The sequence below is a fragment of the Falco punctatus genome (genome assembly GCF_963210335.1).
Source record: "Falco punctatus genome assembly, chromosome: 11".
Taxonomy (NCBI): Eukaryota; Metazoa; Chordata; class Aves; order Falconiformes; family Falconidae; genus Falco; species Falco punctatus.
Window position 1 is genome coordinate 22,957,524 of NC_137591.1, and position 72,089 is coordinate 23,029,612.

The window sequence follows — 72,089 nt, forward strand, 5'->3', positions numbered from 1 at the left end:
GTAAGCAGAAAGCACGACAGGGGTGGGAAGGATCAGGCAATACTTTTTTACAAAACTAACGGCATTACAGGGTAGAGTCCCACAAAGCTCCCAGATGTTGTGTGCCAAACACCACCTTTTCTCTCACAGGGAAGGGGTTACTGCACTGATGCACAAACAGATGTAAAAAATTTACCACTTTCCCCCAGATTTGCTTTACTGAGGGGAACTGTATTGCGAGCTCCTCCTTCCCCTGTGACCCTTGCTGGGAGGGACAAGGGTGGTACTTTCTTTCCCACCCCATGCACCTTGGGGAGGTTAGTGATATCAGACCACCAGAGTTTACATGCTTCCCGCTCTGTTTCAGTTTTTGTATTAAATCTGAATATTCCTTCTTTGCCAAGATGTGGTGAATAATATACGCAGTCCTCCTCAAGTAACGCACACACCCCTGCCCCCCACATGCACCACCTTTTAGCATCTTAGCTACATTCTATTTCCTTCTAATACTGTTTTTTTTAGTCGTAGTAGTTTATGACACTGGTAAAATGGATTAACACATTTGATTCCTCATAGTGCTCTAAATAAAAATAGTCAGATCATCCAAAGGTACAGGTGCTTTAAAAAAACCTACTAATCAACTAAAGGTCAGTAAAATCAGATCGTTTAAGTCATAAAGCCTCCAAAACCTGTCCTTTTTAGAATCATAGATTTGTTTAGGTTGGAAAAGACCTTTAAGATGATCATGTCCAACCATTAACTTAGCACTGCCAAAGCCACCACTAAACCGTCTCCCTAAGTACCACATCCACAGATCTTTTCCGTACCTTGGACAGTGACTGCACCACCTCCCTGGGCAGCCTGTTCCAATGCTCGATCACCCTTTCAGTGAAGAAATTTTTCCTAATATCCATCTAAACCTTCAGTTGCACTGGAGGCCATTTCCTCTTGTCCTCATGCTCCAGACCAGGGGTCCTCAAACCTTTTAACCAGGGGGCTGGTGCACGGATGAAGTGGTTTCCCCCCCTAACCCCCGGGGGGGGTGGTGGTGGTGTGTGTGTGTCTGTAAATACCGGGGGCTGAATTGAGGACCCTGGGGGGCCGTATCTGGCCCGTGGGCTGCAGTTTGAGGACCTCTGCTCCAGACCATTCACTACCTTTGTTACCCTTCTCTGGATGTGCTACAGCACCTCAATGTCTTTCTTGTAGCGAGGGGCCCAAAACACAGTATTCAAGGCGCAGCCTCATCAGTGCCAATTACTGGGGACAATCACTTCCCTTGTCCTGCCAGTCACGCTGTTCAGATACAAGCCAGGATGCTGTTGGTCACCTTGGCCACATGGGCACACTGCTGACTCCTATTCAGCCGGCTGTCAACCAGCACCCACATGTCCTTTCCCACTGGGCAGCTTTCCAGCGGCATTTCCCCAAGCCTGTATGTTGCATGGGGTTGTTGAGACCCAAGTGCAAGACCCAGCACTTGTTGAACCTTACACAATTGGCCTTGGCCCATCGATCCAGCATGTCCAGACCCCACTGTAAAACCTTCCTAACCTCAAGCAGATCAACACTCCCAACCAGCTTTCTGCCATCTGAATACTCATTTAGTGCACTGGATTCCCTTGTCCAGATCATTAATAAAGATACTGAACAGGACTGGCCCCGATACTGAGCCCCAGGCTGGGTAGTTTAGATTGTCTAGAGAACATCCTGAATCACAGATAACCTCTTTTGTGTTATATCTGGTACAGTTCACACTGTTTCATGCTTTTGTTTATCTTGCAAGTTGAGTTATTTAGTACCCTAGACCTTTCTATCAAACACTGTACCTCCAAGGCTCCTCAAATCAACATCAGATAATCTGTCAGTTTTCAAGTACTGGATTATTGATGTGAGGGGCAAGAGTCTCTCTCAGAGCTCAGATTCTCCCTCAGTCAACAAGAGTATGAAGCCGACACCTATGTATATGCCATTCTCAAAAACTTTGGGTTTTCCTCCTACATAGAATTTACTGTTCTTTCACATTTTAACTGCAGTTTCAATGAATTTGTAATTTGTTTTGATCCTTCTATGCACAGGTAGCTCTTTGAAATGTTTTTACAAATAGCAACATATAATTTCTTCACAATTTAATGTTGCAGGCTTTTTATTGCTAATAGGTAATGGGAAAGGAATCAAACGCAACTTTCAAATTTCCAGACCTCAAGATAAAAGAAATTCTAAAAATAAATGCCCACCTCAACTCTTCCTCTAAAACTGCTGAATAAATTTGTGTGTTGCTCTTTGAAAGGTATTTGGTCACCTATAAATTCACATCAGGTGTGTCAGTAAGGAGTACCTGAGAAAATTAGCATCTGAAAGTAACTGCTATTTTCTTTATAATTTCACAAGACTATAAAATGAGCTGATAATGTGTAAGTAGTTTCTATTCTTACATGTTAATGCCCAACTTTATACTTCTTCATGAGGATATAAAACACACATTAAAGCAAGAAACAAAGCACTAGTGTATATTGTTAGAAGTCTGTCAGCCATTCTGCAATTTTCTATGAGCTGCTTCTTCCAGTTCGGTTCCTCTGAGCCCTTTTTTGTTTTCTCTGAAGGGTCTTTTTAATGCAATTTTTTGCAAGTAGAATAAGAAAAAGCCCTTATCTTTATAACACACCTATTTTAATCTCTTTGATGCGTGGTAATCCAATATGCATGTAACCTGGGGCTACTTTCAAAAAAGATCTGCAAATGATAAGAGCCATGTAATTCAGCATGACAGAATTTTAAAAAGGCATTTGCAAGGCTAGTTACTAGAAAAGCAGAAGCTATTCTTTCATCTCAGTATTGATAGGATGGATCAAGCTGGTTAGACATAGATTGAATAAGTCTACATTAGTGGATCAACAGCTTCACTGTAGCTGCCTTTAATTCTTCATAGTCTCGTTTATGAGTGTTTAAAAAGGAAGCAGTAATAGCTCGTGCCATAAATTCAGTGACTATATTTCTATGCACAGGCATGCACATGTGTACATAATGTATGGTTACTAACAATTCCCTTGGAGCAAGACACATCAAGAAGTCTGTTAATGGCAACAGCAGTGTCGCTTTTATAGAAAAGTAACTATTTCAAAGAGTATCCAGGGAATTAGATGTCAACAAGAAGAGCATTAAAACAGCATTGCTCTCCCCATGTTGCTTATTCTTGGTTACATGCAGACTGTTTTGCTACTGCATGAGCAAGAGCTGCAGTGTTACACTAGCCTCATGGAAAGAGCCAAACAGTTGCTGTTCAAGCACTTGAGCAAGTGCTAGTCTCTTGCTAAATAAAGTGAAGAAACAGCTTAAGAAAAACTACTGAAGACTGTACAAGAAGGCAGACTCTTTGGATGTGCAGGACTTACCTCATCTGGGGAGAATCTTGAAGGTGGTTTTAAAATCTGCAATTGCTTTCTAGAAGATGGGTCATCCCTATCACACTTGGGACTGTGGCATTTGCAATAATAAAATGGGGGATGTTTCAGGATAGGATTTATGACAAGATTGGGAAGGAATCTTTTTCCCCCTGCACTGGCACCAGCACACAACTGGCTAAAGGACTATTTGGTTGTTCACACCAAACGTGAAGCATCAGTCATAAGTGTGAGACAAGGCATTTGCAGTGACAAAGAGAGTGGGCTGGAAGGTAATCAAAAAATTTTGCTAGAAGGGAAATTCTGAAAGAGACCTCTTCAGGTTATCTTGGGCTTTTAATTTCTGCTATAAGAACATGAGCTTGCACTGCTCACAATAGCCATAGTAGGACACTGACTGTGTCCCGCAACTGTGCCTACAGTTCACAAACTTTAGCTGTATGGAGCAAATAAGGTCTGTTGTACTGCTATAGGAACAATCAGTCCTAATGCCAGCTCCCCCTGCAGACTTCCATTTGGATACACAGATGTTTCTTTTGGCTGAGGAGGAGAGGAAGTAAGAGAAAATACAACATAGCATTGACTGAAGAAGTGAACTGGCATCTGCAGAAACTAATGCCAAGCCAAGTCATCAGGTGCAGGAGACAAACTGGATTCAAGAGAAACTGTGAGGAACTACATCCAAAACAGGAGATGGGGACCAACTGGACAGGGTACAACTGTTGGACATTGCAAGCTACATTCCTATTTGTGCATGCCTGCAAAGCATCCTGTGGTGGCAAGGTAAGGTGGGGACTTGGGACAAACTGGCAGGGAGAATGGCCAGGTGCTCCTCCCAGCTTTGCACACTCTACTTGTTTCTCACCAAGACAACTGACTAAGAGTAGATGCTTACATCTTGACAGTCCTAATCCCCAACTGGCTTACGCTCTTCAGGAAGGCTAAAACAAGAAATCTTATTTCTGGATTGTAATTCTTAAAGTTGTTATAGCTAGGATAATGCAGACTTTTTCTTTCTTGCCAGCACAGTAAAATAATTTTAATTCACCTGGAGTGATGACTGTGAAGTATGTGACATTGCCAATACTGACTGCCACTTGGGCACAGTGCATTTGTAGGGTACCCACAACACTAATCAGCAAAGCCATCTCAAAGCTTTCTATAATGTAGATAAGGTGGAGTTTGCAGGGGCAATGAGATAAAGTTACATGTTTGGATAAATTCTTAAGCAAAGAAATGGGCTAAAAGAATTTGAGAAGCATGGTGATGTTTCAAGGGCTCTGGGTGGGACAGAAGTCAGAAGAGGTCAGAGGGGTTTTAGAGTACCTGCCAGTACAGGAATTTCCCTCCAGCTGGTGCTCCTTCCTCAGGACCTTCTCTTTTCCCACACTTCGTTCGAGCACGGATATCCTCCCTTAACTGTCACCCATCCCTGGACATTCCCACCACCCTTCTGCTGGGCTAAACTGACCTTTTTCTTATCCAATATGACCATCCTCCTTTTGATCTCTAGGTATAAGCTAAAAATGGCAACCCACTTCCATCTTCTTGCAAAGGAAAGCATGCTCACCCTTTGTGCAGCACGTTTGCTAGACTGAGGAGAGAGAAGGAAAGGACCAAGAGCAGGACTTGCTCTTCTAGGTGGAAGCATGCGACAGACTGGGCTGGGATTGCTCCTGAGGCTGGCTGAGGGAATGGCAGTCCTGGGAGAGGCCCCCTTGCACACTATTGCCCACCGTGCTTTGGCGAGGCACAGGGACCTGATCTGGACAGGCCTACCCCCATGGTCATCTTGCAGTCCCTGTGCAAAGCAAGCAGCCCATCACTTCCATGGGCTGCCAGCGAGATGCTTTACCCACTTAGAGCCGGACCCTGTCCCATTGCTCAGCAGCAATAACATCTCAAGGTAGCCAGAAGTATTCCTGATTTTGGGGAAGAGATGAAAGGAGGACATATCCCAAGCTGTGCTCGGATGAGCTTTAGCCAAAGCAGCAGCTGTTAGAGAAGGAGCTTGATAACACAGTGCTTCAGAGGCAAGGGCAAGCAGCTGATCCTCCCCCTCAGCTCCCCCCTGTGTTGAAATCATCCAGCCCTCTGCCTTTGGTTGCTCTTTTCTGTAAAGTGCCTATGTTTTCTGAGCACAAATTTGAGTGTTAGACAGTTAAAAGAGGTGAGAAAACTTGTCACAGCTGCCAAGCCAGAGGGAAAGGAAGGGCAAAGGACACATCCCAGAATTGAGTCATTCTTCCTTTAGGGGCAAAGTAACAGGAGGCAGAGGGAATAATGTCTCTATCAGTTACAAGTATTTACAGTCTTGAACAGGGAATTAAATGACAAAACCATCAAAGTACAGAAGCATCAGCAAATCCTATAGCTCCCTGGACTCCAGAAAGCAGCTGGTTCAGACCTTCTACCATCAGTTATTTTTTGTTTTCCCCAAAGACACTGTATTTAAAACTGCTGTGTGTCTTCACGTTTTCACTTCCAAACTCTGATTACAGAAAGTTCATTGTTGATGAAATACGTGCCAGGAGGAATCTACCTTGAATTTCAGATTCAAGGTTGCTATTGAGAGATAAATTTTTAGGGTTGAGGAAAGGTTAAAAAAACCCAAACAACAGAAGACAAAAAAACCCACCCAACAACAAAAAACTCTTGAAGTTTTGCCCTAATCAAAAGATTGCTGTTTCCTTGAAACACAGAAATAGTTTGTAGAATAGAATCACTTTATGAAGCTTAATGACACAGTAACATTCCAAATACTTTCTAATATCAGCTTACAACAGCAGCAATAGACAACATTTTGTAATAACTGTCAAAAGTTTTTTTGGGTTTTTTTTTTTCTTGTGTGCTATTAAGCTTAGTTTCCTAACCAGAATAAAGAAAACATGCTCAACAACTTTCTTGCACCAGAAGTAGCACTACTATTGAGAAGACATGCCTATCAATAGCCTCATAAAAAGATAAGTGCCTGTGTTTGTGAGGGGAGAGGTTAAAAAACTTTTACCCTGATGGTAACTTATAGATGCTTTAAATTAAGTGAATTTTGCATAGCAGAATGTTGAAGTTGTCATAAATAATACACTTCTGCAAGTGCTATAAGCAGAAACAAAATCGATCTTTTCTTAATCATTCAGACATGCAAAGCTAAGGTCTAGCCATAGCTCTACACTTAATTCAAATACTTAAGCACATATTTAAGTGCTTGTTTAACTGCAACCTGAAAAAGAGGCTTCAACTTCATGCTGAGAAAAATGGTTTATTTTATTACACAGCATACTTCTGGCTGCAAGGTATCCCTAGGTGTTTGTACAAATTTTTATAATAGCAAGTGCTGACAGATTTTAAAAAAAAGCCAAACAACACAAACCAAACCAACAAACCAGCAGATGTACAGAATTTGATATTAACTGCAGTTTAGAGATTCATTTGGACTAATAAATATATAGCCTGATCCTGAGTGGTCCTAGGCATATACTCTAACCTGTGCAATAAGCAGGAACGAGCCTGTCAGTTGTACAGCTCTAGTTTCATTATTTTGCTATTGTAACAATCAGGGATATTTGTGGAGAAAGTGGCAATAAGAAAGAGAGGAGATAAATAATTTGGGATACCTTTAGTTTACACCCAGGTACATACAGGGAGGCATATATAAAATTTTAATTAAAATTGCATTAATTACTGAAGGAATAGCTGAATTACTGAGGGAGAATGAGCATGAAGTACCTGTTTTCAGATGGGTCTATCTGGGACAAATTACTCCCTAGAGAACTATATTGTAGTCACGAAGTCAGAACATTACTGATGTTAATATATGACAAAGGACAAATGAAGGTCTAGTTAACATTGTAACAGCTTCTTCTCAAAATAGCACAAATCAGAAATTTAGGCAAATCTCATTGCTGAGTACCTTTATAAAGATTAAGTAAAAGAAGAAACCATTCAAAACCATCTTGTTTATATAACATTAACAAAGGATATTTAAAAAATAATCGAAGTCAGGGAGAATGAATATTTGGGCAGCATCTGTACTCCGTCATATTCATTTTCTTGGCAACATACAGAGTTGTATCACTGCTGTTGATTATGGGAAGAATGTGACTTTTGTACCGTTACATTATAATATAAATAATCTTTTTAGTTCTGATTCCTAGGGCAATGAAACTTATGTGACTACACAGCCTATTTCACCATTTTTGCCTTAATAACTGAGAAACGGCTGTTTAGTTTTATCCAAATCCAACTGACACAGCATAGAGGACAGCAAAATTATCAGAGATAATTAAGTTCCTACAGGTTTCAGAGGGGGAGGAAAAAAAAAGGTGGTTAAATAGGAAAAGAAAACTCTAATTAGTGTTCCCACAGATGGGAAAGCAGGTAGGCTCATCTCCTGTTTGTAGCCACCAATTGACTAATCTACACCCTGGAAATGGCAAATCATCCAGCACACAGATAGTTCTAGACTAGCAATGGAGAAAACAAGATTATCCACAGAAGTTAAAGAATAAAGGACAGATATCAGTAGCAAAACTGGCTTGATTACTTAATTACAAAGTGTGGGAAAAGAGAAGGTCACTTGTATGAGAGAACTTGCCTTAAACCTGTGCCCCTTAATTAATGGTATGCTGTAGAAGACATAATTAAGCATTCAGTTCATATATTGCGAAACACAGCAGAAACACCCAAGGATACCCACATCTTTATATAAAATGCATCATAGACACACAGCATCTAAGCTCCCAGTCGCTGTGGCAAATAGTCCATGTACACAGATCTTACAACACTACAGCTAGGGCTCATAAACAGCTTTACGTCAAACACTGTCTCTGCTAATGTTGCAAAAGCTTTGACCTGCATTGGTTCTGAATTAGTACCCTAAAAGCTACATTGAACTTAATTCTCCACCTCCCCCCTCCCCCTCCCCCCCCCCCCCCCCCCCCACCCCCCACGTGTATCTGCTGTTCCTTTCACCTTGGTAGGTTTCTAGCCTCTCCTTATCCCCGAATTAGGTTCACTACCTTTCTGACACCAGAGATTTTAACTAAGCAGCCACTCTCAGCCCCAGTCCAATTACTGTATTCTTTCTGCATTAAAACCTGGCAGCTACGTCCTCCTTCTGCTGTCAGTACTAAATGGCAAGTCAAAAAAGCAACAAGCTTCCTGCTCTCAAAATCAAGCCCAACATGACTGAAACCAGCTAAGTCTTGCAGCTGTTCAGAAAGCCATACTCTGTTCTGAGCTACTGCGTGTCAGCCACATACAGATCTTTAGCTGCAAAGCCTGAGCAAAGTCTGATTGAGCAGGGGTGAATTGCAAAGCTTATCTCAGCAAAATGCAGATATTTTTGTACAGAAAAGGTTGCAGATGCACCCCTGACAAAAGTCTCACTGCTAACCCAAAAGGTAAGTGTAAGTTCTAAAGAAAAAGACAAACCAAAAAAGCCCACAAACGTTCATCAGAATTATCATTGTGGAAGATGAGCTCAACATATCCTGAACTCATTCTCTGCATATTATTCTCCAAGAGTTAAAGTTTCCCAAAATAATTACTTTTTGTACATGCTTTATAATATTCACCTTTTTATTAGATTTGTAAGGCTTTAGTTGTAAAAATATGTTTGTAAGAAACCTGCGTTAGAGAAAAATTAACTCAGCTTTCAAGTGACATATTTGCAAAAGTTATATGGTCTCTTGTAGCTTCATGTCTGCTCTGAATATGAAATTTCATGGACAAGAAAAACCATTTCAGAGGAAAAAAAAAAAGATTTAGAATCTCTTTATTTTTAAAATAAACTTTTCACAACAACAACAAGAAGCTGGGAAAGAAGGATCATTCCTTCTTGTCCACAAAACTATATGCTGTACAGGCTTGAAGCTGAAAAAAGGACTCCTTGGGTCCTTTATACAGCTGTGCTGTTGCTGGGGATGTGAACATCCTATGCGATATCAAGTAACTCCACTAATATGGTGTGCTAGCAAAGCAACAGCTTCAAAAATATTGCAGCAGTCAACTGTGTATGTATCTCTTGATGTGAATCATAACAAAAAAGACCTTTGCTTTCTGGTGACCTGTTCCAAGCACAACGGAAGAAAAAGGTGTATGTGTATTCATGGAGATATATGACTCTATGTTCTTTAAGCATGACTGTATTTTATGTTCAAAAGTTTTGTAGGGAGGCCTATATGTTTATGTCTGGGATGGCTTGCAGTTTGAATGTATTCCCCTTGGAAGGATACAAAGTTTCTTTTTTACTTTTTCCTTCCTCAATTATTCACAGTAGAAATGGGTAGGCATATTGCAGCCATTCACGTTTGTGCAATGTTTTTTACCCTGTGAACACAGCTGCAATTAGAATTGGGAATTTCAAGACATCATGTTCTCATGATGCATTCAAAGCCATATTCTCTGTACCCTGCCTGCTCAATGTGGTGAGAGCAATAAAACCAGTAATGCTTTCACAAGGAAGATCTCATTTCTTCTGTGTACAGGAACAGTAAGGAACCTTGCATGGTACCTAAATACCATTCTTTTTGGCAATATTATTGACTTCAAGTTTTGCAGTTTTATTTAGTTACCATGGCTCAGCTGTGATATGCTGTTATTGAGGTACATATAATTTGAAATGACATAAAATAGAAGGCATACCATGTTACTATTAAGAAAATGCAGATTTTAAGCAATGCAATCACTGATACCAAGTAGCTTACACAGGCACTAAACGCTATAATACGTGACACTAGGCTATTTGAAGAATGACGTAGCTTAACCCAAATAGAATAAACACAATTTATGGCCTAATATTTTACATGCAAACTAGGACTGCTCTGTGGGATGCTATTTCCTAGAAAATAAAATGTTCATTCAAGGTTATATATGTACAATGTAAGTGTGTACATGTATACATAAATACATGAGCATGACTGTATGTACACAGGCTAATGAAGATAACTGGTTTGAAGTTATATTTTGCTCTTTTAATATAAGATTGCAATAACAGGAGCGGTGCTTAAGTTACCTGATGACAAGAGCTTCACAGAGGATAATCACATTATTTCTTATTTTATCTACCAAATAAAGCCATGGAGCATATTAGCTGTTCTGAAGAAAACTGTTCATATAAGGATACAGCGGCAATTTTGGAAAGGTCTTTAATAAGCACTGTCTTTTTTGTACCATTTATGAATATGTTCTGATGCCAAGTAGAGGACCATTTTGTACTGGACTGGCTGCTTTTGCTTCATTATATCTTGAAATACATTAGCATATAACTAAGGTAACCTTGTAAAAAGAATGGTCTAATAATTTTTATTACAAAACTTAACTTCCAGAGACAAGTGGTAAAGTACTTACATAATATAAAAAGTAAATATTAAAGACAGAGGAAACAGCTTGAGGAATAGTTTGGAGGGTACTTTGTAGAATATAGTGTCAGAAGAGGTTGCAGACAGTTTCTTTGAAGCTAATGTACTCAGGTTTCCCAGGGCTGATGCAGCCTAAGGCTTGAGCATCATGTGAATGAGACATATTTCTGTCTAATCCTGCTGAAGACAGATAAGTTTGCCAATTGAGAATGTGCAGGCCTGACAGCCAATGGCACCAGCTTTTTAATAGCAAAAAATTGATGCTGAAATACCAGAAATGGAACAGCACTTTTTGACAGCAAAAAACCAACACGTTTGACAAGAAATTGGAGGCAAGGTATTTTCTAGTCAAACAAGATGTCTCTTCATAGAAAGCATGAAATCTACCATGCTATCAAAGTTCAAGATTCACTTAATTGCAGGTATTTTATAGTTCTTCCTCTTAGAGGTACAGCAAAATTTAAAGAAATATGAATGACACTTCTGTATTCCTCATGCTTCTCAACAAGGCAACGTCCTCAGTCATTTCTCCCTCAACAGGGAACATTAAATACAAATTTGAATTGTGGTTGACAGAAATTTTAAGGTATTTTATGATATTCAGTGTATTTAGTGTTCTCGGAGTTCTTTTTCATACGTTGCTTTATTCATTGATGTTTGGAATTGATATAGATAGCTTTCTACAATCTTATAATAAGACATTCCTTTCATCCTTATATCCTCCAAAGCTTGCATTAATGACTAGGTTTGATATTATAGGCTATTTCAGCAAAAGACAAAGCTCCTTGTCCACTTAGGATGATACTTCATCACAATCAAAATAAAAGATTAGATCCAGTGACCAGAGAGAACATCACCCCCCAAAAAAACCCCAACCAACCAACCAAACAAAAAACCCCCAACAACTAAGGGGCAGGAGTTAAGGGGGGAGAGGAAGAGAAAGAGTTTAGAAGAACTTTGGAGCTTAAGGAGAAGTTTCCTTAAGGGTAAGTACATTTACTTGTAGATCATTGCTTGGTAGGATGTAAAAAGGTTTGTCCTGAAAGCAAAAGAGAAAAAATGGAATCTAGTGAGGCCACTTGACAGGAGGAACAATTAGTAATTAAAGCTAACCGAGATTTGGCTCCAAAACTGAAGACATCTGCGTATCTTTTGTTTTATAAAATGGATAATATGACATGGTTACCTACAACACCAAAATCTGATGAAGTAACTAGGAGGACGTACCAGTTTCATACAAAGATTCTCAAAAACTTCACACTGCTACAAAAACCTAAGAATTTTCAGAAATTTCAAATACCTTGGAAAAATACCACAAATGATGACTTTGAAAAAGAAAAAAACCCCAAAACTCAATAGGAATCAAAAATCAGCTGAACTACACTGAAAGAATTTAGAACTTGTGCACCCTGCTCTGCTGTTCTCAAGTTTCAGAACGCTACACTAAGTCCTGTTTTTTGAGGATCGTCTGACTCGGACCAGAAATTATCTTGTGCTGGACATACTAAACAACCATGCTCATATTATTATGAGCAGTCTACATGGATTTATACCCAACAGTCTGAATAAACAGCATATTCTCATGATTAAGGAGTAGACAGGAGTAGTGCTCTATGACAACAAATCCTAAAAAGCAGCAGATCTTTGATTTTAATCTTTTTTAAGCATACTGTATTGTTCACTTTTAAAAAAGAGGGGGAAAAAGAAAAAAACAGTATGCAAAATTGGACTACATTTAAAATTGTAATTATATTGCAGTATTGTCTGACAGAAACCCAAACATGATGTTGATCTAATGCATTAAAAATTGGATGAAGGAAACTCAGAAAGTTGAATTGTGTTAGTAAATACCACTGCACCAGAAATAATTTGATATTATCTTATAATTTCTTAGTTTAAGACTTGCTTACAGGAGAACTAGAGAAATAAGCACTGGAAATTCAATTCTAAGCCAAATCTTACTGCTTACCACTAGCACACATGGTTTGCTGGCAGTAAAACCCAATAGAGTTGGATTTCCAGAAAATACTGATTGTTTATCCTTTCAAGGGACAAAAAACAATAGCAGAAATATGAGAACAGATTTTTACACCAGCTGTTACACAGAAAGAGAAATACAGAATTCATTTGCCCTGAAAGCATATGAAGTGTATGACTTCAGCCATTGTACAGAATGCAATGCTTAGAGCAAAACCATGTCACTAAGGTAATTTATCTCCAGGTAAATTAAAAGTGACTGCCACATGTATCTGAAATTGTGGATCTAGGTAGTAAAAGATTTTTTTTGGTGGGGGGAGCCATTACATATACGAACATTTTCTATTCAAATGATTTCCCGGTTTTGCTGAAAGCAGGTATATGTGTCAAACACTTGAAAAACTTGTCTTCAGTTATGCTTAGGCTGAAGTGAAATTGGGCTTACATAACTCATCTGTGTGAAGAAATGTTGAATTATGTAAATTTATATCCTGTAAAACTAAAACCAAAATAACAACAAATTATCTGCTTAAAGAAATAGATGAACATTTACCTGCTGGAAAAAGAAGACCTATTCTCTGTTTATTAAGTTCTATAAGAATATCATATTATTGAAAAAAATATCTCCTTAAAGCAAGCTTACCTTGTTCTGAGTTACGTTGATATTAAGTACCCAAATGGCAACAAAGTTATTTTTGTCAGACTATATCACTACACTTAAAATTAACTGATTACTAAAGGCATTTTCATCTCAGCCATTACCCCAGTAAAAGGCTGGTGGCATTGTTAAATGCTCTCCTAAACTTTGAACAGAGATTGCTTTAACAAATAGAGGAATCAGTCTTGGTGGAAGAAGAAATTAAAAATACTAAAAGTTAAAATAGAGGCAAACACTGATCTTCAGGTGCTGCAGTTCCATACAATCAGTGCATACATTTTTCATGTGTGGTGAAAAGAATATTCTCAGACTATAATACTTAAGTAATCTACAGTAATCTACATTGAGATAGAACTAGAAATCCTCTTCTGCTTTTTTCTTTTAAAGATCCTCAGCCAGTATCACTTCATCTGTTAATTCTGCTTTTAAAAAAGAGAGAAATAGAGCTTTTTTTCTCTTTCTCTTTCTATTCTAGAAAATGCCAAAAGTATCTCACTGACTTCCACATAGTCAATACGCAATTTCATTTTCTGATTTCTCTAATTGTTACCTATATTTTGGATCTCTAAATCCTGCTCTAAACTTCCAAACCAAATTCCTATCATTCCAATTTTTGTTTTCCTGGATCTGAAAAAGAAATCAAAGAAAGTATGCTAAATCCACACAAACAGCTGAAACAGAGTTTCTAGTCTGGAGAAATAACAGCTAGGATGCACACGAGGGTAGAACGTGTCATTGCTACCATCCTCAAAGATTCAAACAAGAACTGCAATTCTCCAGATAAGTCTGCCTCTGGTGGTGGCTGTGACGGAGGTATATAAAAAAGGAAGCTTAAATGAGGAAAAAGTTACATATATACCAAGTAAACCCAATTAAATAAGGCAGTACTTTGTTAACAGCTTCTAGGAGTTACTTTAAAGAAGCAAATCTTAACAGCTGGTTGTCACATTCACAATCCCTTTGCCCTCATAAAAGCAAACCAAACAACAGATACCAGAGATTTCTTTTCCAGGAAACTGCTGGTCCTTTCTCTAAACTAAATCCTCAAATATGCAGTGTTATTCTTAAACCTTGTAACTGGCACATACATTTCCAAACTGCACTCATTGGCCAGGCATATCACACCATACACAGTATTTTTCATTTTACTGCTAAGATTTTCCCTCAAAGCATTTCATTATTATCATGCCTCTGGTTATGCAAGTTTGTCAAACATTAGCCTATCAAGATTTCTGAAAACACACCATTACTGAAATAACAGTCTAAAAGATTGCCCAATGCCAAGATGTCTTTTTTTAATCCAGTTTGCAAATTCCAGAGCAAACATGTGATGAAAAGAATCAGCTGTTATTACTCTGCTAACAAGAGCCTGTCATCTCAAACGGTTTCTGTTAGGCCAAGTATTTTACTACTATATCCACATTACAAAACCCCACAAACAGGTAACAGCCCCTGAAAAAAAAATACCTGAGAATGTTCTGCAGACAGCACAACTAAGGCATGCAAAATGAAAGGGGGCGGTAAAGTCATGGTGAAAGGATGACAGCAGACCACAAAGTGCATGTATTTTTTTGAGGGTAAATTAGGCAAGACATGAGGATTGTACAGGCTTAGGAACCACAAGCTTATGAATATGAGGTCTCCAAACTCAAAACCACATTCACATTGCATCACTTTAATTAGTTCTGAAAACAAAAACCTTGCAAAGGTTGCAATAAATTTCAGTGCACAGACGTTGGATTTTAATTAGAATTACCTTGCATAGGTCACGTTCCTTTATTTAATGACTGACTAGTTCAATTCCATATCATTGTGCTGTTTACCAAATCAAAAGAACTGAAGTGTGATCATGCAAAGCTGTTTGTAATGTTATTTACTAGCAATTTTTATATCCTGCTTCTCCCTGTAACAGATTCTTGTTTTTTAACTGGTTATGAAATATGATTAGTTATTTGAATTAGAGCTAGGGGGATTTAGGTCTCTATAGCCATTGAAGTGATCTTTACTGAGCAACATTTTATGTTTTGCTGAATAGTATTCTAGAAAAAAATTGCTTACATGACTGAACTGATCTAGTTTCCTATATTTTTAAAAACCTTGCTATGGTCAACAGAGTTTCAGATATAGCCTCTCTAATATCTTCTGCTTACTGGTCTTAAATAATTTGTAGAAGTTTACATTGATTATTATGAAAAATTCATAGCTACAAACATCAATTTCACGTGGTAAATTATAAAACAAACAAAAACGCATATTTAAAATTAAGTATACAAAGCAAAGTCAGGCTCATTCACGTCTTCATTTGAAAACGAAATTGGATGCATTTCATTTTTACACATACTCACAATTGTTATATTTTAGGTAGCATTCTCAGCATGCTACAGCAGGCAGCTTTGTCTTATTAACTACTATGCTACTGCCTTCAACAAATAGTTTGTCTTTTTTTTTTAAGAGAAGAATGAAAAAATTAAATACTACGAGTTATAAGAAGAACAGGACCAGGCCAGTAATTCACTATCGTGACCTTTGGCAGGAATGTACGGTGCCCAAGGTTTCAGGTAATTACTAGAGCTGTAGGTAATAGTCTACATTAAATCTGTGTTGACTAGAGATAGACAAAGCCAGCTTTCCAATGAGTTTTCATCCACTGAATATAGCATGTGATTTCACAATGCGTTCAAAACACAAGCTATTATTGAGGACACAATATGAATGAGGAGATATGTAGTAAATACAGAGTATGGTATAACTTTGTTGAATTAAATGCCATAAAATAAATTGGCAATAGAAGTGACTAGTCTGTTAATGAAATGAAATCAATTTCCTAGGAACTGGTGTGGATCTTGCTGATGTCCCAAGTATTAAACACAAAGTCAGGCTTAGAGTTGGATAATTAGGTGTATTTTACTATTTTCTGCATTTCACAAGGTAGTGGTCCAAAAACTTAAGACAGAGTGTATATAGGTCAGAAAAACAGTAGTCAAAAACCAAAATACAAGCAGAGCACTCAAGACTGTCCTTATTGCTTTTTGTATACTAGATGAATTTTTATCCTTACGCATAACCTTTTTAAATTGAAAAAGGAAATGCTTCGTATGGTCACTTGGTTTAATATTTTCTACATTAGTTCTTTTATTATGCATTTTATCTATCCTCCTTTTATGTTTCTTTTTATCTGCCCTTTTCTTTTTTTTTTTTTTCCTTCTTTTTTTTTACTTAACAACCTTGTCTCAGGGAAAAATACAAAAATAAAATGAACCTAAACCTGTTTTTCCATAACTGATTATACTCCCTTTGTAATTTCATTATTGTTCCCTTCTGGTTTATTCCTAATTCTCTTTTAGTCTCTCTTCTATTCTCTAAGTGTATCCTTCTATACTTTTTCATTTTCCCTCCCATCAGTTCCTCAAGTTCTTTGTCTTCTTACTACCACTGTTGCTTTATGTATTTAAATATTCAAGGTTTCCCTCCCCATGTGCACCCTAGAAAGAAAACCACAACACTCCCTTGCCCATTCTCGGTGATTCCCTCCCATTTACAGACACCACCAGAGCAAAGGGTGACATCTGGGTAGGTCTAAAAGCCACTCCACTACCCCTCCTTATATTCTTACGCTGGAAGGCAACAGCAACTGATATTTGCTCAGTTCTGGAGGCTAAAGCAACAGAAACTACAGAGATACACGATTATCATAAGCAACCCTTCTTGTTATTTTTCCTTAGCTGGGGAACAAAGTCCTCCTTTCTCTTAATAAAAATTCATTATCAAGAACAAGTCAGGTAAGAAGAACAAAGCTGATGTCCCCGCTGTCTCAATGAGAAAGCAGAACACCTATTAAGAGAAGAACCATAAGGTGCCCAAGCTTATAATGATTTGTGCTTGCACCAACTGGCTGGAGGAGGATTTAGGGATATCTCTAAAAATAAGATTGTTACTACAACAGGGAAAGAAACAAGATTAGACTACAGAAGATTCCAAACACCCATTTTTCAAAAACCACCAATTTCCTGATCTAAAAAACCCAAACCAAAACAAAAAAATTCTCCAAGAGCTACTTGCAAATTAATACTCTTTCCAAGTGAACTACAGTTGCAAAAATATCTCTCCAAAACAGTCTTCTATTTTAGTGGTGTGAGTTCAAAAATAAAATGTCCTAGGAACAAGAAAATAAAGGTAGCCTTAAGTGAGGTTTTTTTTTGTTTTTCTTTGGTGTTTGTTTGTTTGTTTTTTTTTTTTTTAAAAAAAAGGATTCATTATTTCTTCCATTAATGAAGTAAAAGAGTAGGAGTTTGCCATAAGAAGGTGGCAGGGAATTTGCAGGGTGTGTTTTGTTTTTTAAGTTACAATGCAACATCTTAACATAGAAGTACATGTAACGCCACCAGGTATGCTCTGGAGGCCTAACGTCCCTGCAGCAAGGAGCAAGTCAGAGCATGGGATCCCAGCCTAGGGACAGGCTGCCCAACCCTGTGGGTCTGAAATATTTTCCAAGCATCTCCTCTTCAAACTTTCTTAGCTTCCTCTGGAAAATCCCAGTTTGAATGGTAATTCCAGTCATCTAATTAAACACCCTTCTAAGAAACATCTTGTGGGAGCAAATTATTCAATTCCACAATTCAAGAACATAGCAAGCTTAGCTTTAAATTGAGCTGTTGTGTCCTCCAAGAGGACAGGACTTAAGTACAACAGTGCTATTAAAATCCTCTGCAGAAATGTGCAATTTGTCAAAATTCTCCATATCTATTTTGAGAAGAACTAGTTAATATTTTTCAGACACATCTTTTCATCACAATCTACGAATAAATTCAGTCTTAAGATTAATGGCTACATTTTTGCTCAGTGACTACAACCAAACTATGTAAGGTCAGTAAAATACAAGCTTTGTCTTTGTTATGGTCGGTGAAGGAAGACTGTTCAGCAAGGTGATAATAAAATAGCAAGTATCTAATGACTATAACAAAGAAAAACCTGAATCTGAAACTCTTTCAAACTCATAGTTTTCTCCTCTCTTCACTCTCCATGGGTATGCGAGTTTCAGGTTCGTTTCTATCCATCAGCTATTCTGTGGAGACTGAGGCTTTAGAATGCTATCCCTATCAAAACTAATAGAGAATTCCTTCAATGAAGACTTGATTTTTAACAAGTCCACATTTCTGAAAAAGAACACTGAGAACTTTAAGTGGTGCAACAGCTTTATTAGAAAGCTTTTTCCTTTCCAGTTGTAGTTTTATGGACTTTAAAATAAGTAAATCCTAGATCTCGAATCAAGATACAGAACAGAGAAGTGAATGGCCATACAGAACCAGACAGCTCTATCTCAGCACTGTGTCAGCAGGGACCTAGCAGCAGATACTGAAAGAATGACTATAAGATGATCCTAACCTAAAACAACTTTCTGGCTTCCAACAAGCAATTTAGGCACTATCAGGTTAGAGGTTACATCTAGACAAAAGTATTAACAGCTACCCATCCCATCCCATCCCAATTTGTCACATTTTTTTTTTAAAAAAAACCCAAAATCATTTATACTTCTTTTGCCTCACTGTGACACAGGCCTGGCTCCACCACTGGAGCACTGACCTTCACAACAATATCATGCTCCAGAAGACAGTTTGCTACAAACTCTAGAACCGTAGACTGGATCAGCAGACCTTAAGATCAGAAAATATTCTTTGTTAGAAATATGCAGTTCTGAATTCCATCAAAATACTAGAAAAAGGTCAGTGATTTCAGTCTTTAGGAAGCCAACATATTAAGTGTTAAGAAAAGTGTTATTTGAAAACACAGAAGAGGGTGATAGGCACTTATGCATATAATTTATTTGCACTTTTTAAAAATTATGGTCCAGACTTTTACTCTTACGATAACAGGTACAATCATAGAAGAGCACTCCCTTTATGTAATATTTGCATGGGAAATATAATCTGAAAAAACACCCCAGAATGATATCTCCCACCTAAGCAAGGGTACTTTTAAGAAGCACCAGAAATATTTACAAACTGATTTTCTACAGTTATACTGCTAGGCTTAATTTCTGTGTAGTCTTCATAAGGATTAATATATTAAATACAGCTTTTCCATTCAGAGACATGATTTATTGCATCCATTCTAATTTGAACCTTGACTTTGAGGATCAGTCTCTACCTGCCTCTTGTCCTTTAATGAACGCAGCTTGCTAGGTAACTTTAAAGGAACCTGGAAACAAATCTCACAAGAAGTAGTCACTTTAATTCTCTATTATTATAAGGCTATTTCAGTTATGCAGAGCCTAATCAATCATTTCTCTTTAAGTGGTTTGATAGAGGTGCACAGTATATCCAGAAGGCTGTTAACTACCTGCATACTAGAATATGCAATGTTACACTATAAAAACATTCCACTGGCCTAGGACAGTATTATTTTAATCCTGTCAAGATAATTTCTGGTAAAGAGAACAGTAACACAAGGAAAAAATAACCAGACTTTAATGTATCAAAACTATATGAAATAGCTAACAAGCTCAAAAATATTGACCCCATCCCTTTTTTCTAGGGTGTGATTTATTCCTATGAACTGTATTCAATGTTGGATCAATGCAGTTTTATTCTCCTGCTTACATCATCATTATAACTGATCTTTGTTTCCGTTTACATAAACGTCCTGCAAGGATCAAGGGGGAAAAGAAATATCCCTGTAACAAAACGGAAGCTGATATGCCGCATCAACAGCAAAAGCAGAGAACGTTGGGAAAATCAATAGGTTTATGGACAGATGGCAGAAAGGAAAGAAGAGAATAAAAATAACCACACCATGCAAACCAGAAAGGTTTTAATGATTTGTTTTGAATCAGCTAAGCCATTTATACTGCACTGACTAGAAAAAACACTTTTGTAGTGTCATTTCTGATATCAGTGCTGGAATTTCAGTTCCTAAGCTACATCCTTATGCAGAGATAAATATGTATATATACTGCATATCTATGTATAAGATAATGTGTTGGTGAATCTACTTAATATATGCAAAATTTAGACTGGTTCCCTACCCATTTCCAAAATGTACATGCCAGTTAGAAGTTAGTAGGTTTCCATCAGGAACATAAAATGTACTTTTTCATGACAGGAAGGAGTCAGTTTCTCATTATGCTTTTTTCCTTTATTATAGTCCCATTCAGAATATTTGCACAAACCTCTAATTGAAACAAAAGACTGCACTTACTGTCATCAAATGACAGCACGTTTCTTATTTTACAACTCAAATGTGACCACATATTTTTCTTGGGGGGTGGGGGGGTGAGAGAGGGAGGGGGAAGACAGATACATCCAGTCAGAATGAGAAGATACTGCACTGAATGATCCTTCTGATGCATGAGTCAAAAAACTAAGCCAAAAATATGTTCACTGAGATGAACTGTCTTCAGTAATCCACTTCTCAGCTGAAATTCTAGGTATTGTTTTCAGTCCTGTAGTTTTCCCATCAATGACTGTTAATAAACCAGAACAACCATTACTATCTGCACATCTTTCCTCAAACTACTTGTAAGAGTGATCAAAAGGGTTGATATCGCTTTAGGGGACTGATGTAACTTTAGGGGACACTCAATGCCAAAGATACACATTGGAATTTGTATTAGGATAAAGTTTTTATTCCTGTTATCATTAGAATTAGTATTACTTAAGTAGTATTTCAGACAACATTGTCCAAATTACTTATTTCTATCCAAATAATTGGGATTCTACTTAGGTGTTTTATAGTTTTAGTGATTATTGCCTATATACACTTTTTATATTCTGTCTTGTTTAAGTTCTTACAGGTACTATATTTTATTTTAAACTTTTTTAACATTTCTACTTGAAAAAAAGAAAAAAGGGTTTGCCATGTTAATGGTCCTCAGGTACCTGCAGTATCTATTAAAAAAAAAGTGAATGAGGCTTTTTGATGCATTTAACTAACTCTTTGAGCTATTTGCAAGCTTTTGTTCCTTTTTCCTGGCATTATGATCCATTTTAAATGACTACCATGTCCAAACAGGCCTTCACTAAATTGAAAATCGATTTCATTCCATAAAAAAAAATTACCATTTTTCACAAATAGTCTTACCAAAACCTCTAAAACGAGTTAGCAGTTTACTGTCTAAGGCTATACCTCATGCTATTTGGCCAGCTTTTTTCCAACACTGGTGCTCAGCATGCTTTCCAATAACAGGGTTTTTTTCCTGTATGCTTTGTTTGGGTTTTTTGGTTTTTCTTTTGTTTTGAGTTGTTGGGGTTTTTTTTGTTTGTTTAGACAAATCCTAGTTAGCTCCACTTAAGTTATAGCTACATAGCCATGCTTTAATTTTGGCAGAGTTGTCTTGGCTTTTTGAGCTCCAGTAATAGGTCATGAGTAGCAAGGTAGTGAATTTTTTTCTTTTCCTACTAGGCCAAATCCCTGCTATTTTTGTTCATATTAAAAGTTATCTAGATGAGTGTTCACAGTTCTTAAGTATTATGGAAAGAATCATAGGAATCATAGGAATCATGGACATATAAGAAATATCTTCTTATGGAAACTACTCATCAGAGAAAGGAATACAATTTATTTCCAGTTATAAGTAGTCCAGAAAGTTGCTTCCATTGTGATTTTGAGAAGTTACCAGAAAGGGCACAATAGCCATCCTTGTATATCTGTAAAACCAATATTAAATATGAACATGCAAAGTGATTTTGGGGGGCTTTATTACCCACTGAAAGTCACCTGGCACAACAGATCATCAACCTGTGCATGTCTTATGCAGGTGCTTAACTTTTCTCCAGAAGGGTCTGTGTACTCATTGCAGCCTACTGTCTGTACTAATGTCTCTTTCCTTACCAGTCTCATCATAGTTTGCTTCGCATCCACCTGCTAAGCAGCATTAATATACAGCTAGCTAAACAACCTCTTCTGGAAAGTGTTGAGGGCTGGCATCATAAGTGTCTTTGATCTATAGGCAATCACAGGCTTGAAGTTGTAGTGTAGTTAGTATGCTCATCGTTCAGGCTACATAAAAAGCCTGAAGCAAAAATATTAAGCTTCTTTATGGAGTAAGATAAAGAAAATAGTAGATACTACCGTTGAAGATATTGAGCTACACGGCAATAACAGAGCAAGAACTAACTGGGAGAGAAAAGCTGCACTTCCCAAGTGACTAATTCCACACATGGAACTAGGTACACAGGTAAGTTTGAACTGAAAACATGAGGGGAAATACAGGAACTCGAGGAGAAAGCTCTAATTATGGGAGAAGGCATCAAAGAACATGAACCTGAGGAGGCCCTGAAATGCCTAGAAATGGGCCAAAGGAAAACGTACAGTATTCAGGGAAGAAGGATAACATACACATTTTATAAACAGACAAACAAACAAACAAATATCTGATAGTGGCAGGTCTTTGTTCTAGTGGAAACCACTAAGAGCCATGGTTGGATATTGATTGTCTCAGGGATTCCCAAATCTGCTTTTCTCAAGTACTGGCAATGGCCAGCCATGGCTGCTGCTAGGGAAAGGGATGGTGGTGCTCAGTACATACATTGCTGGTGGCAGCTATGGACACCAGTCCTGTACCAAATGACACACATGCAAATCAGGTATGTTTCTCCACTCCTTCCAGCTGTATTCCAAGCACACATCCTTACGTCCTCCCCAACAGTGGACCCTTATTCTGTAATAACTAACAGTCACACCTTCAGCCACTCGCTTTTAGTTGCATTTCCCTAGCATATGATCTATCTCCAGCTGTGTACTCTTGCTCTAGAATCAGTCCTAATCTTGCCTTGGCTATGAAGTACTGGCCCTTCATATGTGCGCAGGTGCTTACAGGAATAAGAAGCCAGCGCCTGACTGCCTGCAGTAGTCATGACTTCAGGAGCTGAAAAGTACATTCCAGCTTTCCCCTGCCTGCTGTCTAAAAAGGTATCATATGCTAGCAGCATGAAAATTGCATCAAGTTTATTTCAAATTCCTTATATTTTTCAGCCAGCTGTGAATAACAAAGCATGCATACAGAATCAGTTGCACATGAATCAGTATAAGGTTCTTTTCCTCCTCATATTCAGGCACAGCGGCACTTTCAACACCACCTTCACTTGTTTATTCTGCATTAGTCACAATCAGATAAACTGCTTAGTCTCCCCTTTAACAGGCTTCTCATACAAACCACTTTTAAAAAATCTTTTTCTGGCTGTGGGCTGCTCAGATGTAATTACAGCTGAGCTCCTAAATTTCCTTCTGTGGATTTTGTAAGGTCCTGATTTTGAAAGGAATCTTATTTAGGGATTGTATTTTGATGATTTTGATATTTAAAGCCAAATCATATACTACTCAGAGATCCCTCTACTGAAGTTTCTTGCATCTTTCTGGAATTCAGCACTTAAACAGAACTAAAGCACATCCAGCAGGTCTTCTACCCTGGAATTTGTTCATTACTAACTGAAAACCTGCATGTCTTTATGATTCTCAAGAACAGTACTTTAGCAAGTCCAGCTAAAATGAAGCCAGTCAGGTTATTTCATTTCTTGAGGGAAACATGTTGTGAAGGAGTGAGGTCACGGCTCACGAGACCATATTGCAGAACTGCAACCAGACCCATTAACAGAAGGAGCAACAGAAGTTCATTGCAGTTTACTGACTCTTACACAAATGTTATTCTTAGTAGCAGAATCATAAGACCTTCCATTAACGTTACTGTAATATTAAAAAAAAAATATTCAGAAAGAAATCTACAAGATTACTGCTGTTAGAACCCCTCTTTTGTTTTGGTGGTTTTTGTTTTGTTTCCATTTTGGTTTGTTCTGGTTTTTTCCTAGTGTTGTTTTTTGTTTTGTTTTGGGGTTTTTTTGTTTGTTTGTTTTTTGGGTTTGTTTTTTTTTTTTTTTTAATCTTTTTTCCCCCCTCAGGTCTTCTAACATCCTGTTAACAAGAGAATACAGAATATGGAAAACAGAGTTTGGCTAATTCCAGTACAAAACGTAAGAGACAGTCAATTAGTGAGGCCGTGTGTCAATCACATTTTTCCATAGCAAAGTACCACCTGAGAAATATAATTTTGCAGTGTAAGCTGAAAAGGAAAAGAGAAGTTGTTTAATTTCTTCCTTCTTCAGCTTATCAGAACACTTGCTAAAAATGATTTGAATACATATAAAGAATTAAGGAAGGATTACAATAGGATCCTAACTGCCACAAAATCTCTACTCCCACTGGTAATAATATACTTATTATGCCTCTTGTAATGTTCTCTGAGAATGTGGTTGTGTGTCAGTGGGTCAAATAGATTTATGCTTTCCTTAATTTTGTTCTTTCCTGTGAAACTGCTATTGTAAGAAGACTAGCACTTTGATAAAAGAACTAAACATCTTTATCTTGAGGAAGGAGTGGAACCTACATGAACTACACCATAATTGTATAAGTAATCACAACTAAATTACTAATACTGCTGTACATCTGAGGGTTGGTGGAGAAATATGTAAGAGCAGATACCTGCTCAGAGACCAGTTTGTGTAGGGAACCATTTCTAAGGGTTCCTAGAAAGCAATCAAGCCACTGACAACCCACCCAGTTAAAATTAATGTTTTTCTATAAAAGATACCATTTCCCCTCTGGCTTTTCATAGTATGTTACAGGGAAAAGGGTTGTCTTTTGTGTATATATATTATGACTATGGGGTCAGCAGTTTCAAAGAACATAGTATATTGAAAATTTGGCATCTTCCAGCTTAATGAGTTCATACACACCAGTGGCAAGTTAGAAAACAGATCCTTTGGACAGTTGAAAGATTTCAAAAAGCATATTATGACAAAACATAAAGGTACCAACCTATAAACCTGAGGGAAAAAATCCTAAACTTAGTGCCATTACCTACTGCATTGGACATGTATCTACTTTCTAAGGCAGAGTTTCCCATCGGAATTTGAATCGTGTAGAAAAAAATAAATACAGTATTTAGAATTATAGAAACCAAAGAAACATATACCTTTTGTTCAATTAGATGTTCATGCAAACATTGACTAAATAATAATTAAAAAAAACCCCTCATATGGGAACTGCATTATTGATTTGTTTTTCCTATGGGGCAAACCACAGTTATAAAAATAATTGTTTTCACATTGTTTTGCAATACTTAAATTATTTCTGCTGTAGTTACATTATGCCTAGTACAGAAAAATCCTCTTGGGTTTAATCTAAGCCTTACTGGATGTTATTAGATATCTATTAAATTAACGTTTCTTTCTGTAAACTAGACATAGCCTAAATTCTGTCAATAGCCAAAGTAGTCAGTCACTCAGGTTTCATATGCAGTACGAGTTGTGGATATCCCATGGAATCTATAAACCAGAAGGCATTATATTTAAACTACAAGAAGTGTCTGATTTACTGTGATACAAGTGGACCAGCTGTGTTACAACTCTATTTTTTTTGCCAAGCATAGTTCAATTTTTTCTGTCTATTTAGCAAGTGCTTAACCCATTACATGCAAAACCTGTATCTGACCACTGTTTTGGCACACCACCAATTCAATGAAATTTGAGCCTGAGAATAAGCTGGTAATCTAAACCCTCACTTGTGAGGCAGAATTCATTCCGAAGCACGCAAATATTTGTTATAAGCTACAGTGAGTGACATTAGTGTCCAATATACAAAGACTGAAGGAATATAATGAAAAGGACTCATGGAAGGCAATCACCACAAAATGTGTTTTTTGATACTACTGAAGACATGTTCTCCATAATGAAACAGATGAACTTGCTGGTGCATGAGTTTAAGTTTCTTTTATATTTCATAGATCTGTAGCTGCAGGCATGAATGAAAGAGAAATGTTTCAAGACAGCAATCTCAGACATTTGTAGTAACAGTTAAGGACTTCCAGAACCCTGTCACCCCAATCTGAGTGTTATCTTTGGCCTCTACTCTAATACAACAGCCTGCCATAATTAATCAGTGATACTTATGAAAAAGAAATGGCAATTTATGTTGAGAACGATACAAGCAGAGATGCTGCTAGGCTGTTATCAATGGATACATGGAAGGGCCAAAAGGCAGAATTATAGATCAAAGCAAGTAAGCGTGCACACTCATGGGAAAATAGGGACACTCAAGCTGAAGTTGATGGGGAGGAATCAACATCTAAGAATTTCAGAAGCTTCACTTGACATTGAGGTCTGTGCTCAAGGATCATCAGGGAATCAGCACCAGCCAGAAATTACTGGAAATATACTGTGAAAACCTAAAAATCAAGACCAATGAGAAAGGTACAATCATGAATAGAACTATAAACCTGATTAAAAACCAGGAACTAGAATTTGGTGGAGTCATGACTCAAAAAAGAAATTCTATTTGTGGGTACATATTACTCAATCTGTGCTTTGCACGCAAATAAAATGCTGACCCACCACATGGTGCTATTAAGCAGCATATCACAAAGGCCACCAAAACAACTCGGAGGGTGCTTATTTCAGAGAGAATAGTTCTTCTCCTATAGTTCCTTCTCTGTTGGTTTCTTTATGATATCAAATGCCAGACCTGGTGAAGATTCCTACATTACTGATCTCAGTGCACTGCCATGAAATACAGACTTTAATAGGTGTCTTTAAGACAAAGCTGCACAAAGATACGTGATGTAAGCCACTTGATCACTAGCATTTCATGAAGATCTCTACAGACCCCTCCACCCATGTGCGCTACTGTTACCTCTGTTTTGACAAAAGAATCATGATACACATAGCTGTGTGTGCAGCTGAAAATACACACTGAAACAGAAAGCATACAAAAATACTAGAAAGAGGACCACAGAGGAACCCCAGGTTTTTATGGCTAGAGAAAGAGTGATTAAGCAACATGGTCCAAAATAACTGGATGAGATACCAAGGAAAGTAACAATAAGCAAGGTAATGAAATCAGATGGAAAATTCAGGTTCAACAGTATGTCTGTTAGTAGTCCCATGTTAGTATGGAAATGCAGTGTGACAAATAACTGTGGTACCATCTGAAATGCTAATCTCCCTTCAGAAACATTCAGAAAGGGAGTAGTAATAGCAAAAACATGCATGTTTGCCATTTACAATTGCTGATGCTGCACACTTCATCCATATAGTACCATTCTTTCCAGGTTTGTCAATATATACTTATCTCCAAGTAATATATTTAAATCTGTCAGTCAGCTATAAAATCTACTTCAATATCCAAAGCAATTGAGGGACAGTGGAGAGAAGTGTAAACAGCATAAGAATAAATGCACGAGTAAGGTTCCAGAATTCAGAAGTTCCAATGAACACAATACATATTTATTCTATGAAGTTATGTTGACAGAAACTGAATATGTTTTTTTTTTAAAATATAGTGGTTTATCTGCTTTTTCAAGAGCAAGCATTTTTACCCATTTAATGTGTTTTACTTAACAGCTTCAGTTAAAAGATCCGCAATTGTAAATACTTCCTGACCCAGCTAAATGTTGACTTTGTTAATGTAATTATATTTTAAAGCTTATTCATGTATTTTATAAAGCGTAACAAAAAAAAGAGGCTAGCATAGTGTGCCACCACCAATGAGTGTGCTGGCACAAGGGTTTTTTTGTCCCCCTGATTATTTTATCACAGAAATTTTATAAAACCTCCTTCTGTCCCCTGAGGCACCATTACAACCAGCCACCCTTTAGTCAGACGTGTTTGCTGAAGGCGTACATGCTTGTTAGCGTAAATTATATATTTTATTGACCATTTTATAATTCTGCTAAATAATAATAAAAATTAGTCAATTTCTTAATCAGGCTCCTTATTAGTGACCCTTTAATGAACATTTAACACTTTTAGCTCAGCACCACAGAATGCCATGACAGTTGTAGAGGTCCTGAACAATCAAACATGCTTTTTATTTTACCATTGATTAAGATGTCATCTAAGTGAAGAAGAGCATCAGACTTTTTTCCTAAGCAGATGCATTCCCCATTGCAGTTTATGCATTAAAGAGAAACGGTGGGGAAGGTCCCGGTTGGATATGGGGGTACAACAAGCACTGTGCTGAAACATCCTCCAGAAAACAGGAATTTCTGCAGTTCTGCCAGGAGGATACTGAGTGATCAATAGGTGTCTGATTTAATTGTCTCTAAAATACATTTGGATTCCTATTTCAAAGAAAGATGCCTGTACTCCAGTAAGTTTAATTTTAAATGTATTTTGATGACCCCTTTCCCCTAATGGGAAGATCTTGTGCAAGTTGTTTCAAATACATTAAAAAATCAGGTTTTGTTTGTGAGTTGCTTTGAAGTGTCTGCTTTTAAACAACTATGAGTCAGTTGTGCTCCAATCCACTTAGCTACATTTAAAAAAAAAGTCACTGAAAATAAAAATTCCATTTATAAGCCTCCAGTTATTAAAGTTTTCCATTGTTTTCATTAGTGCGTTTTCCTACAGCACTTCTTGCAATGTTTGCATTGATAGTACATGGGGCAGATAAGCTGCTCTGTTCTCTGCTCTACAGCATGTGGAGCAGATGGACCCATACCTTCTACTCAGATAAAACATTATAATGGCTAGAATGAAGAACTGATGATTGCTCTCAAGGTACCACAGGAAGAAGAACACACTTTTGGCACCTGAAAGGTTAACAACTGGTTGTGCAGTAGTCTTTGGAAATACCCTAATGTGTTCACTGAGTTAATTGGTTTCAGGCATGTGCCGTCCAACTCACAAGACACCATCATCATCTTCAGACAGTGTTGGTCACCAGATGATGGAATGACAAGGTGAAGCTGTGCTTGCCCTCTCATTATATTCTGCAAGCCACCATACTTCATAATTTGTGTTAGGGACTACCAAGGCAATGGTCACATTCATTCCTCTATCCTCTCAGGCCATATAGGAAAAGGTTTTCTAACTATGTTTAAAAAAATAAACAATATATTTCATCTCTAAAAATTGTTACAAAGAAGTTACAAACCGTTCTTTTTCTCTGGTTTACAAGAACTTGCTTCTTGCTTTGTTGGAAAACTCATTTCTAACAGTTATCTATGTAGTCCGCTAGTGTGGATACAGTTGTTTAAATGCAGAATTAATGAAGAATTAATATGAAACTTATAAAGTGAAATATAGTAAAGATTAAATGTGCAGCAGTGGACTCATTAAACTAAGTGCACAAAGAAATGAATGTACTGCCTTAATAAGTACATAACTGTGTAAGACTCATTAGAGCTTTTGAAGTTTCTTTTAACTTCTGCTTGGACAAAACTCAGTGTTCCACATGGTATGTATTTCAACTAGACAATCAACAAGCCAATCTAAAATTTTGTACACATGGACTGAACATAGAAATCAGTCAGCCAGCTGAAGTGCTGCATTATCTTTCTAGCATATGGTTTCTTCCAATTAAGAATATATAAACCTCATCACAATTTCATTAAACAATTAAGTTGTAAGAATTGCAGCTATAGAAAACCTGCCAATCTCATTTCTTCATGATTTCATATTCTTGTCTCATTGCTTAATCATCCTGGAAAATAATACAACACGGACCATAAATCACTCAGTTCAGTGAAATGATAGGTGAGTTGTAGGTGTTGCTCTGGACAAAGATAATATTTAGCTCTGGACAAAGTAGTGTTTTCCTACCTGTGTGTGCTAGATGAATTAGAACTGGAGGCTTATAACTGATGCTTGTAGCAAAGCAGACCTTTATTTTTTTCTTTTAAGCTATAAGCCTGAGAATTTGTTTTCACGCGGTGTTATTTTTCTTCAAATGCTGCCACACTCACACAAAAGAGTCTTCTGCTGTAGCGTGGGCTTTCCATGGAAACCATCCACTGAGCAAAAATACAGTTCTGCAAATTCCACCCAGTTTACTTTAATCCAGATAACTTGATAAGGCACTAATTAGTCTGAGAGTCCAAAAAATAATTTAACATGCTGAAGACAACTAGATGTATTATTAAAGAGCATTTACTACATTTGCAACCATTTTCTTGGCAATGTTTTTTGTTATATAACTTGTTTTGAGCAAAACAAGAGACAAAGTAATTTACAGGTCTACAGAAGAGTTGAAAACTCCAAGAAGGATAAAAAAAGTCTAAAAAATTAATCTGAAATGTTACCTGCAGTTTATCAGTTTTCTGTTCTATACTGAGGTACAACAGATTGTTTATTTCAAAGATCAATTTGGATGCTTACTATAGACATTTATGGTGCTTCAATTTCACTGAATTAACTATGCTTAAAAAATAATCTTCGTAACAGTGAAGTACTTTTTTCAAGGTAGTCCTTGTTTTTCTATAGTCGTTGTTAAAAAGAGGCTTTAATCACAGAAGGTCAACAACTACTGCAGAAACACTGTTCTAGGGAGCATGAGCCTTTTAGGTTTGAACTATTTTCCACTGTTTCCACAGTGCCACAACAAAGCATACATCAGGAAAAATACAGCTATAGAAACTCATGCTACAGTTTTTATACTATTAGACTGTAAATCCGGACTGGTCTCTGCCCTGTTGAAAAAGAAGATTCACAGGCAATGAATAACTATGAGAAGAGAGGCATGTCTAGAAGAGCAAAGTCACATTAGTGGCACTTTGTAAGAGTGCCGTGGAATAGGAGTGGTGGTGTGATCAATTGGTGCACTATGGTTTTAGAGGACTTACTCTAACGAATAAAGAGATTTTTGGCATCTCTTTGGAGGCCATATATTTCAGAAGTCACAGCAGTACTTGAACACAGTTCTGATATGTGATACACAGCATTTGATTTCCAGAAACTTTGCAGGAAGAACGGTAGAAATATGGATTTCTTGCTAAAATGGTTCTTAAATGCAACACTTCCCATGATAAGTAAATGCTGTAAGACTAGAACTTAGGTGGTCCTACAAAACACTGCGCTTCCTGCCTTTTTACAAGAGCATACAGGCTCAGCTCATGCAGACAAGTGGGTACTACTATGTTAACAAGTTTATTGTTACAATAAGAAAGGTACAGGCTGATGAGTCTTTCCTATTTTCAAAAGCTGGTTTTATTCTTTATTCTACTACTGGTACATGGCTAGATGTAAATAAGTAAGGTTCAGTCTCAAACTTCTTCTGAGCTTGATATTGAAATGACTTGAAACAGATGAGGATCTGATCCTCAACTAGCCACTTTTAACCTGTCTGCAATGCAAAACACAAGTTCAGCTTAACCTATTTAAATAGTTCTTTGATTTACTTTCCCTGGTACATATCAACAAATGCTGAGACACCATTAATACTGGCACATCTAAACATTATTCATTACAAAGTCCCATTTCCTAACCAGACAGCTCCACATTTCCTGTGGTCACCTAATTAATGGATGTCTATTAGACCCATCTGCAAATCTTACGGTGTAATACTTTCACAAAACTAAATTGAGCTTGCCACAGCAGAAATGATGCAGTACCATAGGGTACAATTAACTATATAGAGACATACTTTATCCTAAGCCTTAGGCACAATCAATAATGAGTTTCTTTTCTGAGTTGTTATGGGGCTATAAGCACAAGAGGATAAGCTTGAATTACTTAAGTTTTGATGACCTTTTTCTATGTGGATCCTAACTCTTAGCAAATATGGAGCTAGAAAAAATTTTATTACACAATAAAATTCCCTACCAATTCTAAAATTAAAAAACTCAGCTGCCTAAAATATAAAGCACTATCCTGTCTGTGTAAAAATTTAATAGCTACAATATTAATAAAACAAATGAGGACCAGCTAATATATTTCTCTGTCCTTCATTTCTCTGTACACACAGGACTGTTATTTGATTTTTTTGAGATGCTAATTTAGGCAAACCAAGCACATTCTGATGGCTAAGGATTTAAAGACACATTTCCAGCCTAGTTGACAGTGCATCTTCACAAATTCATTGAAGACCATGAACACTTTGTCCAACCTCACTGTAAGCATCCAAGCAATGAAAGCTCCACATATTCTACTTGGAGATTAATTTTCACTAATTCACTATTTGTTTCAAGGATTTGTTTTCACTAATCTCCCAGCAAGGAGTTTTCTTAACTCCTTTTCTTAAGTAAAGAGCTTTATATTGAAGGCGGGAAAAAAACCCAGGTGTGCTTAAGGTGAAGTAGCCTGTTAGCATATTCCTATTCCATCAGTATTTCTCTTAAACACATTTAGAAATTCCCCCTCAGACAAAAAACAATGTTTCCAGGAATGGGTTTCACCTCACCAATCTGTAGCTACTTAAGCATAAACATGCAGTATATGCTAGCTATTTAGGTTCTCACAACATCATGTAGAGAGAAGAAAGCACATCCCCAAACAATAGATAATCTCACTTGTCTTAGCTGATGTTATGTTGGATGTCAATTGCCCACAGAAAGAATCTAGACAGATCTCAGACTAAATAAGTGTAATCAACCAAAAATCAATGGAAGGGATTAGAGAATAGATGTTAGCGTCCAGGACTCCCCCAGCTACATTTTCCCACAACCCACGGGGTCATTTCTAACTCTCCAACCAACTCTTACTTTCCTGGAAATATGTATTCAAGTGGAACATTGAGATTTTTAATAGCTGAGATAATCAAACTGTGCTGTTGTGCCAGCTAAACTGTTCTTCAACCTTTTAACTCTAAAGAGGTCACAAGCAAATTGTTCTTATATTTACAAACAATTCTGTTGCAATCATAAAGAAACAACATTAGAATGTACAATTTATTATCCAATACTTTAGAAGCCAAACTATTTTAGTAAAAGCCTAAAGGTGATTCTCTTGCAAGACTATAGTGTGGGGGAAAAAGCCCAGAAAGAAAGCTAATTTCAAATCTAATTTCAAAATTTACAGTGTTCATGCCCTTTCCAAGGTTACACAGCAAGACATGTGAAATCAGGGAATACAGCCTGGAGCACAGGAAGAAAAATGATTGGTATAGGCAGTAAGTGAATAAGCTATGAAACCAATTAGTAAATGTGTGTTGCAATGTAATAGGATGCATGCTGTATAAGAGAGCCGGCAAAGCTGGCTGTACTTCGACTCAAGCTGCTGGACATAAACAGCTATATTCAACTGTATTATGGTGTTATTAGCTGTGGCCTCCCAGCTGCAATGGTTTGCTTACTATGTTTCTGGAATAAAGGAAACATGAGTAATGGTTCCAAAGACTAGAGGGGTTAGGACCAATACAGACTTGGAAAAAAAAAGCAAATAAATATGTTTGGACCTGGGAGACAACTCCAAAGACCTAGAGTAACTTGATAGACAATGATATATAGAGTACTTCAAGAAATTTCATTCAGTTCTGTGCATCTGTTGTCAACAGCTACAGACCAAAGAATATTCATTATTGAAAATCCCCTGTTTCACCCCTAAATGTGTGAATATAAATTGGTTTACTTTTAGATCATCATTCAGGTATTAGATTAGAACAGACTGAAATGCTTCTACACAGTGACAACTCATTTGAGCTTCCCAGCTTTCCTTTTTGTTTCTTACATGGTTGTGTAGGGTTGCAGGCTTGTAAAGCGTAACTATGTTTTTACTGGACACTTGAACTCTTGAAGTTGACACAGAACAGTGAATCTTCTCTTCTGATTCCACCAAAACCTAGTAATCCCCCAAGAGTTTCCCCAGGGTGAGATAGACCCCAGGTAACATAATACTGCTGCATTTGTTACCCCCATTTCATTCACAGGTGTAATTATACTTTGCTTTGCCCTACAAAACCTCTGTTTCCAAGTGGACTCTTGAGAACATAGGCAATTAAGCATAAAATTGAGCAGCCTAGAGGCTACTGTAATTAGGATGGGGGGATCTATCTTGATCTCTGCTATCCCCAGAATTACAGAAGCCTATGTCAGCTACCTGTGTACGTTCAACCTCACTTTGCCACTGCTACAATAGAAGGCTGAGACAGTTTTATAGAGCACTTTTAGGTAGGCTTAGATCCCCATGCAATATTTATTATCTACTGTAACACGTGAAAATTATGAAGCAAAGTTGTTTCAGTAGTGGCCATAAGTCAGAATTTTCTTCCTGCTCAGTTTTAGCCTCACTTTTTTTCTGTTTACTTCATATGCAGATTAATTTCTTCTACTTTTCCCACTAAACACCATCGACATCACCAAACTTAGTTCTCAAACTGCATGAGATTTTCATTAGATAGCATTTCAGCTGAAGTTATAAACAGAATAATTTCATATAAATTTGAGAATGAAAGGATTCCATAATTACTTTATTTTATTGGTGTACGCTTATTTCATCATTCAATACTTGTCTACATATTGTCTCATTTTCATTTCAGATTTTAAAAAGGCACCAAAATTTCAGTATCTTAGTCAGGAAGAAAATTATAGGAGGTCTCAGTCTATTTTAATAACTTGAGCTTTTCTGTGAATATTTTCTGGTAACAGGTTATAAAGTAATTTAAACATGGTCCTACAAAGAGCAAAACTATTTTGAAGAGCAGTTTATTCCCTTGGTTAATATCTATGTGGCAGTTACTCACTTTACTTAGGACCCAGTCTTCCAGTTTTATTTAGCAATCATAAAAGCTAGCTTGTCAGCGTCAATATGGTTATAATATGTATACACAGTACTTGCAAGAAAATTGATACTATTCATTACCTACAACACTGTGTTTTCCAAGCTTGTATGGTACAGCAAAAAATTTCCACCCAATAGTGTGGAAGCAAAAGAGATACATATGTGTAGGGGAAAAGAAGAAAAAGTTGGTTTGAGACTAATGAATCAGAATGAGAGCCGGGACACCTGGGTTCTCTTCCCAGGATCCCTTTATCTTCTTGTATGACCTTAGAAAAAGAATGTCACCACTCTAATTGTCAGAATGTAAAAAAACAAGCCTAACTCACATTAAGTATAAGCACCTCTGAGCCTCAGTCTGAAGAAACTTGAAGTGTCAGCAAGTCAGCTCTATTACACAGGTCCTGGTGCACCTTAAAGCTGTTATGGAAATGCTTAGAGGTCATCCTTGCCTGAGGGGACCTACACCTCTTCACATCCTCTTGCTGCAAGGCAGCTTCACTCTTTTCTGCCCCTTTGCCAAGGAGTGGGACAAAACAGACTTCGATTAGATACAAGTCAAATACACATCAGCAAGGAAATCCCTCCAGTGGCACTGTATGCCTAAGACATGCTGAGCTGCTTGTTCAGTTCATGCCGGGACAGTCACAAAAGTCAAGAGAACCTTAGACAACTGAGTCTTGTGACTGGGAATAGTTTTCATTATATGGAAGATGGAATGGATCTGTAGCAGAAATAACACTTGGAAACTTAAAGGAAATGTTCTCTTTTGCATATGGTAAATGTTTGGACAGCAGAAAGCCTGAACACTTTTTTGCTGAAGTACTCTGATATCACAGTTGTGAATTATAAACTATACTGTGCTTATCACACCCAATATTTATCCAGTGTTCAGGCACAAGCGTTGTGCCTTAAAGTGTGCTTTGTAGACTTTGCAAGCTTTGCCTTTAGTGAGGCATGCCTCATTGGAAAAATCAATAGGTCCAAAAGTGTGCATAAATGAACAGGTAGAGAAACTCAGATATTTCTTCTGCTTATGAAGGGCAGGCAGAAAGGTGTGGCTTGAAGTCCAAGCTTGTTTGCATCCAGCTGGCTTCCTGCAGGGAAAGCCGAAGTATGACAGCAAGTTCAACTCAGCCTTTGCTTCAAACATCATATGGTGCTTATTGAGAACAGCGGAGACCCACAGTGCAATGACTAATCCCTGTGAAAGCCTGAGCCTGGAATGACTCATCCAGCTTTTGAAATTAAGATATCAGTATTTAAAAAAAAAAAAAAGCTTCTGAATTTAGCTTTTTATTTAGAGTGGCCAGTCAACTTTTGCCTAGCTCAAGGAAAGCAAAAACTTATCTTTGATTTCAATCAGTCAGTTTTGGAACATTGCAGCAGATCACATCTGTCAACATTTGAAAGCTGGGAAGAAAAATAGGGATAGACCTTTCATTGAAATACTCCACTGAACTCTATTGAAATGCATTAGTCCAAGAGATCTTTTGTACTAGGGGAGCTTTCTGGGGCACAGGGGAGAAATGTCTGCTGCTTTTTTTTAATGCAGCAAAAAGCAAAATGCTTTCAATAGAGACCCAGTTGGAAAATACAGTTAATATTTCTAATACTTTGCTTTAACCAGGCTAGGGCTTGTGAATAATCTATTTACTCATCCTTATGATAAATTTGAAAATAGGTTTGAAGCAATATTTCATATATTTGATAGATGTTATGCCTTTAAGGTCAGAATTGATGAGTAACCATGTAGTCTGATTACTTACATAACTGTAACTACAGATTTTTAGTCAGCATTTTTCTTTATATATAACTGAAATCTCATTAGCCTAACAAATTCGTTAATTCCTCTAACTAGACAAAGGCAATAATCTCCTATATGATTTCAAGCCAAACATTTCATTTCATCAACATTTCCTGAACGCTTCGCAGACATTTGGGTTTCAGTAATAGCTGAAGTACATGTAGTCCAAAAGAAAGCAAAAATAATTTGCAGCTATAATACCCTTCATGCTTATCTCTCAGTGCCCTAACAGGCATCTACATTCAAATGAGTACATGAAATGAAAAATATAACCTGAAAGGTAGCTGCTCAACTGGAATACGATCTGAAGACTTCACCACTTTCTGGATGCGGTAGCCATCTATCCTACATTAAACATGTAACAATGTGCCTCTTCTACAGTCTCTGGTGGTTCCATCCACCAAGAATCACTGCACAGAAACCTGTTGCTATTTCTGCTCATTTTCAGCATTCCCAGTTCACTCCACATGCCACTTCCAGCATTTGGTTGCCTCCAGGGGTCTCTCTCATACCACAGTAGAAGTAGTAACACCCAGAAACTGGTAGGAGCTGGGTAATGTCGTTGCAGGTCAAGGATGTCTAGGATTTCTAATATTTCCGGCATGTTTGGGAAAAGTTTGTTCTGATGAAGGAGTTTGATGAATAATGGCCTCAAAACTTGACAACAGCAAAAGAATGATCTAAACGTTTGCATATATTAGTGTATATTAACCAATAGACAAGCTGCCTAGGAACAGAGTCAAGCCACTTTTCTTTGAGTTTTCCTCTAGCGTCCCACATTTCAGAGACTGGTTCAGCCTGTGGAGCAATCCAAATGATGCCTGGCTCTAAAGTAGAAAATGGCTTAAACAGTGAAGCCACAGCTTTTTTTTTCATAGTGGACAAAAGTCATTGGTGTTAAGCTATTATAACAGATACAGTCCCTAAAATAGGGCAATTTCAAAGGAAGCTGACATGTAAAAATAGCACTGCTATTGTTAACCAAATAATCTTTCAGAAAAAAACAAAACCACAAAACCCAACATACAAAGAACATCCTCCAAAAAATTGTAAAGGAGAAAAAGCTGCACTTACCTTGTACACATGTATTACTAAATATAGAGTGAAGGAAAGGAAATGTGTGCTTGCAATACAGAGTGAACATCACAATTAGGCTCACAGTAATTGAATTTATTTTTTTTTGGTGGTGGGGAAGAGTAAAACAAAGGAATAACAAACACATGCTAGCTGGCTGAAATTATTAGTAGGTAGGATGGTGTGGTTACATTCTATAAGTGATTGTAAAATAGCTTTGAATAAGTCTTCCAGGGGAGCAATGATTTTTATACCTTAGCTTCCCCAGTGGTTGGTATGATAGCTTACCTTTCATGGCATCATGCCTGCTGTGGCTCAGCCTAAAACGTATTCAAGCTTATCTTTTCTCCAAGGGTGATTTTTATACCACAGCTTAGAATCTTAAGTAAAATGCTCTATTCACTTCTGGCTTTGCATGCAAGTACACTTTCCATGGAAGCTTTTACATGCCACAGGTGACATTGAAACTTTCACATTTAGTCAGTGAGAAGTAAAAGCTATGAATATATATATTCACATCTGAGAGAGATATAACAAGGTTCTATGCTGCTTATTGCCCAAAAGAAACATTTCTGGCATATAAACAAGCTGGTATTTAAAGCCATTTCAAAAAACGTTAATGGTATGTTATTGAAAACCATCCCAAAATGACATTGTCCTTCATGCAGTGTCCTTTATGCAGTCCAGTAGCAAAACAACTGCCAGTTAAGCTTTTAACAACACATATGCTCAGATTGTGCTAGTTTCTGTTAGATTCAGCTATTGATGCAGCAGGTCACAATGCAATTTAGAAGCAATTAAAAGGTAATGAATGTGCTGAACTGAAACCTCTGCCTGGGAGGCTTTTTCTGTGTACAAGGGAAAGTAGATAGATTTGTGTCCTTCAGTAATTTCTGCTGGTGAAACGACAAAGTAAAATGCTTCTGAAATGGGCCTCAGATGTCTGAAGGACAGTCTGTTTTTGTGAATGTGAGCACTGCTGAAGTACTGTGATACACCAGCTCAAACTCCTACACACAAAATCAAAGCAACTTCTTAAACTGTTAACTATCTGAGTAGTCTTTCTCCCTAATAAGGCTTTGGGGAAAAAGAAAACTGATGCTACCCTTTGGATACAATGCTTTCCACATAGTGCTGCATAGCTGTGGGATTAATATCTTATTAAACAAGATAGAAATTATCTGCATAGTTAATGACTGTGTATGTCAAACACCGATTAAAACAATTATATTCTATTAAGCCACAGGTATTCAGAGTGCTTCATCTTCATTTGAAAGTTTTATTTGAAATCACATTTCATGGTTCTGTTTTCATTAATGTTACTTGGCCCTGTATCTCCAAGCACTTTGTTGATATTCCACAGTGGATCAATCAGGTGCAATAATAGTGTACTTTTCTTTCTACACCTCTTAATTTTGGTGTATATTTTTTCTACGTTTTTAACCTTATGAGCACTTTTATTGGCATTTATGAATTAACTGGCTTTAGACCTGTTCAGGCCAAGACATATTAAGGATGTCAGTGTTTTGAATATGAAAACTAAGCTCCTACAGATATATTGAAAACACTTTTCTTACTACACATATTTATTTATACACATGAGTATGTACAGTTTTGAAACTATAGCGGTTATATATATTCTTTAAATTTAAGATAGACATATACTCTATACAGATAAATAAGTTTGAAAATAGGCATCTAGATAATACTGGGACAAGATTACCTGTGTGTCTAACAAAGTGTACTTTTGCATGCACACTTTCACCTACCAGTTTCCTGCCTTTGCTCATGATAATTCATACTTAGCAACAACTAAAGAAACAGAAATAGTGTTTTACATACAAACAGCTAACACTCAGGTTAGGCAGAGCCCATTTTAGCAATGGTTTGAACTGATATTTTCAAAAACTCCTGCATAGCACTAATCAGAATATTCATTGCAATATACTCTATTTTATGCTTTGTATGTAGTTCTAAAGCCCAATTATATTTCTTGAAGCCAGAAGTGCTAGGGTCTGCTGATAGACTGCCTTGTCTCTCTGGCCTCTGCAGGGCTCAGAGGAGGGAGAGAAAAGGTGACTTCTGGTATAAGCAGCCACCGGTACTAGTGACAAACTCTTCTAGACTGACGTATTTCCACACAAAAGCACCTTCGTATCTCAATAGCGACAATTCTTACTTAGTGTTTTGTTAGAGACCAGTAATAGACAACACATACATACAGTCATGTTGCATGTTGAAATGCACTCCAGGCTTACACTTTAAAAAAACCCCACAAAACAACAAACAAAACCCCTAGCTCTTATTTTAGCTATTTTAATTACAAATAAATTATTTTTTAAATATTACAAGTTGAGAGCCCACAAAGCTAGGTATATCTTACCTGTTTGGAATGAAAATCAAAACATGACCAATTTTTCTTCAAAACCAGGTGGCAAGTCACTAGGTCCAAAACCTGATGGTTTTGAGCATGATAGAAGAAAGGAAAAAGGACCACATGTGCTTTATTCTAGAATATTTTGTTGTTTCAGAGGTCAAGAATGCATGGAAAGATTCAATTGCACATTTTTATATACCTTAAGTTTTCCAAGATATAAAACATTTGCATTTAATCTTCTGTTGAACACAGTATTGACAATTCAATGAGACACTTATAAGAGAATATCTAACAGTCCATAATAAATTGAGAGTTATTATGCTAATTTTGTGTGCCCATAAAACAGTCTTATCAATAACATAATTCAGCTGTTCAGTCCCAATATTTGCTAAAGGTTTCAGTTAAACTTCATATCCAAAGTATATTTCATACCACACACACGCAAAATCTAATATAAGCCAAGAAATGTTAAGGTATTCTTATAAAGAAAGGTTCAAAAAAGTTCACTAAATTTCCTCCAAGTTAGCATATTTTCATGATATTAATAAAGATGGCAGGATCAGACTTGAAGAAGAAAAAAATCTGTACCAGACTATTGTTGTACATGGCTATAGATTCTGTTTAAATTGCTATTTCCAGTATTTCCAAGGGTAGGGATAAAAAAAAAAAAAAAAAAAAGGAATCTCAAAATACCTGGGGGTGGCTTCCCAGCTTGCATTTTGTGAGACTGTGAATTATCTTACATGACAAAGGATAACTGCACATAACCCTATTTAATGTGATATGGCAGTTTTTAAAAAGCAATTTATTTCCGCTGCTTATAGAAACATGGTGAAATACTATTAAAGAAGGTATGTCAGGGCTACCTCTTGTAGAAGGTTAACAAATATGGGTAACCTGACTCTGCAATAAAGGTTAGTTCTGTTGCTGAACAGTCAGTGCACAACAGCCACCAATTCTCTAGGATGCAAATTTTTTGAGAGAACACAGTCTGTCTCAAAGTAAATTGCTATTTTGACAGGATACACTGTAATGTTTACAACAGAAAAGAAAAACAGAAATCAAGAATGAAAGAAAAATGACAGCAATTTACTTCAGAGAGGCATTTCCTGAATATGATAAAGAGAAACCATATCATACCTCAAACATGCAAGTAACACACAAATACCTACAAAATCAGGCATAGACCTAGACTTTCCAGTGCAGTGCTTAAGACACTGAAATACTCTGCATTTGTCCAATACGCTTAGAAAATCATTCTGCAAGAACCAGAAATAAGCAAAGTAACCGGCTAAGAACGGCTGCAATGCCTCCAAACTCCTGCAGCAGTCACCTACAGACCTTGGCATACAGAATTGAAAGAAAGACTTCTGGAATATAAACTGAAACTGCTGAAGCAGCTCAAATTGAGGTGGAGAGCAAGTGAGTCAGCTGATACTGAAACGGGGAAGTTGCCATGATTAAGCAGGCAATCAGACAACTGAAGTTCCTGCTGCAGTGTCCATTCCTCATCTCACTAACAGAATCACAGCAGAGCACACAGGTCATGCCGCCTCTTAACAACTCTAGTAATTATCACCAGGAAAGAAAAATGAGTAATACTACGCTCTTGGAAAAAGCTGCTTTGCATTTGCTGAGGCCGTATAAGAGAATAGGCTGAAGGGAAATAGACAACATGGATTTTTGAGGCCTATACACACCCAAGTAATTGAAAGCTTATGGGGTCAACAAGCACGCAGGACTCAAACCTTTTTTTTCCAAACCACCTTTTAAACACAGCAAAGTTTCTCTGTTGACCTCAGATCACAGAAAACCTTTAGTAACTGACCTGAAAACTTTGTGCCCATCCCAAAGGTCAATGTAAGTTTATATTTTTTCATTAAATCACATAAAAATCAAGTTTTCTGCTGTTTTTCAGCCTTTATATGACACATTGGATTGAGGTGTCCCAGCTCAAAAAGCATTAGAAAAACTTGTCATCACTCTTACAAATATTAAGCATAATTCAGGTTGGTTGTCCTGCTCTGACAGAGCTACTTTTCACAGTGGCATTGGAAGGGTACAGTACAGATCACTGTTTTCCAGCTGCATCTTTGGTTTTGCCTCTTCCAGAGCCCTGCTCCAAATGTTGAGTGCTTTGTTCACAAGATACTTTTTCTTCCACGATGAAAATGGAAAGTGTATTGCACTCAGCATCTCTGGAAATCAACCTACTGATTTCTGCAGCTGCATACTGATGTAGAAACGTAGTCACAAGCCTCCCAGTTTTAATGTGTTGCACTTACTGAATTCCCACTGCTGCTCGTCCCACCAAAGAAGGGTAGGATTGTGCAAGTAAGCCTAAAGGATGTAAATACTTGAAAGTTCCTGGATTTGGTTATTTAGCTCCAATTTCTGTCTTGGATAGTCTCCTATCACGTTTGATAGAGAGCAATGATCTGGAAATGTCATTCAGGGAGTGTCTTAGGCAGATCCAATTCTAGCATCCTGGCATGACACTTAATGTCAGAGAAGGCCCATTTCATATGCATTTCAATAACACATCTGTACACTGAATCAGAATAAGTTCCTGAAAATGACCCTGGAGGCAACAGTAGTGGTAGCATTAAAAGATGTAGACCTTTATAAATGGAGATAACAGAAGGAATAATTAGCATAGTGATCTTATTAACTTCAGAGTGCTAACCTCTTCCTTTAAGAGTGAAAAGAATAATTGCATTTTTACAAACCTACAGGCACAATAAAAATAGGCCTAATTTACAAAAAAAAGGCAAAAAATGGATCCTTGAAGTTTTATGACACTCCAGTATTAAAGTTGCATAATTTGCCTCTTGCTGCAGATATTCAAGAGCTATTCTTTTTCATCTGGGCCTCTGTGTGTATTGCAGGCCTGATCTAAAAGCTAGAAAGTAATGAGTCTTTCCACTAACTTCAGTAGGCTTTGGATCAATCAGACCATGTATTATCACCGCACAAAGCAAAATGGAGCAGGCATTCTGGGAAAACCGTAATAAATGAGTCATTAAGCTAAGTCAAGTGGCCAAAAGATAAATGCACAATTCTACAAATGATTCAAATTCATACAAACATACGTTTATGCTGCCACTGAAATTACCTAATTTCCTCTCATATAAAAGCACACATGACTCTGCAAACTTTTAAAAAGTTATAGCTCACAGAAGTGCCACTGAAGAGTTAAATGTATATAAGGTCTAAATTAAACATGGAGTTGCACACTTTGCCTCTGATTCAATAAGGTACTTAGAATGCACTTACTCCAAGTGCATTGACTTCTTACATTTGAACTTAAGAGCATGTATAATGTGCTGGATCAGCACTTGGTAATTCATTTTACTGGGACTTCCTCCCAGGAGATAGCTCCTTTTCCCTCAGACATGCCTATCCCCTCCCTGTATCCCTTCCCAAGTCTTCATTTCTTCAGCTTCTTTCTCTGCTTTTCCAGACTGTCTCCTCCTTCTTTACTTGTCAACTTACTAGGAAATTTTTCTTCTCCTTCTGGTCTTTCCTTCTACTATACACTGCTCTACCCCTCTCTCCCATACCTCTGTAGGGCCTCACCCTTCTCTGCCTCCTCTTGCCTTGGGCTGGCTTTAGCACACCTTGTTAGCCACATGCCTCTCACTGCTTGGGATGAGCAGGCTTCAGCAGAGTTCAACAGCTCAGGATTTTACCGTTTTCAAACTCTGCTGATGAGCATGGAACAGAATATTATAGGCTTGCCTCAGCAATTAATTCCATTCATTTAACAGATCTGAAAAAGCATAAAAATTCCAGGAGATGAAAGTCATTGGCTGAACATAAACTGGAGTTACCCTAAAAAAATTCTGTATTTCCACTGGACGTGAAGTATGCTGAAGTTACAAGCAATGAGCTTCTTCCCACAGCTCTGAGTCTAGCAAGGTCCAAGATTCAAGTAACTAGTGATCAAACAGTATAAAAATCTAGAGGCAAAAACCAACAGCATTTCTGGTCAAGGTGTCTTGAAACCCCTCATATCAAATTAACTTTTCTGAGAAGTCCTAAGCTATTCAGAAAGAAAAAGCAGGGAAAGACTGACCATTGTAATGAAGAAAACCAAAGGATGGAAAATGGGAAGAAAAAGACAAATATTATAAGAGAGAAGGAAAGAGATTCCTCAGCTACAAGCATAGTTAGCAGAGAAAACTGGGTAAAGAGCCATAGGGAAGACTGGAGAGACAGAGTATCAGCTCCCTGATTAGCATTCTAATTTTGCTGCTGCTTTGTCCAACATATTCACAGTCCCTAATCAGATCCCAACAAACATATAACTTATTTTTAAATAACTGAAAAGAAAAATGCCCCCCTCCATCCTTCTCAGCTGTGCATTTTCACTAAAACAGCCTTTATCAGGAGGGGAAAGCCCGCATCGAGTAGTACTTCAAAACAACAGAAACAGGTGTTTGATACCACTAAAAACCAGATTTTTTTTTCGAAATACATTACAAGGTAACAAAATTCTACAAGGGTCCAACATGCAAAGGCATACACTACTTTGCATCTTAAAACATTTTTACCTGCGTATTTTATCTATCTTTCCTGGAAAAGCTGCATTCAAATACACAAAGTAATATAGCTTTTCAGATAAAGATAGGTGAAAATCAGAGCTAAAAACTATTTTTTCATTATTATTTTTAGCAGTGGCATTTTTTGTGAAATGCAACATTCATAAAGGCATTCAATAAGACATTAACTACCATGTGTTTACAATGATCTGCATACTATTCCAGTAGTTTTACAGATGCAGTGAAAAGTATTTTCCATGCACACCATAATTCAGAAAAGCATTTTGCTTAAGTCAAACCTAAGGACCTACTTGATGGTAAGAATTTAAATGCTTTCTTGAGCTGAGACACAGATACCCTCAGTATCTCATCCCTTTCACTACTCAGAGTACAGATCTCCTCTTTGATTTATTGTATCAATATCAACAATAGCTAATCAAGAAGTTGTCCTGCACTTGAGAAGTCCAAAACCAGTTTGTACTTATACTTGATCCTGCTTCCAAAATAAATCTGTACAACTTAGACTTATTTTTCAGGCTTTTTATCTTTTAATAAAAGGTCACCATTCCCTGCTTCAGCACTGTACATCAAACTGTACAGTTCTTCAGAGAGGATTATCTCTAACACATTACTTCCTAGAGCATGACTATTCTGTAATATCCATTAACAATCAATTAAGGCTGAAACAAAGTCCAATATAGAGTTAATGGTTTCAAATCTGCCCTCAAATCCTTTGAACAAACAAGTACCTTACAACTGAGAACACTGAAAAAGCCATAGAAATAGTAATATTAAAATGGCTTAAAAAATCTTTAGGATAGCACTAACTTTAAAAGTATGACTCTTCCAGGATCCTGATTTTTTGTTCATCCAATTAACTGATAAAAATTGTAGAAGCATTCAATATGACGGTTAACTTTAAGCTATTATTAGAACATGCTGGTCATATTAAAAGCTTAATAGTCAAATAGTGCATCAGAATTATGTTTTCTTGTGATATGAACCTAACACAAGCAGAGGGGTGTAGAAAGTAGTGGATCAGAAAAGTCCGTAAAAGGCTCAGGCCTTGATGAACAGACACTTTATACACAATTAGCTTTTCTGCTTGTGATCAGCCCTCTGGACTTCAGAGGGACTTATCCACACACAAAGATTTCAACATGCATAAATATTTTCAGACTTGAGTTTAAATTCTTGGTACCTCCCAAAATACCTGCACCCAGGCACCACACAAACAGAACAGGAGTTTTGCTACATCCCCTGCAGCTACATGCGTTCCCCGCGGACTCTCTTTAACGAGTATACTTTCTGAGTTCAAAAGAGTGAGCCTGAAATACTAAGGTTATACACAGCAACAATTCCAAAGATGCATTTGTGCACCGTGCAAGTTCAAGAGGAGATGCATCACCTGTAGATGGCAGTGTCTTATCACGTTGTCCCGATGGGAAAGCAATTCCCTGGGTTCTTAATTCTTGAATAGTGAAGAGATTGCCAGGGCAAAACCAGAAGCCACATTTATGAAAAAGGCAAGCCAAAACTCGTGGTCATTACAAGTACAATCTGCAAGGTTGTGAAGGTTGTGGGGCTGTTTTTTGTTTTGTTGTTTTCTTTTGGTTTCTTTTGCTGTTTTGTTGTTTTCTTTTGGTTTCTTTTGCTGGTTTGTTGTTTTCTTTTGGTTTCTTTTGCTGGTTTGTTGTTTTCTTTTGGTTTCTTTTGCTGGTTTGTTGTTTTCTTTTGGTTTCTTTTGCTGTTTTGTTGTTTTCTTTTGGTTTCTTTTGCTGTTTTGTTGTTTTCTTTTGGTTTCTTTTGCTGGTTTGTTGTTTTCTTTTGGTTTCTTTTGCTGGTTTGTTGTTTTCTTTTGGTTTCTTTTGCTGGTTTGTTGTTTTCTTTTGGTTTCTTTTGCTGGTTTGTTGTTTTCTTTTGGTTTCTTTTGCTGGTTTGTTGTTTTCTTTTGGTTTCTTTTGCTGTTTTGTTGTTTTCTTTTGGTTTCTTTTGCTGGTTTGTTGTTTTCTTTTGGTTTCTTTTGCTGGTTTGTTGTTTTCTTTTGGTTTCTTTTGCTGGTTTGTTGTTTTCTTTTGGTTTCTTTTGTTGGTTTGTTGTTTTCTTTTGGTTTCTTTTGTTGGTTTGTTTTCTTTTGGTTTTTTTGGTTTGTTATTTTGTTGTTTTCTTTTTTTTTGTTTTGTTGTTTTCTTTTGGTTTTTTTGGTTTGTTATTTTGTTGGGTTTTTTTGTTTTGTTGTTTTCTTTTGGTTTTTTTTTGTTTTGTTGTTTTCTTTTGGTTTTTTTTTGTTTTGTTGTTTTCTTTTGGTTTTTTTTTGTTTTGTTGTTTTCTTTTGGTTTTTTTTTGTTTTGTTGTTTTCTTTTGGTTTTTTTTTGTTTTGTTGTTTTCTTTTGTTTTTTTTGTTTTGTTGTTTTCTTTTGGTTTTTTTTGTTTTGTTGTTTTCTTTTGGGTTTTTTTGTTTTGTTGTTTTCTTTTGGGTTTTTTTGTTTTGTTGTTTTCTTTTGGGTTTTTTTGTTTTGTTGTTTTCTTTTGGGTTTTTTTGTTTTGTTGTTTTCTTTTGGGTTTTTTTGTTTTGTTGTTTTCTTTTGGGTTTTTTTGTTTTGTTGTTTTCTTTTGGGTTTTTTTGTTTTGTTGTTTTCTTTTGGGTTTTTTTGTTTTGTTGTTTTCTTTTGGGTTTTTTTGTTTTGTTGTTTTCTTTTGGGTTTTTTTGTTTTGTGGCTTTATTGTTTTCTTTTGTTTGGTTGGCTTTGGCTTTGTTGTTTTCTTTTGTTTGGTTGGCTTTGGTTTGTTTAGTTGCTTTTGGGGTTTTTTTGGTTGGTTTTTCTACTGCATTTCATGGTTTCATGACCTTACTACCCTTTTTGCAACAGGGGCTCCACACCTGGTGAACCGTAAGCATCATGAGCAAATCTATTTACCAGCAGTATCAACTTCTTTTATATACTTTGTATTCCTTGAAAATTACCATGATATTTTTGGGCAATAGTTAAGCTATTTCCAGAGATTCATGCAAGCACATGCTGAGTGCACACCAGCTTTTTGTACAGCTGGAGACCAGTATGCTCTAACTCCATCTCCTTTGCAAATGAGTTGAGACTCATAGATGTAAGGTCCACACAATGCATAGGATACGAAAATATACCTTTTCATTGTGGTTGCTAATATCAGAAATCTGAGCTTTATATGTAATTTAATTATTATTTCGATAATTAAGCATATAATAGGCTTCAGTTTTTCTTGAACTTTAAACTTCACTCCAACACACTATGAACTTCTTCAAACTCAGCCTACCACAAACTCACCCTCATTGATTTTGCTGTGTTTTGGTGCTCCATTTCAAAGAAAGCATGTAATTGCTTTGAATAAACTATGCATATGCACACAAGGTTGGGAGGGGGCACAGCTGGGACAGTTGACCCCACAGACCAAAGGAATATTCCAGACCATACGATACTCTGCTCAGCATATCCAGCTGGGGGAAGGAATAGGAAGGGGCAGATGTTCAGAGTCATGGTGTTTGTCTCCCCAGGTAACTGTTACATGTGATGGAACCCTGTTTTTCCAGAGATGGCTGAACACCTGCCTGCTGATGGGAAGCGGTGAATTAATTCCTTGTTTTGCTTTGCTTGTGTGGCTTTTGCTTTATCTATGAAACTATCTTATCTCAACCCATGAGTTTCCTCACCTTTACCCTTCTGTTTCTCTCCCCGTTCCCACTGCAGGGATGAATGAGTGAGCAGGTGTGTGGAGCTTTGTTGCTGGTTGGGGTTAAACCACAACAGTCTATACTGTTAATTGTATTGTAAATAAAGTTGACCATGTTCCCACCTCTGGAAAAAAATACCCACACCCAGAACTGATGTTATTAAAAGGAAATAAGAACGTTTACCAAAATGACACTGCATTAGTTTTGTGCCTTAGGCTTTTCATTATGTTTGAATTAATACAGTACTTCTCACTGTGCCAACTCCTGTACTGCACAATACAGGTATCACTGCAAGTTACTGAATTTTACTATTTAATAAGAAAAAACAAGTATATCTAAGCACATAATTTTATGGATTCTTCTCTTACTCTCTGCTGTAACCAGGACAACATTATATGTAACTCCATCTTACTGGAACACTTTGGAAAAAAATAAGGTATACTATACCCGTACAGTCTACATGTACATGTCTCCATCTAGTGGTTGCTCCCTGTTCATAACTTTTCTCCTAAAGAGCTCAATTTAAAGCCTGTGTACTTTGATGTTGCAAACCTCCACTATGTCCTCCTCCTGAGTCACTGTTATCCAGGGAACAAAGGGGAGAGCATGGGAAATAAGAGGCCCTTTGCCATAGTGCTACTCACAGTAGCACCAGCCTCCTCAAGCAGGAACTGTCTGCAGATCCACATCGATGCTCCTCAACACCTTTCATCACTTATGTTTCAGGTTTGCAATAGGATGCCTTCCTAGAATATAGCTGAAAGTTGGGCAGAAGGCATTATTGGACCCTCTACTAGCTACAAACACATTACTATGGGTTGCCCCGGTCCCTTTAAAATATGGCAGCATGGCAAGAAAGTAGTATGTGTGTTGCCTGAACAAGGGGAATCTTGGGGAGGGGAATGGCTCTAAGGAGATTGTTGTAAATGTCCCCTGGCTTGAAGCACTCACAAACATGTACCACAATGCCTATAAGTATGCAGTTCTCTTGTTATTACATAATTTATACTTGTATATGCTCTATTTATAACTTTATAGATATGTAATTATATAAATAGAATACACATACTATATACTTAAAGATACCTGGGATAAAACAGACTTTCCAGGAGATTTAAAAAAAAAAAATAAATAAAAAAAAAGGTATTTGAGAACAGTTTTTAAGTTAGATCTGAAACATTGCCTAACACTACCCCAAAGCCTAAATGAATTGAGCTTCTCCAAGCTTTTAATCTGTCACACTCATAGCTCAAGAAATAGTTACTGGATTAGTTCCTTCCATTCAGCCTGCTTGTTTGTGTGTTTTCTGATTTAGCCCATTCCCAGATCTTCCTGTAAGTATGAATAAACACACCATTATTATTGACCACCAAATGGTGTTTCTATTACTCTCCTTGTGTCTAACTGCACTGCCCTAAATTGCCAATATTGTCTTGAGAATAGCTAAATGAGAGCCTCTCAGGAGGGATTCGGTACCTTGTATGTTCAACTACACAGCCTGCATTTATTCTCGCTCTTGCTCAGAACCTGGCACAGATTTACTAATATATGGGGATGTTTTGAAAGGTGTCTTTATTGCTGTTCCTGCAAGTTACATTACTGGCACTTCTGCTCAACCAGTAAAAGCTGTGTATCAGAATCCATAAAATCTACTCTTCTATCTGACTTGTGTGATCACAGTTGCAGACAAACAACCTACAGTTGCAGATAAACAACCTAAATTTAATATAATAGTTAAGATATTGAAAACTTCACTCTACAATACTTTAAGAAGAATCAGAATTAGTTAAAAAATATTTGCAAAGAATACTACATAGTTAAATTCGCCATGGCCACCTGATATGAGTGTAGCGGCCACCAATAAACATTAATGGGAGGAATATGTGTTAAACCATGTGCACCTCCTGAGCCAGTGTCAATAGTTTTGATCTGTATCCTTGGATTTTAATCTTCAGTCGCTACTATTAATAGAAAAATGAACCAATGGGGAAAGGGGTGGGAAGACATACTTCAATTCATTATTTTCCCAGGAAGCTTGTACAAAAGGAATTAAGAGCATCTTTTAAACTGACAACACTGAAGAAAGATAGGCTAATGGCTCAGGCCTGTCTCCCACTTCCCTACATACTCTTAACACGTACCTTCTGTGCCAATGACACTTTTCTCCATTATGAGAGGATTCACAGATGTGAATCATCTGTGTAGAAAATCCTCTCCCTCAAACACTTTTGCAGGCTTAACTGTCTTCCAGTTTAGCACCTTAAATAGAGCTTATTGTGGGACTACACAAGCACAAGGGAAATGGCAGGACAGGAATGTGATTGCTTTTTTCAGTGACTGGTGGCTCTCAAGATACCTCTGTTGTCCTGAGAGGCTCAGCTGGAGGAGAACAAGGGTGTGTGGACAGTTAGGTCCCTTCCCTGTGAAGTTACCATCGTTGAGGACATTGGGACTTGCCAAATACTCATTCCTGCTGAAGCACCCCATGGCTCTATCATCACCTTGTCTTCATGACTGCAGCTACCTCACCTTATTAGATTCACACCGATATAGCTCTTTTTAAAACCAATTGGGGTCTGTAGACCGCTGCACTCACTGGAAAGCTGCTGGAGAACCTCTTAAGTTACCTCTTAACCAAATATGTCCTTTACCAGAACACCCATTTGTTCTGAATTCAAATAGCTCTTTTTCTTCCCAGCAGACCAAAACAAAAGCTGAAAAAGCAATCACTTTCTACAAGTGCATCAGAGGTCTAACAGTTGCACATTTTTAGGTTTTTTTTCCCATGACAAGCCACCCATTCACACTATTAGAACTTTTCTTTATCTGCTCCCATTTGAACTCATCTTCTGGAACAATTCTGGGTAACCAAAATCACAGTCGGCTTTTCTGAGGAGTGTCACTACAGTGCTTTGCACAATAGCACCTTTTCTCATTTGGGGAAAAAAAAAACATCTTTTGATGCATCCTGAAGGATGACATTTATCTCTCTCATGGCTCTGTCTCATCAGTGCCCATTAGTCATTCTGTGAAAGAGTACACAAAGTCCTCCCCTCCCTCAGCCACTTCCAGCTGATGAGATTCACACTTGGAGCAGAAATCCCTATTGTTACTTTCAAAGGGCATGAATCTGCATTTTATACAACTGAATTATAATTTCATTGCCATTATTACAGCCCTCAAGTTCATCTAGTTCTTCCTTTATGGTATTTTCATCTGCCTTTGCACTGGGACACATCCACATAAGCAGTATTCATATCCCCCACTGCTCAGGGAAGGGCCCTGAATAACTAACTAAAACTTTCCATCTGCTGCTAATCTGTTAACTCTTTAATTCATTTATTAAAAATGGAAGATTTGCAACAGTAGAGGGGCACAATTAGAATTTCAGGACGTGGATAGCCATTTTTGTGTACAAACACAGAAAATTCAAATACTAAAGTCCTATACAAAAATCACAATGTGATTTTGAGACTTGCTTTTAGATTTAAGCACTCTTTATCTAACCATTGTTGTGGGTTGACCCTGACTGGATGCCAGGTGCCACCAAGCCACTCTGTCACTGTCCTCCTTAGTAGAACAGGGTCGTAGAAAATAAGATGAAGAAAACTTGTGTGTAAAGATAAAAGCAGTTTAACAAAGCAATAGCAAAATATACACACTCAGAAGTGAAGGAGAAATAAAAGGTGTTCTCTGCCTCTAATCAGCAGGTGATGTTCAGCCAGTTCCCAGGAAACAGGGCTTCAGTATGCATCACGGTTGCTCCAGAAAACAAATGTCATAAATAATGAAATTAATGCCCCCCCACCACCACTCTTCCTCCTCAACTATTATATCTGAGCACATGTCATATGGTATGGAATATCCCCTTGGTCAGTTTGGGTCAGCTGTCCTGGCTACGTGCCCTCCCAAGATTCTGCCCACCCCCAGCCTACTGCAGGGGGACAGTGTTGGAGAGACAGCCTTGATGCCGTGTGAGCCCTGCTCAGCAGCAGCCAGAACATGGGTGTGTTATCACCGCCTTTCTAGCTACCGATATAAGCACAGTGCTATGAGGGCTGCTATGGAGCTCAGCCAGACCCAGTAAAATGGTGGATAGACCTTTACGTTTATGCCCTCCTTGCTCAGGTATGATCTTGTGTTATAAGAAGTAATTTAGGATCAGATCCTTATCAGCTTACACTTCTTGAATATTATTTTATTCCAATGGTAGTGCCATTATTCCAGAAAATAAATAGCAAAAAAAGAGAGTGTGTCTTAATTATAATTATTGTATCTATCAATTAAATAGGAAATGACTGTTCTGACAGACCAACACAATGGAGCAAAGCAGGACCAAATTAGGCTTGCCATTAGAATATACATCAGAGAGCACTAAAGCTTGCACACTTAGGTCTGTATTGACTAAAGCAACTTGTAGGGCCCCTGTAATTAGCAGCTTTTTCTAAAAGAACTGAAAATGGGGCTTCATCTCGCTTTTTGTTAGAATTAAGCAGTCTGTGTGAAACTTCACACAAATTTAGTTTGTGTACCTTCTGGACTTCATAAGTTACCTTTGCATAGGTGTTTTGCTTTGTTTTTTAAACAAACACCAGAAAAATATTTTTTATCTTGAAACATTAAGTTTGCAGTTTTGCTATTAAAAAAAAAAGATTCTATGCCACCTTCTCACAGTTATCTAGGGAGACAGACCTTGAAAATAAGCTGTACAACAGGATTATTTTTTTTAACAGAACTGAATATCAAAATACCTTTCACTGTTAATTATGCCCTAACATATATTCTTATAACTGCATGCATGAAGTTGATTGTAATCAGCCTGTCTCCAAGATTCAGTTTCTGAAACAGACTCACCATTTTCTGCAAAAACTAGGTGACCTACTCATTGTCAAAAGTTTCACTAAAGGGGAGTTCAGACCATGAGATCCCCCCCATTTTCTTAGCTATTGTATAACTTGGCTGAATTTTCATGGAAATATAGGACTGGAAAAGACCTGTTGCATTACTGTTTAGTCCTCTGCAGTTGTGGATAATCCTGGAACAGATGCCCACCTCAGACGGCTCTGCAGAACACCTGGGCACATGGGACACCTCACACTGGTAATAGAGTATCACAGATGTGTCCTTTTGAGCAACTGCTATGGTGAGCAGCTCCACAGGATGTTTTTTCAGTGTGGAGGGATGCTTCTTGCCCTCTAAAGCTCTCCTGTAGCTGGGAGGGCTGGAAGAGACTCAAGGGGTGCAAGTGGACTGCACATCTAAGCCACAGTGGCATAGCACTGGGAAAGTGTCCCCATATCCCAGGCACCAGCAAAAGAAGCAGCAATGAAACAAATGCTCTGCTAACTAACAACATTATTTTCTTAATAAAAGTCCTTGATGTAATGGGGCAGCAATGTTAGTATAATCCAGTGTTAATGCTTAAATAAGAACTCCTTCAAAACCTGAACTTACATGTTAAAGGCCTTAGAGCCAAAATATGAATGAAGCAAAAAGAATGTGCCTTTATTGCTCTGCTCTGGGGTTAACCTAAGAATTAAGGAGGAAAAGAAAATGAAAGGTGAGAAATGTTTGTTAGAAAATTATGGTTGGAAAACAAGAACAAAAAATGGTTAAGCTGACATTAATGGAGGTGGGCATAAAGGATCTCCAAGCACAGGTCCACTCTTTTATGTGATACAGCTACTGGAGGTAAGGTCGAGATATCCCATCTGTTTTAGAGTTAAACTAACATTGGATATATTCAACCAGGAAACAGTACACTTTTTATATCTTCTGCACTTTTTATTAATAACTACTAAACCTCAAACAAAGTTTGTACCCTGTCTTAGGGGCTGTGCCCAGTTCCTGTTGTGCTGCTCTCAGCCTCCTGGATACTTGTTTAGGACAGTGCCACTAGCTGAATCATCTGGTTGCAGCCAGCACCTCTCTCTTTTAACCAGAATACTCCTCCTTCAAGCACAGAACCAGCCTGGATCTTTATTCAGCCATGCTGGGGTAACCCTGCTTGGTACCAGTTCTCAGCTGCATCTTCCCTAGGGAGCAGAGAACGCATCAAAATTTGTCCTCTCTAACATGATGGCCAAGGCTGCAGAGGAAAAGTCAAAAAAGGACAAGCACTCAAAGCCACTGTGCAGTGCAGGCCACTTTCAGGCTGCAGGTTGTCCTGTAGATGTACAGCTGGCCCACTTAAAACCTGTTTTTTAAAAAATGAACATTTGTGTCATGCTGTCCTATATTAACAGCATAACAAGTAGAAATAATATCCATTTCAAAATTTTTAATATATGAAATAAATCCAGCTACTTCCTCTTCAGAGAGGAGAGCTTAGGCCTGTAGGTCTATTTAACACCTGGTTAAACACTACTTAACCTCACCACGCTGGCCAACTACTTTTCATATAAGCTGAATTTTGGCTAATAATGTCCCAATTAAACAGCAGTCATTGTCATTCACTATCATTAGGCTAAATTGGTTTCCTGGGAGATGTCCCAATAAAGCAGCCATCCTGGTTAAATGCCTACCAGTTAAGCAAGATCTGCAACAGAGAAAGGGTTTGTGAAAGAAGAAATACAACTGTGGTTTACCTAATTTATGTATCTAATTGCCAAGAGTTTTAAAATCATGCACCTCAGCACAGAAACTTTGACTATTAGGTTTCAAATAATGTGTATCTCTATTTTTGTGTACACTCTACTAGGCCATAAGTAGCATCTGTGTAAATCCTGTTTCCTTCTAAAGCCAGTACAATATACAACAAAGCCTAATATAACATGTGTCCTGTGAGAGGAGAAATAACAACATGCCATAAGAAGAAAATATCAGAAGTAGGTCTGAAGCACTCTGTGGGAGCAAATTCAGAAGGCTAATTTAGGATGATCTGTGTTAAATATTAACAGAGAAAAACGCTTCCAAGAGTACCTCATTGAGGCCTGAGTCTTCAGTTCTAAATGTGGCATTTAAAAGAAAGTGTCTACCCAGAGCTGCAATAAGTTGGGCACCTAAGGTGAGACACAGCTCATTTAACTTTAGCCATTTAAAAGCAAGATGTCTAACCTAACCCAGTTGTTAAGAATTTCTATGTTGTCAAAGAAAGGCACTTCCAGTCTCAGAATTATTACCTCCAACAGAAAGGAAGAATGAATAAATTTATTTGGATACTGATTTATGTCTAATCCCCATAGTGTGTGCTCATCCAAGTTAGGTAAAGCATTTTCATTTTCTGCTATTAAACACCACAGAAGCTGCCCTGAAGATGTGGCAGAACTGAGTATGTGCCTTCTGGTCTGTAGCCTATTTTTAGGCTAAAGGAGAAACAAGTGTCATTGAGACTGGCAAATCCAATTGTTCACCTGTATTGAGCATGCAGTAAGTAACACACACTAAAATGGAAGAGCTGTATATTAAACTCACAATGTTTTGGACTGAAGAACAGGCTTGAAAGTAAAGCAGCTTCTATCTGATCATGTCAAATGGATACAATGCTGCAAACACACTGCCACAAAAAGGTACTAAAAACTGTCTTTAATACCACAGACAACTGTGTTAGAATGCTCTCTCACACACCCCATTTCCAAGTTCACATACCTTGCTTCCTGGAAGATGGAAGATAACCTAGCAGAATATGAGGCTTCACAGGACAACAGGACTATGCTGTTGTCTACTTTTCACAGGGTGCAATCCTAGCCTGCACCATGGCTTGCAATTAACATCAGAAATCAAACTGAGCCAGGATTAAAGCAAAGTGAAATAGTAAATACATCAAATCACACCTTCCTTGCACACTTGAAGCAGATGATTTAATTAGAGCAGAGACCAATACACATTCAGTTTCTTATCGCTACAAAAATTTAACAGATTGTACCTATGTCACCTATTGGTTGACATCACCTATGTCAACCAATGCCAAGGACTGGGTGGCCTGCAATCACAGATGCATGAAGCAATTCAGACCCCTCAGCATCTTTTTTGTGGTCATGCTGCCTTAAAAACCCAAAGAGATTTCACCACTGCATGGTTAAGTGGTTTTTAGTAAGGTTTAATCAACAACCACAAATAACAAGAAGGGATTTATTTATTTTAAAGAAAAGCTAAAATTTTAAGATTATTTAGTGTTCCTAGAGCCTGGGGCCTGTATGGTCTAACCCTTGAACTGGCCCCAGGACAGCTTCCATACTTGGGGCTGCAAAAGCCTGTTCTTCTAATGAAGAACAATCCTTGCAAACTTTTTTTTCTTTAGTGACAAGAGTCAACAATGAGTAACACTATTTGCAAATGCTGTGTGAAAATTAGGAAACAAACAACCAAGATATTTTTAAAAAGTGGCATTCTGAAAGGGAGAATTAGGTGAAGCTGTGAGGTTGTTTTGAAAACTTCTGTCAAAGAGGAAAAGAAGAAATTAAAAGGCTGCTGCTGACGTTAACGTATAGTAGATTTTCCCTCAAGATAATGTAAGATCTGGGACAGTAATGCACAGCAGGAACATCAGAAAAGCTGAAGGGGCCAAGTTTAAAAAGTCTGATGCTGCCATATATTGCAACACTCTCACAATGCTGCTTTATTCTGTGTTTCTTTCTATATACTTGCAGATACCAAGATTAAAAAAGATAATATGCATACATATTACAGGGCTTTGTCCCATGGTACTCTACCAAGTAGATCCCTGAAGAGGCCAGAGTCTGCTCTCCTGAAGTCCAGGCTAACAAGCTTGCTGTGCACCCTTATCGCTGCCCCAAGGATCTCAAACCCCATCATTTCATGATCCCTGCAGCCAAGGCCATCCTTGAACTTCACATTCCCCATCAGTCGCTCCTTGCTGGTGAAAACAAGGCCCAGCATAGCAACTCTCCTTGGCTTCTCTATCACTTGGAGGATAAAGTTGTCATCAGTGCATTCCAGGAACCTCCTGGATTGCCTATGCCCCTTTTATGTTGTCTCTCCAACAGATATAAGAGTGGTTGAAGTCATCCATGAAAACCAGGGCTTGTGAATGTGGGGCTGCTCTTATCTGTCTATGGAAGGTCACACCCACTCAGTCTTCCTGGTCTGGTGGCCTGTAGCAGCCCCCACCAGAATGTCACCTGTCTTTGCCTCCCCTTTGATCCTGACCCATAAGCTCTCAGTGGGCACCTCATCCATCCTCTGGCAGAGCTCCACGCTCCAGCTGGTCATTGACATAGAGGACAGCATCTCCCCTGCCTGTCCTTCCTAAAACACCTGTATTCTTCTATGCTAGCACTCCAGTCATAGGACCCATTCCACTATGTCTCCGTGATACCAATAAGATCACAGCCCTGCAGGTGTGTGCATGTCTCTAACTCTTGTTTATTCCCTATGCTATGTGCATTTGCACAGAGGTATTTATGTTGGGCCACCAATGAAGCTGTCTTACTGGCTGGAATTCCTTTGTACTGCTCTTCAGGTGCTCTCCTGTTGGCCTGTTATCACTCTCTAGGCTCTGGGCAACTATTGCTGGCACTGGCGTCAAATTGGTAGGAATGGGATGGATTAATGTTCCCCTCCCCCAGCAACTTTAAAGCCCTCTTCACCAGCTTGGAAAACCTATGGCCAAAGTTACTCTTCCTGTTCTCTGACAGACGGACCCCATCAGACCAGGTTTCTTCAAAGTGGGTCCAATGGTCAAAGTAACTGAACCCCTGGCTATGGCACCAGTCCTGTAACTATTTGCTGCTTTGTTCAGATTTGACTGGCACTTTCAACCTGCTTCAACTGGGAGGAACGATGAAAAAAACTGCCTGCACTCCAGAGTCCCTTAACACAACTTCCAGGGCTTTGCAGTCCTTCTTGATACAGCCAAGAGCAGTCACAGGGGTATCACTGGTGCCCACGTGAAACAGCAGCATGTAACAGTGAGTGGACTGTACAGGGCTTGGTAGTGTCTTGGTGATATCCCCGAAAAAAGCCCCGGGTAAGCAGCAGACCTCTCTAAGGAGCATGCCACGTCAGCAAATGGATGCCTCTGCCTCTCAGGAGAGAGTCCCCCACTACTGTCACCTGTGTCCTTTTCTCATTCTGCTGTTTGTTATTTGGAGAGCATACCAGGCTGACTTACTCAGGTCCATCATCTCTCCTGATGTGACAGGTCTTTCCTTTTCAGCCTCCAGAGCAGTGAAATGGCTCTGCAAGGACGCTTCAGGAGAACTTTTTTCCTTCGGCTGGTCCTTGCCATTGCAAGCTTCTACTCTGCATTATTAACCCTTGCCTCCTTTCTGCATGTGCCAGCGGGGGGAGTGTTTGGCTGTGGGTCCACGGCACATTGTGCTTGGAACCAGCTGTCTAGCTCCTTCTCAGCCTCCCTGATGTGATGCAGCCCTCTCACTCCCTCCTGCAGCTCAGCTGCCTGCTGCAGGAGGTCTGCCACTTAGGCACACCTTTTGCAGGCATGCTGCCTGACCCTGTCTCAGGAGAAAAGTCTAGGCACTTCCAACAGTCTGAGGTCTGCACTGCAGTCTCTGCCTTCAGCAGCTCTGTCTGGGTGGAGGCATGAGCACCACCAAGGTACGTGTGCAGAATTCCCATCCAGAGCTGCAGCTTTTGCTCTCAGACCAGTGCCCACCATTGTGCTTTGAGGGTCGAGTAAGATGAGTGCCTTTAACCTGTGCAGACTGTCACAGAGCAGTGCCCAGTTGCTGGGTTATGTGCACTTGAAGTCTCTGCTCAACAAGTGCAATGTTCCTCTGTCACCACCCAAGCCCAAGCCCTGGCTGGTCCTTGTGTTGCCCAGGCTGTCCCCACCTCGGGAACCCCTGTACCCATGACCCCTGCTCTGGAGCTAATCACCTCAGCGAGTGGCTTCCTTGAAATATTTGTGTCGTTGTCAAGACCAAACAATTTCCCTTATTTTGATGTCCTGTATCTTACCAAATCTTTTGAAAGATGTGGATTGCTTACTGATCCCCTCCCCACACTGGCCAACATAGCTAATTACTATGAATCAAAATCATCACTTTCATCATTCTCACCATCACCAGACCCACAAAGTGTATTACTACTGATGTCCCTTGCTTTGTTTCTCCTTTTCTTCCCTGCATTTTGGTGTATTGTCTTCACTGTGCATGTCTCACTTCCCTCTAGTCAATGAATCCTGTTATAGACCTTGTCTTTGCTCTTGTCCACACCTGCAGGTGACCTTATCTATTTATATCTCTGTGCAAGTAACATGCCATATCCTCTCTGAGATTTGACTCAGGATAACTAATGTGTGATAGCTACCCTGAGGTAAAAAACCCCACACCTTTCCTAGAGTGAATCAGTTGTGTAACCAAGATACTATCACTTGACATGAGGAAAATTTGTTTTAAATATTTTATCCAACAATATCAAGTAAAAACTGAATGGTAGCTCAAACACCAGCACCAAAAATCAACTGAAGTGCCCAATAAATAGTATTAATATTTATTATTAGAATATTATAAATATAATAAAAGGTACTAAATTCTTTTCATGTCCTAACCACAGACAAAACAGAAAGGGGCAAAGCCTACCCAGAATTTCCATCTTCACCTTTAAGATATTTTTAAGGAACCTGGTGCTCAGTTATTGGACATACCTGATCACACTGAGGTTTTGATAGCAAAAACCTAATTATTCTGAAGACAACTATGTTCAACATCTGATTGATACTTGTACAAGGAAAAATGTTAATACTCCCACAATTCTTGATGCTTAACAAGTCAAGATCCCCGTTGGTTTAGTTAGTCATTTTCTGAAACTTACCTACAAGAGAGGAAGGCATAGGTTACACAGTTATGATCATGAACATTTTGAAAAAATAATACAGCCATTAGCTAGAAAAACTCATCTTTTTGATGGAATTTTATTTTATAGCAATCCAGTGTTCAATTACTAACTATTCTTCCCCCAAAGGCTTAAGAAAACTAAGTCTGTTACCATTGGGACTGCTACTGGTAAACAATCACTTTTAAGCATGAGTGATAGAAGCTTATACTATTTCTACCCAAAATTTATGAGTCTAAGTTCTGATACTGCTGCCCTGCACGCATGACAATGGATAAGCCTGGGATCTGCACCTGCAATGCCTCAATGCCTAACTGAAATGGAGCTCACCACAAGTGCAAGACAAAACAAAGTGCAAGATCAGGCCTGTTTTTTTTTTTTTTTTAATAGATGATTAAATCATGCTTTTAATTTGCTCTCTCCACCTTCCTGAAAGCTCCTGTTGCATTTAGCCATCGGTGTAAAAAAATTTTATTTGTATTGTCCATTTGAGGAAAGGAGGCAAGTTAAAGAGAAAAAAAACCAAACAAAACCACATGGCAGGATGTTATAGGATGCTTTTAGCTTAGAATTCTTGAAAGAAAACAGAATTTTCATATTGCTGCACCCCAACAGCATCTGACAGTAACTTTCCTTTGCTTAATCTTTTTATTTTTTTATTATTATTTATTTTCTTATTCTTACTAAAGAGAAGTTAGCTCTTCACAACTTTATTATTTTTATGCCAGTGACATTGCCTAATTACTTGTTTCACAAAGATGTCTCTACTGAAAAGTAATAGTATTGATCTGCAGAGGTTTATTTCAATAGTACTATACATTAGAAGTGTGTTGATGAGCACCGCTATTTCCCTATTTGCTATATTCTGTTGGTATCTGTCTAATAATTGTGCATCTTGAACATCCTATCAGTACCAGGAGCACCACAAACTGCTCATGCAAATTTATGTATGACTTCTGTCCTATGTTTCACCAGCAATAACTGCATAATAGACAAATGCCTGAATTTTTAAGCTCATTGGCATATTTTTAATGCGAACTGACCTTTGGTATTGATTGTAGTTTCTTCCAGTGTTTGCTCTAAAAATAACTGAAAGGATTAATGAGTTTTTGTAGCTTTTATGTCAAGTTGAAAATTCCTGGTTGAATAGGTCTTTTCATGCCAACGGTACAATTAAAACACATTATGGTAATACATAGAAAATAATCAAGAGACTGACTTTCGTATTATTTTTTCTAAATATGGATATAGATGTGTTTTACATGGATAGTAGGGGCAAGATAGAAGTTGTGCGGAAAGAAATGCAAGTTAGGACAAATCAATTTGCATATACCAAAACCACTACAGACATTTGGGGCAATAGCAGGTGTCATGTATAGAAGATAGTTATAAAGTGTATTTGCTGTCTGACTTAAATGATTGCACGTCTCAGCCTCAAATCACTGGGAATGAGCACTGGGTTTTATCAAGACTGTCTAACATCCACCACTCATTTTACTTTCATTACATTTTAATTATCTAATATCGTGCTTGCATATGACAGAAATGAGCACTTTAACCCTGTTTGTTGTTTAACAGTTACACACATCTTTAACAAAAAGAGTAAGGGTCACATTCCAATTATAGCACTGATACCCATTTTATACTCTTATTTCACTCTCTCAGCACCTTTTCCTTTCCTCCTCCTCAGAGAACAGATTGAGCATACTCTGATTCTACATTCCATGTGAAGTTAATGTAGTCAGAATATGCAACACTTCTGTGACATTTATTACCCTTTTTTCCTTAGGAAAGTTTGTCCCTGTGCAAAGGGTCAACATAAGGCTTGTTCAGCTGTTAGCAATATGAAACTTAAGTATTCAGTCTTTACACAAAAAGAATTTCAACCAAAGTATATTATATAGACGTAATTTAAATTACCCTGACTCTAAAAGGCTCAAATACACCATTACTTTACCTACAGCTTTATAAAATGTAAGATGTCAGCACATATACTAGTCCCAGAACTACTGATACGTGCCAGAATACAATATTCATGTTCTCTTCTCAGAATACTGCTTGTGCCAATGTAGACAGAGCCTGTGTTTATAGCTGATAAATGCAAGTAAAAACACTGCTGGAAAGATTCTCATTTCAGATAGGAACTTTAGTCTCAAAATTTTAGAATCAGTCCTGTATGATCTATGCCACTCAAACTTACTGCACACTAAGTATCAGCTTCTCTCTGTCAGCATAAACCTGCTTAAAAAGTGCTAACCAGCCTAGCTCTGGCTATTTTAACAGGAGTATCATCATGTATATATATCCACTTTGTGTTAAATAAATACTAAGAGGTGATCCTTTGTCAATACAGAATCACACCTGTCTTTCCACTGTTCACCATTGTAATGGCATAGAGGATTCCAACATAACCATACAACATCAAATTAATACTGGAGTGACTATTCAAAATATTTTCTTTTTAACACCTTTTTTTAAGCTTAGGTTTAACTTTGTTTGGAGGAAGGAGAAGAGGCTCTTAAACTTTGTCTCTTCCCATTCCTCTAGACTAAATTTGAGCAGGAAAAAATTTTAGTTATGCCATACTCATTAAAAGTTCATCTTTCTGGATTTCTGACCTCTCAAAGCATACGTGTTTTATGACACTACTAGTAAATATCTTATATACGTTGTAGATAAACTGTTGCATTGAGGTTTTCTTTCCCCTTCCTTTTGTTGATATACAGAAGAATTTGCAAGCCTTTAAACCAGGAACCCAGTATCTTCTTCCTTGGGCAGAAGTGGCTTAAAGCTTCTGGAACAAGGAGGTCTAGACATGATCCCTCCACCGGGTAACATACCTGGGGTTATTGCATTGACTCCCCAACGTTGAAAGTGATTCTATGCACTTAATACAGTGTTCAATGCATCCTGCTCCTAGCAAAAGCAGAGAGAGAACGGGGGTAGAGGAGAGTTGGCATATATAAGTGGAAATCTCTGCAGAGAGGCTGAAACTGCTAGGAGGGATGCTTGTCTAACTGAACAGGTGCTAGAGACCTAAAAAGCTAACAGAGAGGGTCAGGAAGAAAGGATATGGCAGAAAACAAACAGTTCTGTATATGTCCCATAACACTTCAGTGTAACTCCTGACATCTACAAAACTAAATACACCTGTTGTGAAAAGCATCACATAGCTTCTCAAAGTACAAGTGACACAGAAACCGGTGTTCTATTCCATGCATGATTTTCTATGTTCACCCCAAAATAAAACATGTTGGTGAACTTGGCAACTGCGTACAATTTTATCACAGCTGAGGATTTTCTTGCAAGTATTTTAGATCCTTTGTTTTTAATGAAAGAGTGAAAATAATTTTACACAAAAAAGCAATTAATTTTCTAGCTTAATGCAAGAGCTTAGTAAGGCCTTGATCAAACAAAGGTATAGAGGAGAGTACTGAAACAGGGAAAACATGCAAGACTGACATTTGTATTGCAACCTCTGTCATTTAAAAAGCAGCCGGTTCCTATACACATTAGCATGGGAGGCTTACCAAAATGGAAGCAGCATTGGAAGTACCATCTGAAGACTTACATAACATCTAAACAGACCATAAACTACTTCATCTTTTTCACACTTTGTAACTTAAATATGCCTTTACAATGAGAACCAATGGTAACAAATAGGTACCTTGCTTCTCTAGGCAGCAAGGTTAAAGCAGCAACGTGCTCTTCATCAAGCCATTTATAGTCAGTAACACCAAAATTTCCCATTTTGCATCTCAGCTGCCAAGAAAGAAGCCAATTCTCATTTGATTTTTTCCAGAAACTGAAGTTCTTGCATAAAAAAATGTTAAAGTAAAATAAATTGACATTTGAACATTTAGTGTGTATTAACTTTTTTTCTTTCTTCCTATAGCACAGTTTTAAAAAAATGAAAGCAGTAAGAAGATGCATCTGGGCAATAATTCAACAGAATAACAGTGTTTATTACAGCTTCTATAAAATCAAAGGACTTTGTTATCTCTTCAATAACATCAATAATTACACTAACAAAATAACATATTAACTGTGGAGGTTAATTAGAAGTATGTCTTCAAATACTGTATACACAGTTTGTGCAATTTGTTTTCCTGTTGTAGTCTGTGCAGACTTTTCCTGAAATGTCTCCTTGAACGGAGAAAATTTTCTCCTAATGTAAAACAAAAATGCACATGCTTCAGGCTACCCACTTTTTTATGTATCCTAGTAGTCTTGTAGTAGCCCAGTTCTTAGAGATGCTTAAGGCAACTGGTTTTAACTCTAGAATATTCAAAAAAGGCTGCAAGCTTCAGGGAAGAGTCATTCTGTCCTGCTGTTAGACACAGGAGCTAGTTAAAAAAAAGAGAATAATAAAAACGCCCAACTATTTATACTTTGCACCCCTTAACATGCTTTTAAATCTGAGCACTAATTTAAACTGGGGAGTCCAGAGCAGGAAAAAGCCAAGAAAGAGAGACAGTATGGAGAGAACAAAAGAACTCAACAATTCCCAGCCTCCCCCACCCCAGTTTTGCAAAATTGTAACTGAAAACATCCAAATGGTAAACTTTCTACAGGCTTTCCTATAAAACTGGCACATAATGTTCTTATTGCATGTGTTATTAGTATTGGGTTTATTTTTCTGATGCAACAAGGTGAACTACCTGAAGGGCTGAGTTGCACCTGAAAAGTTGAATCAAGATGAATTATACACTTAACATTTCTATATTTGAAGTATTAAATTGTAGTTTAACAAATTTATCTTTGTCTAAATGTTACCTTTTGCTGGCATATTAGCGTGCCTTACATGCACAATAAAGCAAATGAGTTTAGCAAGCAGAAAATCATTCTTGCACAGAATCTGTAAACACTCACCTGCCAAACAGTGCAAAACAGGAGGGATAATCATTTCTCACAAGAGACCATAAAACAGAAAAAGGAACTGTAAAACCAAGAGGATATAATTCAACATAAGGATGATATTGCTTGTACATTATGAGCCAGGTGTTACTCTCACAAGGGTTTTCTTGCTGTTCATTTCTTTTACTTAACTTACCTGATGTTGGAAGCTGGAAAAGGCTGTCTATCAGTATTGCCTTAATTGAGTTTTGAAGTGGTACTGTCAAGAGCGGTGTGTTTTCAGTTCAGCAGGGAGGAAAGGTGGTCTTGTGCCTGAGTATGCATTCAGATCTCAGAAGCAAGGACTTTAGGCATTTTTTTAGTCATTGTCTGTTATACCTGGAACAAGTAACTAACTCCACGTCCTGCCACCTTGTGCCTCTGTACTTGATGTTAACAAAAATTTCCTTCCCTCACAGTGGTACTGTGAAGAAAATCCTGGACAAAAAGGTCAGCAGGTATCCTCATTTGGCAGTGGGCAAAGGGAGGGCATCCCAGAGACAATGGGGGGCTAAGACAACAGTGCCACAAGACAGGCCAAGAACAAACAGCTGGGACGCCCAGGAGAGTCAGGCTTGGGACAGGGAGAGCCTCCCCGGTGCCATAGTTGCTGACCCACATACACTGGGGCCCCTTTCCCAGGGGCAGTACTAGCCTGAGTCACCAGGTCTTTTACAGATGCAGAGATAGCAGAGCTACCCTTCTGCTGGACAGCAAATTTCCAATTTAAAACACAGATACTGTATTTTAGAGTATAACTTTGAGCTGACACCCTGTTAACATTCTCAGCCTGCTGTTAGTTTAAATGTGGTAACACCTCAGATCAAACTTAAGACAGACACACTGATTAAAGTTTAAAACTTAAATCACTTAAAGAGATAAATACCTTCTGTATTTTTATTTTCTTGACACATTATTTGGAAAAAAATAGTTTGTATCTTATCAGAGCACTCTGGGAAATTTTTCAACTTTTGGGTTTTTGGTGGTGTTTTTTTTTTTAAATACCACCTTGTATTACTATCACAGGTCAAAAGGTAAAGTCTCCTTGCTGCAACTTACCTTTCAGTTAGATAAATCTGTACTCATGCTGACGTGAAAACTGGGAAATATGCTGCCAAAAGGGACTGGAGTGGCACATAGCTCTAGCTGGATGTGGGAAGGCAATCTGTTAACTTCAGATTTCACACCAACCCATGTTAAACCACAACTTTTACATGTATGCATATAGATAGATACATAAATATGATTGCAAACTTTTTCCTGGCAGATGTAAGGAAAGTTGCAACATTCAATGATGATAATAAAACAGTCATTTTGAGGTTCTAACCACATGGCTTTAATTAGGCCAAAATGATGCAAAGTAAGCACACATTTCTAGAACTGTGCCACTCAGTACTCCAAATGCGAGCACTTGCCATACAAATTTTATACGAATACACTAATTTTATGATCCATTTTGCTTCTTAAATGATGAAATGTTACCATTCCCACATGATAATGCCCCAAAATAACTCTGCACCACTGGGTTAAGACTTGACAGAGCTATATTACAGTGTTAGAATAGTTTAGTATCCCTAGGCGACAGAAGTCAATTAATATATGGATGAGTATTTAGTGCCTTTCAAGTGAAGTTTTTACTAATAAAAAAATTTTCATTCTTCCTTTCTGTGCAGTTTAATTAAGATAGATATGGTTTTCAAATCAACTTCAACAAAAAAAACAACTGAGAAAAATATGTCTAAATGAACCATCTACCTACAAATACACATTTTGCATGAAATAAATAAGCGTCTTTATTCCATAAAACCCCAGATAATCTATTATAATAGCAAGGACAGAAGCTATGATCTTTCCTTTGGAGGACAGAAGGGGGAGGTTCAAATTGAAATATTTTATCACGTAAACATACAGAAACAGACACCGAGAAAGTTTTGTTCCAAAGCAGTATTACTTGGAGGGGGCAGGATGGGGTGAGTAAGGGTGATAATCTGGAATCTCATTCTTAAATCTGTTTCTATTATTAAATCAAGAAAAAAAGAATTGCATAAACCTGAAGTGTTGCCTAGAAAGGCATGACATTAGTTTATCCCTTTAAGAGTGCTCAAGTTTGTTGTGGCACTTTCCATCTCCTATTTCCCCCCCCCCCACACACACACTTTAATTCTTTGCAGTGATGGGAACACCCAAGCAAATTAGGTATTGAGGTTCCAATAATCATGTTATCTTTTCCCAAAGTATTTGATGGAACTTACTGTCTGAAATTCAATTAATAAACCCCTACCCTTTAATTAATCTATTAAATTGTTAAATGCTTGAAGATTTGCTTTAGCACCTTGTAAAAGCTACATCTATGTAATATAAAATATGTACCACTGGCATGACATCATGCTTAATTGAAGAAATAGTGGGAAAAGTAATATCAAAGCAATACTAATTCAAAGAACTCTAATGCTGGGTAAGAATAAGTAAATGAACAAATGCAACACGGCAAAAACCAATTATTATTCTGCAAATAAGTATACAAAGACTATGGAGGATCACAGCACGAACATTTGTCAACTATTTGCAAAAAAAGCATGTATTTCAAAGGAGGTATAGGAACAGGAATAGGCAACCTGCAAGAAAGATATCTGTGTATGACTATGGCTCTAACTGTTTCACGGTGGAGCCAGGTGAACCCACCATGCATCCATCAATCTGGACAAGTGCTGCTACACAATCCTCTGGCTGGAAGATGGTTCATAATCAGAGTCTGAGCATCAATAAAATTACACCTGGCATGGATCTGAACATCTAGAAGGGACACAGGGAGATTTCTTAAACTTTTGTGAGGTGCTAGGACAGCACCTGCCATCGCAAGTGACAGAGAGCAGAGAAAGGTCATACTTTAAGTCAAAGGGACTATAATATCTCTTCTGGAGAAACCACACATCTCACTTTTGAGTAATCCCAGGTTACTTTAAATCTTGGCAACAGCTCTAAACTTTTTCTTCCACAAATCAGAAATCTTGCCACATGCTACCTTCCAGAACATGCGGGGAGAACTTATTATGGCTAGTTAATTTTCTTAGCAGACATCTACTGAGAATAACCACCTAGAGGCTTTCTCATCTGTCACAAAAGTGTTTCTCATAGCCCCTAACTTCCTTACCAAGGAGCTAGCAACCCTCTCAGAAACCTGTATCTGAACTGAATTACAATTTGAGAGAAGCTCTGTGACCTTCTGGAAAACTGAACGTTGTTTCCCATCCATTCGACGTCCCTGCCATCTGAAATATATTGCTGTTCCAAGTAACTTTTCTTTCTGCAAAATCTTCTTAGATTTTTATTAATGGAGAAGATAAAATACAGCTATAATAGTAAATTTTTTACTTTGCAAACATCCTACAAAAGCTAGAGTTGTTTTGCCAGGCCCCCAGTGGAGAAAGAGAGTGTGCCAAAATTTTTTTTTGGCAGTATATTTGTACCTTGCTTAGGATTTTTTTTTGGCCTAGAAAACTGACATGGTATGTAAGGTGGATTTTTTTAATTTTTTTTTTTTTTTTTTTTTTGTAAACTTGACTGGAACAGGTACACTAGAAAAGCTTTAAAGTACAGCTATACCCCGGTTACAGCATCTAATTAACAACATGAAGTGTGGCACAACAATGCTGTTAATTACAAGTTATATCATAGTCTGCTTCAACACTCAACATATTTACAAACTACAGGATGTTGTTACCTCAGAAGTAAACCTCAGGTATTTCAGTACCATCTGTACTCCTCGCTTTAGAAAATCTGATAATCGGATATATTGAAACTGAATACCAGCAAAAATATCATCTCAAATTCCTTTTAGTCCATTCATAGAAAGGTGACAGGTAGGGCTTTGAATGAAGAGCCTATATAGCCAGGTAACATAACTGGCATATTGCCAAGATGAAAAGCAAAAGACAAGTTATCTGTGCTGCAATATCACTGTCATATAGTCTTTGTTGCAGTGCCAGAGATGTTTTAAGGGAGACTTGGCTTTTTGAACACCTTTAATAGGCTTCCTTAGAGTTTTAATTAGTAAGAGATCCAAGCAGTAGCTGACAGCTGGCAGAATCTCCTGTCGCGAGTTAAAGTCAACCTAATTAAGATTCTAGAAGGAAAACATATTCCTCCCAACACCCTTAATCAGTCAGGCTTGGTTGGAAATGCAATATGGAACCTTTTGCCTTGACAACAGCATAACCTTGGAAGTAAGGCATTTCCAAACAATAATAACAAAGTGATTTCTTCATATGGAAATTTAGTAAAACTCCTACTAAACCTCTGAAATGCATTCTCCACCTTCCTTTTAATAAATGCTAATATAATTTAGGATTATTTATCATATTTACTACTTGGCATTTTATGACTGAGACATTTTGTGCTAGCAGAGTCACAGACAGTGTCATACAAGCTGCCTCTAAGAGGCAACACAACTTTTCCCCCCCACACCCTGGCGCTTGTAAAGATATCTACCTGTTTACACCTCAAGTGGAAACACGACTAGAACATTCAGGTTGAACCAGATATACACAGGCAAAGGGAGATTTGTCTTAATCAGAAGCCAAGGGCTGTCTGGTCGGCTTAGGTTCAGTTGCCAGCAGGAAGCTTCAGATGTCTGTGCTCTTTGTACTCTGCTGTCTGCAGAGCACTGGTGGAATTCTCCACCCTGAAAGCCATTCAGTCTGCCTGTGAAGCAGTACAGCCATAACTAGAGGTTCAGAAAGCTTAATGCAAGCTTTCACACAGCTACCAAAAAATCTGTCTACTGTTCAGTCTACTTAAGTAGACTTAAGATGCATTTTAATTGCAAACACCAGCTTCTGATTCTCCTTTATGTTTACCTAAAATCATTACTGCCCACAATCAGTTCCCAAGACCTGGTCCACTCCTGGCATAGAAGACTACAGACAACTGAAGATGCCTGCTGAATACAGTCTGGAAAAAAACAACAAACCAAAACAAAACCCACCAGGAAAGACCACTGTCTAGAGCAAAGATCGCCTTGAGGATCAATACAACTCCCCAAATCCCAGACACCACAGCAGACATGAAGATAGGTTTGAATAAAAACTTAATTTAAAATTACAGTATAAACTCTCCACTGCCCTTTTTTCCTTCTTCTGACTTTTTCTACCACGTGCTTAGACCTCAGCTATCACTTAATACCTGTACTGACTTTCTACTCATTCTGCATGTGGTCTGGTTCTCCCCATTGCCATATACAATGCACAATCATTTATTTCTCTGCAAATGTAATAAGATTGCAGCCATTCTAGTTTCATCACATTTTATAGTCCTTTTAGACAGTTGTAAATGACTATAGAAGGTACAAGGCAGTCAGGAATCAGACCTACAGTACTTAGAGTGATTACAATGAATATGACAATAATCCCCCTCTTTGTAAAACAAAATCCTAGGAAATGTGTATACACTGAGGTTAAAGCCTCTTGGAGCAGCTGCTAAGATGCTGCTTAGACTGCTCAATTATACTATTAAACCAGCAGCAGCCACCCAGGTGATTTGAATCACTGTACAGAAGCTGTGTGGTACAAAGAATAAGATGTTGATTTTAATAGCAGATCTAGGCAGCCCAGCCCAGCACAAGCTGCAACCATTCTGAAAGAAGTTGCACCAGCAAACTCTTCTTTCTGTTCCCCCAGTCACACCTGAATCATCTAAACAACAAATGTAATTGTGGCAGCTAACATGCCAGACCTACCAGGTGATTCATGAGACACACAGGCAGCCCTGAAAAAAAGCACTGGGAGCAAGCGTTCAGCATGCTGCTATTTTGTGCTATGATAAAATCAATGACAAAGCTGTCCTTGAAGTACACTACAGCATTATGAATATTAATACATAAAATTGATTCAGTCTTATTTATCTTTTGGATAGTGCTTTCACACCTGCAGGATGTACCTCTCTTAGCAAAGACCACAGAAGACCTGCCTTTTACTCATGCTCTATTACTCTTTAGGTATTCAGATGGGTAGCTACAGTGCCACAACCAGGAAAGCTACATTTCCTTTAAGCTACCATATACTATAGACAAGCAGTCTCCTTGTTTTTTACTTTCAGCATTACATGTCCTCCTTCTTAAGTCAGCTAATTTTACTTCTGTCTTTTTCACTTCAGCTCAATATCCAAGCTACAGTTCCAAGTCCAGTGCAGTTAACATCTTATTCTCCGTCCTTCCATCACTGTGTTTTCCTCCACAAATCCACAGCACACAATTTATTTCCATTACCAGGACACTTTCCTTGACTTAAGCTGCTGTGGCATTCACAGCGAGTACATAGTTGCAACACTTCAGCTTCCATCCTCACCTCTGCTGGCAGCCATCAGGCAGTAATGATCATCCCCTCAGCATTAGCTCCTTTCCCTCCTCTAACTGCAGACTGACACAGTTTTCTCTGAGCCCTGAATATCTTCTCCCATCCTGAGCTTTCCACAACCTTGTCTTTCAAGGACTTCACCTACACCTCCACAAATGCTCTGGCTAGTACACGCATCCGCTTTTAGAACCAACAAAGCAAAGGCCACCAGACTTATCAACGAATAAGGCAAAAGGACACATGTATAAAGATGTAACAGTTTTTAATCAAGAAATTGTCTGATAGCTACTTTTGTGCTGGTACAACATCACTGACTTGAGAGTTATACTTAATTTAATAACATGTAAGGAAGGCCAAAACCTTAGCCAACGTTTCATCTCTCCTCTAGAGCATACTACCTAACCCCCATACTTCTATAGACAGACAAATGAAAAAACAGCCAGGCACAGGCTTTTTTTAGGAAAAAAGCAAAGCAGAAGGAACCACAAAGTGCTTCAGAAAATTTCATATATCAGGACACCAATGTAAAACAGGCCAGCAAAGCCCCACTAAACCAGACAGACAGGACAACTGCAGACCTTCCCCCCCCCCCCCCCCCAGCTGATTAGTGCCCTCTCATCACTGCAAGAGGCCTCAGGCCACCTTTGGATGAGATAAAGGGACATTAACTTCACAAACCCTAGACTTTCAAAACCAGTGTACGAAAACAGACAGATACCTGTTTGT